This window comes from Sycon ciliatum, chromosome 1 (genome assembly GCF_964019385.1).
Source record: "Sycon ciliatum chromosome 1, ocSycCili1.1, whole genome shotgun sequence".
In the NCBI taxonomy this organism is placed as follows: Eukaryota; Metazoa; Porifera; class Calcarea; order Leucosolenida; family Sycettidae; genus Sycon; species Sycon ciliatum.
The window spans coordinates 52,949,767-53,021,709 of record NC_088643.1 but is presented as its reverse complement, the minus strand read 5'-3'; the positions used below and the strand labels follow the sequence as shown (position 1 = coordinate 53,021,709).

The 71,943-nt window shown below is 47.6% G+C and overlaps 3 protein-coding genes across 3 annotated transcripts in view; 1 reads left to right on the top strand and 2 right to left on the bottom strand.

The window, feature by feature from the left end:
* Nucleotides 1-19,567: 19,567 nt before the first annotated feature.
* LOC135807032 (dolichol-phosphate mannosyltransferase subunit 3-like) lies at nucleotides 19,568-22,773 on the bottom strand. The gene is made up of 3 exons (XM_065321125.1): nucleotides 22,506-22,773; nucleotides 20,310-20,387; nucleotides 19,568-19,923 (listed from the first exon to the last, which is right to left on the bottom strand). Exons 1-3 carry the CDS (start codon nucleotides 22,650-22,652, stop codon nucleotides 19,870-19,872), a joined length of 279 nt encoding a protein of 92 aa, XP_065177197.1. The 5' UTR covers nucleotides 22,653-22,773; the 3' UTR covers nucleotides 19,568-19,869.
* Nucleotides 22,774-22,951: 178 nt separating this feature from the next.
* On the top strand, nucleotides 22,952-55,602 carry LOC135831020 (protein adenylyltransferase SelO, mitochondrial-like). The gene is made up of 18 exons (XM_065343261.1): nucleotides 22,952-23,559; nucleotides 24,571-24,635; nucleotides 26,155-26,211; nucleotides 31,124-31,222; nucleotides 31,573-31,640; nucleotides 32,285-32,372; nucleotides 33,246-33,312; nucleotides 33,667-33,739; nucleotides 38,025-38,108; nucleotides 38,836-38,959; nucleotides 39,425-39,469; nucleotides 39,863-39,944; nucleotides 40,460-40,552; nucleotides 45,278-45,357; nucleotides 49,543-49,595; nucleotides 49,858-49,937; nucleotides 54,171-54,215; nucleotides 54,672-55,602. The coding sequence occupies exons 1-18, from the start codon at nucleotides 23,119-23,121 to the stop codon at nucleotides 54,747-54,749; spliced, it is 1,722 nt and encodes a 573-aa protein (XP_065199333.1). The 5' UTR covers nucleotides 22,952-23,118; the 3' UTR covers nucleotides 54,750-55,602.
* A 14,912-nt stretch (nucleotides 55,603-70,514) lies between these two features.
* The window catches only part of LOC135831019 (uncharacterized), a 2,644-nt gene continuing 1,215 nt past the window's right edge, over nucleotides 70,515-71,943 (bottom strand). Inside the window, exon 2 of the mRNA XM_065343260.1 lies at nucleotides 70,515-71,621. Coding sequence (XP_065199332.1) covers nucleotides 71,388-71,621 — 234 coding nt within the window. The 3' untranslated portion in view covers nucleotides 70,515-71,387. The remainder of the gene's footprint in view (nucleotides 71,622-71,943) is intronic.

Sequence of the window (71,943 nt, the reverse complement as noted above, 5' to 3'; positions counted from 1 at the left end):
CAGTGAAACCAGTAGCTAAAGACCACCGTGACCAGCGACCAGTCTGGTACTACCGACCACTTCGCCGGGCCCGGACGGTCTCACATTCATAATGGTTGTGCAGTGCAAGCCTGCAGCCAAGGACCACCTGCCACTAAGGACCGCTTTCTCTGGCCCCAAGGGGTGGTCGTTAGCCACAGGCTCAACCGCACATGTATCTCTTGCGGGTCAACCCTGACCACCTTCCGGCGGCCTGGAGCTGCTGTCCGGGCACCTTCCTGGCCGCCAGATCTTGTGTCAGCTTGAGGGCGTCTACCAAGGGCATTGCCATGAAGGACTGCTAGGCTTTCCCCTGGTTGGTAGCTCCTGCTGGTGCTGGGCACTACTGAATACGCTGACGACTTGTCAGCTTCCGCGGGTAGTGTTCGCACGGGGGATACCTGGGCGCCCCAAGCCGGGCAGACAACAGCCGAAGGGCTGTCGTGTTGGATACAAGTGTGACTAGCTACCCGCCTGGTACTATGGACACCTTCGCCGGGCACGGACGGTCTCACATTCATAGTTTGCGGTGCAAGCCTCCAACTAAGGACCACCTGCCCCTCAAGACCGCTTTCTCTGGCCCCAAGGGGTGGCCGTTTAGTCACAGGCTCCACCGCACATGCATCTCTTGCGGGTCAACCCTGACCACCTTCCGGTGACCTGGAGCTGCCGTCCAGGCCCCTTCCTGGTGGCCAGATCCTGTGTCCACTTGAGGGGGTCTACCAAGGGAATTGCCATGAAGGACTGCTAGGCTTTCCCCTGATTGGTAGGTCCTGCTGGTGCTGGGCACTACTGAATACGCCGTCACAACTTTTCCGCTTCCACGGGTGGTGTTCGCACGAGGGGGATACCTGGGTGCCTCCCGCAGAGCCGACAACAGAGCCAAAGGGTTGGCGCGTTGTATACAATTATTAGTTTCTCAGTTATTCTTGTATTTTGCCTCTTAGGTCGATGACGGCTTCCCGCCCGCCGATCGTCCAAAAAAAAAATATGGGGTGAGGCCCCTATCCTGCAACAGGCAATAAATGTGGCCGGGAGTATGCGCTAGAGGCCAGTCAGGACCTGCTGGGTGCCCGAGCTACGGTGCTAACAAGCAAATGCGAACAAGCAAGCTCGAAAGGAGATCTTCGGTTGCACTCCCCATCTCAGCTGCAAACAAACCACGCTCCGAGGGAGAGCTGCCCCTGCATTTTGCAAGCCTAGCTGTAAATATACAAAGCTCCAAGGGGAGATGCCCCTGCATTTTGCAAACATAGCTGTACACATCCAATGCTCCCAGGGGAGCTGCCCCTGCATTTTGCAAACATAGCTGTAAACTTCCAAGGCTCCAAGGGGAGCTGCCCCTGCATTTTGCAAGCATAGCTATAAACATCCAAAGCTCAGGGGAGCTACCCCTGCGTTTTGCAAACCTAGCTGTAAACCAACAAAGCTCAAAGGGAAGCTGTCCCTGCATTTTGCACACATAGTTGTAAGCATCCAAGGCTCCAAGGGGGGCTGACCCTGCATTTGCAAACATAGCTGTAAACATCCAAAGCTCCCCGGGGAGCTGCCCCTGCATTTTGCGACCACACCTGTAAACATCCAACTTCAAAAGCTCCCAGGGGAGCTGCCCCTGCAGTTTGCAAGCATAGCTGTAAACGTCCAAAGCTCCAAAGGGGAGCTACCCTTGCGTTTTGCAAACCTAGCAGTAAACCTACGAAGCTCAAAGGGGAGCTGCCCCTGCATTTTGCAAACATAGTTGTAAACGTGGAAGGCTCCAAGGGGAGCTGCCCCTGTATTTGCAAATATAGCTGTAAACATCCAAAGTTCCAAGGGGAGCTGCCCCTGCATTTGGCAAACCTAGCTGTAAACCTACAACGCTCTGAGGGGAGCTACCCCTGCATTTTGCAAACCTGGCTGTAAACATCCAAGCCCCAAGGGGAACTGCCCCTGCATTTAGCCAACATAGTGGTAAACATCCAAAGTTTCAAGGAGTGCTGCCCCTGCATTTTGTCCGCACAGTTGTAAACTAGTTAAAGCTCCAAGGGGAGCTGCCCCTGCATTTTGCAAACATAGCTGTAAACATCCAAAGCTCCAAGGGGAGCTGTCCCTGCATTTTGTCGCGTAGCTGTCAACTACCTAAAGCTCCAAGGAGAGCTACCCCTGCATTTTGCAAACGTGGCCGTAAACATACCCAGCTCCAAGCCCTTTTTTTGTTTCTTCTTCGCAAACATAGCTGTAAACATACCCCGCACTAAGGGGAGCTACCCCTGCTTTCTGCAAGCATCGCTGTAAACGATTACATACAAGGCTCGGAGGGGAGTTGCCCCTGCTTTTTGCAAACATAACTGTACCAGGCCCCAAGGGGAGCTGCCCCTGAATCTTGCAAACATAGCTGTGAACATACAAAGCTCAAAGGGGAGCGGCCCCTGCGTTTTGCAAACATAGCCGCAGCGCCGGGCATAACGCCACCCAGGCGAGGCGCGCTGCCCCTGCCTTGACCAATGCCGCCGCAAACAACACGCGCAAAGGGGCGCTGCCCCTGCATTTGCTCGCATAGCCGCCGTATCAGACCGCTGGGTCAGCCGCCATATCAGACCGCTGGGTCAGCCGCCATATCAGACCGCTGGGTCAGCCGCCATATCAGACCGCAGGGTCAGCCGCCGCCATATCAGACCGCTGGGTCAGCCGCTATATCAGACCGCCGGGTCAGTTGCCATATCGGACCGCTGGGTCAACTGCCATGTCGGGCCGCCGGGTCAACCGCCGCATGGGCTAGGGGCGCTGCCCCTGCCTCCGCCACAAACAGAGCTCAAAAGGGAACCACCCCTGCATTTGCTCGCACCGCCGCCGTATCAGGCCGCCGGGTATTCCGCCGCACGGGCGATTACGAAGGGGAATCGCCCCTGCCTCCGCTAGTACAACTGAATAAGCAGCATGGGCCAATCGCCCTGCCCGCCGGGTGCGCATAATGTGTGAGTGTGTGTGTGTAACGCACATACGCGTGTCTGCAATATGCCCTGCGCGGTCGTGACGGATTAATCCGTCGCACCTCGGGTAAAGTGTTAATTACTGAAAGTAAGACAAGGTCGCCAGCCCGCCAACACCGGCACTTACTGCCGGCTCGCCGTGGTATCTAAACAACAATGGCAACAGCGACGACAGCCGCAAGGAAAAAGATAACAGCTCGCCATGTCCAAACAAAGCCCCAAAACAGCAAAGTAGACCCCACATGCTGAGACTTGGTGTAATGCCGCCTAGTACGAGTAGGAAGGGGAGGGGAGCGACAGCACTTAGAGGCGAAGCAGGGTGAGGGGTGGAGGAGAGGAGGATAAATAGAGAGAGAGAGAGAGAGAGAGAGAGAGAGAGAGAGAGAGAGAGTATGTGTGTGTGTATGTATGTATGTATGTGTGTATGTATGTATGTATGTACAGGGCCTGCTCTAGACATTCAACTCAGCCTGGTCAGAGTGTACCTGGCGTGTGCAGGCCAGCCGGGTCAAGCCGGGTCAGATCATCCTGCAGAAAAACAACCAAAAAGCCTGCTCAAAACGCAGGAAAACAGAAAGGGGAATTTATTACCGGAAATCGGAAATTTTAGAGAACAAGGCGAACTATCAAAGTCCGCAAACGTAGAAGGTAAACGACATTATGTGAAGAATGCAAAGCAGTAACATAATAGAGCACTGGGGGGGGGGGGGGGGGGGGAGGGGGGGGCTGCAGCACCTTGTGGAGTGGCTGCTTGCTGCGACTGAATCACCTGCATGGCCAAGCCGACTGGCATCTGCTGCACCATCTGCTGAAAGGCTTCAGCAGACTGGAGAACTGGTGGAGTTGCAACTGCTGCTGCTGCTGCTTGCGCTGGCGCTAAGTGACTGGCGCTGCTGGCGCTGCTTTTGCTGGTGGCGCTGTTGCTGCTGCTGGTGCTGCTGCTGCCGCTGCTGCTCTGGGTGTGCGGCCCAGGTCCCTCCGTTCAGACGAGGTTGACGTTGCAGTCGTAGTGCGCCGAGTCACCTCAGAATGCCATGCAGCCATAGTCTTGTCGTAGTTGAAGCAGGGAGTTCTTACCTTTCAACCACGCATCGCAACCAAATCCACCGCCGCTCGTCTTCCTTTGGAAATGCGTCTTGCACAAAGCGCATGACATGGATAGACTGCCTTCCTTGGTCGTAGTCCAGCCAGGGTTGACCTTTCTTCCAAGAGTCTTGGAAAGCATGAGTTTTTTTTCTCTTCGCTGCGGGCTCCATCGTCCATATCACCAGTCGGCTGTAAACTTGCAACTGTGTCAAAAGCTATAGCCAAAGTTACGCTTTTGATTACCTGCCCCATCGACTTCCTGCGTGATGTCCTGACTTCCTGCTCGCCGCTGGCCAGATCGCGCTCGAACCAGTTGACCCCAGTTGACCCTAGCCGAGTTTCTGTCGCTTGTAGACTGTAGTCTGTAGCCGGGAGTAGTAAAATACACTGGTCTGTAGTGTGTCCGGTTGCGCTAGATTTGCAACAGATGGGGTCCGCGAGTCGTAAAATACGGGTATTTTAGGAATCCATTGTCAGTTTGAGACATTTTTCAGCCGGGTCAGACTGGACCCGGTGTTATCTGTTCAGCCAGGTCGTGAAGTTCCCCAGCCGGGCGCGTGACCCGGCTGACCCGGCTCTCCAGCAGGCCCTGATGTATGCGTGGGTGTGTGTGTGTGCTTGCGTGCTTACCCACGTGTGCTGAGAGAGATAGACTACACAGCGAATGAAAAAGGAGGCACGCATTGGTTGAGAAGAAGTTCAGCCGGTTTGCTGCCATGATTAGTTGCTCCCGCATAGCATGAGTTCGGGACTAAGCCGAGTCCAGCAGCTGGATTAGGGAGCCGATGAGAGGAAATGGACTAATCGTCTGCGTGAAAGAGCGTCCGCAGCGGAGTTGTCCGCGGCCGTAATATGGGTAGTCAGCGAGATAAAGCCTTGTGTTCTGCTACCATGCGGGGGCTGAAGTGGGCTAGTTCCGTCACGGTTGGATTTCGGCAAGTCCCGGATTTCAGACTGCTCCAACTGCCTTTTTGTCGCCGTGCAGTATGAATTTCTTGTCGGACTACTTAGGGCCCCAGAGGGCGTAAGCTCGTGTTGCAAGGCGCGATGGTTCTGAAAGTCTGCCAGGCCTCGACCCAGTAGATTAGAGATTCAGTTTTTTCTCTTGCCAGAAGAGGAGCCGCCAATGACAATTCCACTCAGTGATTGCCATCGGATTGATCGATTCTAACACGTTTGGCTGCTGGCTGCGTGTGGGCAGGACCGGAAGGAAGCATTGTGGCCAGCTCGAAGTATTCCGCACGCCGTATTGTCCTAATCGTCTCCCGTGCGCCAACACATGCGCCGGCCGTCATCATAGCGCCTCCAAGGAACTCAACTAAACTGGTCATGCACGACAGTGTCCATGCCTGCATTTTCGGCCGGCATGCTCATCGCCCGAGGCTTGTTGGTCAGGGCCGACGCTGCCGTCGCCGCGGTCTCAAACGAGGAATACCAGCGATCTGCTGCTGAGTAGGATCCCTGCTCAGGTACGGGTATAAACCATGTAAACCAACTAGCTTTAGAGCAAACGAGAGCAAAAAAAATTCTGGCCTTCTGCAAGCAATAGCAAGTAATGAGTGACGGCTGTGTAAAGTCGCACAACCATGCGGTCGACCGGATGATGGTGAGTGTCAGGCACACATCTTGCTCTGCTGCTCCACCTGCGCATACCTGATACGGTGGTGCGCTTACGAAGTTACGGGCGGGCTGCCTGGGCCCCAGATGCCTCCTTGATCTTTGATGCGCCACGGAGTGCCGTCGAAGCACCTGTATCACTTCGGTGATCCAAATGCGAATGCAGCCTTGCCGGTCGCCCACCGGCCTGCCGCCTACGCGACCAGCCTGAGACTGGCCCTGCCGCATTTGGCGCTTCTAAACGCTGCGATCCGGTAGACAGCTCACTGGGCTGCCGAATACGTGACTGGCTTGAGGACAGTTCCATACTGGGCAGGGCGCCCAGCTCAGGTCGCACGCCGTAGCGGCGTGAGCTGGGCGCGGTGAGGGTTGGTGATAACTACAGTTTCCTCCTTCCTCCTCCGGAAACTAACTTCCATTAATGCTTGTTTTGTTCCTTTCTAATGCTCTGATGCTCGGATAGTCGTATAATGCCGAATATAAGGCCATGGTAAAAAATAAAGTTGATTCTCAGGTCATGAGCCTGTGAAAATCGGTGCGAGCGAGCGACTTTTTATTTTAATTCCCACAATTTTTTTATTTCCAAAGATAGGGTCACACATGTGTACGTCACAGGTTCATAATTAATTTATAATTATTTTATTATTCAGGCCAGGGAGTAGAAAAATACCGGTATTTTACTACTCCCGGATTCATGCCTTTCGCATTGACCGTTTTCATGCATGTGTGGACACAGCGCTGGATTTCGGCTAAGGCCACCCACTTCGTGTGGGATTGCCACGTCCTTGGCCTCGACATGTCGAAAGCATTCGCCACCATTAGCCGCACAAAGCTCCTTGCTGTTATGTCAGAGATTACCGGACCTGACGAGGCTTGCCTGATTCACCATTTGCTGTATTTTTTTTTTTTTTTTTTTTTTTTAATGTTTATTTGAATTCGGATAGCTCAACAGTACAGTGTATGGTACAACACTCTCTGTGAAAGTGGGTGCCACTTCAGCGGAGGCGTTTGTTAGCACGCTAGGTACACCACAGGGTGATGGGCTGAGCCCGGTTCTGTTTGTTTGCTACCTGGAAGCAGCACTGAGGGAGACTCGAAGCAAACTACCACCACGGCCAGACACTGATGCAGCAATACCACAGGAAACAGGATATGCCGATGGCATTTCCTTCTATTCGACTGAGCGACAATGGCTTGCCAACTCCCTACCCGTGATAGCTGACGGCCTGGGTGACTGGTCACTCAACGTTAACAGCAGCAAAACAGAGTGGCTTCACATCTCTGCCTCCACCACCGAATGGCGAAGATCGAAGCAACTTGGCTCTCTCTTGGGGGAAGAGGAGGACTTGAGCCGACGAATGGACCAAGCATCAACATCGTATGGCCGCATGTATTCGCTCTGGATACGACGTCAACTTGTATCCGAGGAAACCAGGCTTCGTCTCTACAATGCCATCGTCCTACCAACACTGTTATACAACTGCGAAACCTGGGGACTGACAGAGGCTGCACTGGAGAAGCTGAACGCCTTCCATAGACGTCAACTACGGAACTTGTTCGGAATTAGGTATCCCGCCATCATCTCCAACAAAGACCTATATTCCAGAGCACACACACAGCCACTTTCGCACACCGTTGCTGTCCGCCGTTTCCGGATGTTGGGTCATGTTCTGAGGATGCCCTCAGATGCCCCGCCACAGCAGGCAATGGACAACTACTTCCGTCGAGATGTCACCGGTGTGCGTGGACGCCCGAAATCGAACCTGGCCACGGCAGTCAAGGCAAGCACAGCTGCCAGAGACATGCCACTGAAGACCATGACTGATCTGAGTGGGCTCAGAATGCGCGCTTTGGACAAGCAATCATGGAGGGAACTCTCAGCCTGAGCTGGTTTTGCTCGCGGCTGCAACGCACGGGGTAGTGAACCCAGGACAGAAGCGGACCAGGCATCATGACTTTGCACATCTATCGTTATGCTGCTTCATTACGCGACCTGTTTTATTATTATTATTATATGCATATACATATCACTTCGAGTGTCGGCAATGTGAGAGCCGATATGTAGGTAGGACTCTTCAACATCTGGACGCACGCATCCGACAACACGCACCGCTACACCTTATTCCACAACACGCACGATCCACTCGACCACGGAGGGGACGTCCAGCAAAGAATCATCCTGGTACAAGATGGTCCAACGCAGCGGCATCAACACCAAGCAACGTCACCTCACAATTAACTAGACCACCAGAAAAACAACCGGACAAGACACCTACGTGCGTGGCAGTGACAGGAACCGCATCAACCAGAAGAATGACAAGATCGGCAACGGCGGCGATGGCAGCGACTAAAGCACAGACAGAGGCAACGGCTAGGGTCCACTCGACTAGCCATGTGAAATCGGATGTGTCCACCGCACATGCTGATTGTTCTGATGTTAGTTCTGATAAGTATGAGTCGTCCATTGCTAGTCATTTGTTTGAGCATCCTGATTGTCGTGCTGTGTATTCGGATGATTGTTTTTCGATTGTGTCACGTGTACGCAGTGCTAGATTGCTGAATGTTTTGGAAGCTGTATACATCCACACAAGGAAACCCAACCTTTGCAAGCAGAAACAAATCAAATTCACACTTAGGCTGTTAGGTAGGTCGTCAAAACCTCGTTAGTTACATGTATGTCCAGTGGTTGTCTCTTGTTGTCGCACTACATGTCGCGCTTATTGAGTTTTCTCGCATTTGCACCTTTGTGTCATTATTGCAATTTTCGCTGTTTACTTTAGCTATCTTCTTTCTTTCTTTCTTTCTTTTTGCGCTGTTTTACCACCTTCTTACTGTATTTAATCCACTGTTCCTGTTCCTTTTCCCTTGCCTGTATTTCACCTGATGAGAAGGCTTGAAAGTATACTTGTGAAGACAAAAACTTTCAAGATGTTTGTAATGAGCCTGAAGTGTGTCCTTTTTATGAGTATTATCGCATTTTTGTCTCAGAGGAAACTATTATATGCATGCATAGAAATAAAAAAATCGTCGGTGCGCCGCCAAAAATCGGTGCGCGCGTACTTGAGAATCAAAGATAATAATATTATTTTTACCATGGCCTAATGCCGGCATTATCCGCTGGACCCTAATCGCTGACAACTGAACTGAATTGGGCATTGAGGGCAGACGCCGTGAGCCGAGTAGGAGTTGAAGATTTCTTCCGACCGCAGAGGTCGTTGAGGACCTTCCAAGCTTTACGGGGTTGGATTGACACGTGACCAGTAGTTGTGTACATGTATACATGTAGTAAGTAATTAGTTGATTTCAGCAGCTGACGGGCAAGCCGCTATGCTGCTTTGCGGGCATCTACACAAATAGGAGATCCCCCCGATAGGCGTCAGCCTTTGGGTAATCCTGAAATAAAGATTATTATCTGAAAATGTGTTATAAAGTTCCGTGTCCGTTGGTTTTCGGAGCCATCGATGTTGGGCATGATTTCGTCTGCGAACTGCATCATGGTAAACGGCCGTTTTCCATGGGGATCTTGTAAGAGTCTGATGTCCAGACTGACTAGAGCTGGGTAAGTGGTGCTCGTGGATAGGAGCGTGCCTGTCAAGGAGTGAGGTGACCTTGTCATACCAGAGCTGCCTCATATCTTCCAAGGATTGCGCCGTGCTGAAGTCTTCTAAACGAAAGTTGACCAAGTCCTGGCAGAACTGGGGAAGATTTATTCCTCTGGTGTTTCGGCTAGATCTGAGTACTGGCACGTTTGGCATTTCAAAGGCAAGGGTAGCCAAGATGGGGGCGGGGGGGGGGGAGGAGGTGATCACTGAGGCTATGCGGGAGAACGCGGCAAGAGCCCACTGCACCGTCCTCAGCCAATAGGAGGTCGCTTCCATGTAATTGGGCGACATCGCCCGTTTGGTTCTGCGAATTCAAATAAAAATGTATCTATATCTATCTATGGTGGTTCTGGACCCACCACGTCCAACACGCGTCGATTCAGTGACGTGGTTCAAAATACAAAAATTACCGCAGAAGTGTTGCAGATGCGTCAGCTGGGCGGCTCTGGAAGACGATGTATCGATATTGAAATCTCCGACCAAAGCAATAGGCGTGCCGGCCCTGGGCGCTTGGGCTGAGTCCACAGCGTCAGTCAGCTTGTCCCAGGACGAGACCAGCAACCCAGGAGGTCGGTAGACTGTGCCGAGGATTGGCTTACCATTGAGGCCGTGAACTAGGAGAAAGAGAAGTTCAAGATCACCACGGGCGAAGTCCTGCAGCCGGGTAACGTGAAGTGAGCTCCGTACATAGGCCGCTACTCCACCACCGAAGCCAGGTCTGTCTTGACGGGTTAGTTTATAGTTTGGGATGTTGACAAGGCTGTCCGGGGTCTCTGCAGTCAGGAATGTCTCGGCAAGACACACTATGTCTATGGTGTGCTTGTGGAGTCAATTCCTCGACCTCATTCTTGTTGTTTAGCAAGTGACAAATATTGAGGAAACTAATCTGGAGGCCCGCTATCTCAGACTGAGAAGCATTCACTGCATCCATGTTTTCCTCGTGCCAGGCCACGAGTTCCCAATGAACTGCGCAATAATAGGTATACAAATGTACATTGCATATCTGGTGATTCGAAGGGGGGCAATGGATACACCTTTTACGCAACTTTTAGCATGGAAAGTTTTCATATCGGAGGGAGCTTCTTGGTAACACAAGTATCGACGTCGCATGCAAGAGATTCTCATCTGAACTCTCTGCTGCTCTGGCTAAGTATCAGTCCCCAGCTTCTCCTGTTAATCGCGGCCCCTCTTCACAGGGTCGTTCCGTCGACAGGCCAGCAGAAAACCTTGCTCGCTATAAGGCTCAACGCAATTTGGTCAAGCACCTCCGAGTCTCTCGCCGTGCTCACAAAGGATACATTCAGTCACTCCAGAGCAAACACACTAACTCAGCCCGACCGTCGCTTTACTCGTTTGTCCGCTCACTCATTGTCCGCTCACTGGCTGGTGTGTCTTCGCATCACCCTGCACCTTCAGCAATGACCACCTCCGCTGACACCCTCACACATAATCCTGCGGAGATCGGGCAGCTGCTCTCAACGAGCACTTTGTAGTTTGTACGGGTTGGCACACAGGATGTTCCTGACTGGCCCGTCCCAGGTCTGTCTCATCTCCCTTCTCCGGCCTCGAACCTCCCAAACATTGTCATCTCCTCCGAGGCCGTGATTATTGAGAAACTCCCCACAGGGAAGTCCCCAGGCTATGACGGTATAAGCAACGAGATTCTGAAGGCCTTGAAACTTTCGATCTCCTATCCTCTCTCTCTTATCTTCAATAATTCCCTGTCCAGCGGCGTTTTTCCTACTGCCTGGAAATATGCTGTGGTTGCGCCCATATACAAGATCAAGGGAAGCAGACATGATCCTGGTAACTATCGCCCTATCTCTCTGCTGAATACCTGCTCCAAGATAAGGATAACAAGATGACGTGTTACTTGAGAGAATCGTCCAGGATCGGGTGTACCATCATCTGGCACCTCTGCTCCATGATATGCAATCTGGGTTCCGCCATGGTGACTCTACCTCTCTACATCTAACGAACCTTGTCCAGAGACTGTGTACCCTCCGAAACCACCGCCATTACCTTGGCCTGTGTTTCTTCGACCTGGCGAAAGCGTTTGACTCAGTTTGGCATCGGGGGTTACTAGCCAAAGTGCATGCTTATGGGGTCACCGGACGCCTGCAGTCGCGCTAGTCGTGGCTCACCTCCTATCTCAACAATAGGACGCAATCAGTCAAGCTTGGTCAAGTCCTCTCCGATTCTATCCCTCTTTGCTCCGGTGTACCGCAAAGTCCACTCTAGAACCGCTACTTTTCCTGGCCTTCGTCAACGACCTGCCTGTCCTCAACCCTGGCGTGTCTCTGTTTGCAGACGACACTTGCATGCTGCGCAGTAGTCCCTCTGTTTCCCGTCGTATATCGGACCTCCAAGCGGGTATCACGGATATCATCTCGTGGATGGCATTGTGGAAGCTAAAACCTAACGTTGGGAAGACCAAGGTAATGATCATTCCCCCTCTGTCTACTACTCTCAGTCTCTACTACCCTCTCCCTCCCCTAGTATTCCATTTCTCCACCACTCCCATAGAATATGTAGATCATCACAGGCATCTTGGTGTCATTTTTGACACCAATCTCTCCTGGACTTACCATGTTGCCCACGTATGCAAGAAGACTAGTCAAGCCATTGGTATAATATACTCAAACCGCGCCCATCTTCCTGACAGCTGTCGTGCTCTTTTTTATTGCATATAATTATCTTGCCGCATTTTGACTACTGCTGTACTGCCTGGACAAATCTATCTATTGCCCAACAGCAGAATCTGGAAATTCACAATCGTTCCCTCCTTAAGATTCTTTTATCATGTGCCCAAGTCCCCTTTCTAGTGTCGCTCTCTATATGTTATCCTCGACCAGACCTCTCCTAGAAAGACGACGAATCATGATGTGCTGTCTTATCCATCGTATTTTGACTTTCCAAATACCCCCGCATCTTAAACCATTTGGCTGGTTCCGACGGGATAGCCCCACTTTTGTTTTTTGTTTGTTTGTTTATTTAGAGTCGAAGAACAAACAGGCAAATTTTCCTAATTTACATGATATCGACTAAAAAGGAGAAAAAAAGTATAAAAGGCCAATGAAGGTAATGATACTGAGTAGAGTGGGTAATAAAAAAAGCCAGTTAGGCCAGTAAAGGAAATGATAATACAGCGGGCAGTGGCATTACTGAAAAGCAGCATGTGCTGGGAGGGATCGCATGAATCGGTGGTACTGTGGGATTTTCCTGATGTCGGGCTGGAGCCTGTTCCACAGTGATACACATTGGAATGAGGCAGAATGTCTGCCAGCGGATGTCTTAGTGACTGGAAATTTAAGTGCTCGATTTCCCTGACTAGGTGTAGCACGGCCGGCATTAAGAGGACTGAACATATCGGTAAGCAATGTGCTGCATTTACCCTGAAGGCAGCGCCAAGTGCAGCCAAGGAGCCCAGGAACCAACTCTCCCTTCCTCTAGCCCGCTCTTCTGCATTGCTACGCCCCCCCCCCCCTTTCAACGGTCAAATGGTATTGCAAAGGCTATATATATACCTGGTTCGAGTCCTGGTGGTGACAGTCAATTTTTTCTTCAGACTTTTCCCGTTTGTCTCTTTCCCTCAAACCAGTTAATATAATATTATATATAATTATATATACTCAATCTGCGATATACATATAATTATTATGAAACATCATTACCGATCTCGCTGAGGTATACACACCCACCACATATCACTCAATACCCCACCTTTCTAGCCAGCTCCATAGTATTAAAAACGTCATAATCACCGTGCATGTCCATGTCCCATAGAATTCTTTTCGTGGCGATGCATCTTTGTATAGTGTCCTGTGTTGTCACTTGTTTGTTTTGTCAAGTAACACGTTAGTTGAGTGCACATTCTTTCTGTGGCGTACATTGACCGAAATATTCTGAATTATTATTTCTGGCTCGTTTCTGTTCTCTGCATCTAACTCAAGAACGGTGGGTTGTCGTGGTCATCGTTTTCCAGCAGGTGTTTTCTCTTTGGCTCAAAGACTAGTAAGAGTGCAGTAAAAGTTGTGTAAAACGCCATTTAACGGATTCGCTTATAGCCAGAGCCGTGAAGGCATCCATATCCGTCAAGGGCTCCAGGTTTCTGGGACCTGCCTAATTCCCACCATAATGTCTAGCGCAAACAGGGAATGATTTCAGACAGACAGTGGTGAGAAGGAGAGCTCTGTGCCAGAACTTTGCAGCCTAGAGAGCGTGTGTGGGCAGGCGTGTATTTACCGCGCATATTGCCAGGTGTGTCTTTACCACCATACTATGCAACCTTCGAGCTCTCCATCCTGTGTATCACATTGTTTGTCATCACATAATTATAGCCAACTTCTCAGCAGTACTAAGGGAGAGCCAGAGGCACATGTACATAACTGTATACATAAAGACATTTTATAGTGAGATGTCACGCAGAGTGAGCAGGAAATAATTTACAAGGACCGCACATGAACTGGGTGAAGCACAAACACCACTAGAACGTTACATACACACGTGTATGCCCAAACACATCTGTGCATCACTGCCCAGAAGTCGGAGGGTGGCGGCGACAGGGACCATTCAAGTAAGCTGCCGCAGGGTGGAATCCTCTCATCCGCTGTCCTGCGGCAAATACCTTCTTGTGTGACCAGTCTGCTCCGAGCATTTCAGCCATAGCTGCAAAACCAGATTGACCTGCTATCAGAAACCGACACTGGCTCATGAGATAAAGATCAAATAGAATTCGTTCCACTGCCTGCGCTCGCATCTTTGCATCATCATTACTTCCAACACTATTCGATTCCATCAAGAGGCGCACTGGCCCAACACCTGCATGTTCTGTATCAAGTAGAACTTGTTTTCGGCCAGGAGATAATGTTTGAGCAGACCGAAGCAGTGATTCAGAGACAGTAGGCTTGTCGCTCACTAGTATCCAAGGTATAGATCCTAGCGCATTACTTCCAGCTTGCAGAAGACGCTTCTCCACAGCCAAAGCGCAAGACACAAAGTCACTCATGTTAAGATTTGGTTGAAACTTTGCATCCCTGTCTGCAGCAAAGGCACCCGTGCGGACATGAAAGCAAACAGTTCTATCCAAGCTGACATGGTTCTCCGTAAAGTACTTGTTAACCGCATTGACTGTGCCTGGCTTGAAGCTGAAGAGACGCCGAAACACAGAGCGGAACAACGGTTCATGTTCCTTTTTTCCTACCTCTTCCATGCCATGCCTCTTGTTATACACATTGATGAATGGGACAGCACAATCAACACCCAAGTTGTTCCCTACTCGGAGGACTTCTGGTAGAGATGTGTTCACAGCTAGTTTCTTCATGATGTCACAGTTAAATCGAGCGTCCAAAATGGGACTAATGATAGCTGGTATGGGCGACGCTGCATCGGCCGCAGGCAAAATGTCCTTGCCCTTACTTTTTGCAAGCGCAAAGCGCTTCATAAGTGGCTCACAGTCATTCATATGCCAATTTATTGTTCCCGTTTCGCCAGGCAGCAGTGATTCTTTGTTGGCCAGGTTAAAGTATGTCTCCACTGGGAAGTGAGACGGTGAATTGATGAAGAAAGCTCTACCCGTTACAACGGCTAGAGAATAGGCAGTCATGAATGCATTCAGTCCTTCAGCCATGGCGTAACAGGGCTGTCGACAGGTTACTACCAGAGCTGATAGAGGTCTCTTTCCATTGCACATTTCCATTTGTATGATGGTGTGTTTGTTGAGCAGATTGGTCCAGTCAGATGGGATGAGTGGTTTAGGATAGTCGATAACCCAGTTGTACATATCCCAGTCCCTGGATTGATTTGGTGCGGCTGGCACTTCTGTTACAACTTGCGGTGCTACTGTTGCTGGTGGTGGTGGTGCCGCTGTTTTTACAATTGGTGATACTACTCCGGGTGTTATTGTTGCTACTGCTTCCGAGGATGGTGGTGATGCTGGGGATGGTGATGGGGCTAATGTGGCTAATGCTACCACTGGTACTCTTCCTGATAGCAGAGTTCCTGTTGTGGATCCTCCACGTGTTGTTCGTAGAAACGGCGTATCCAGTGTGATGTGTAATCCAGTGCGATCAGGTGACCGAATGGTCTGCGCGCCCGAGGACTGGCAGCAAGCATCTGGCAGCCATACTGATAAGAGTGATGCTATCACGCTGCCGCTGATGAGGTAGATGTTTAACGCAACCAATGCAGTAAGGGTGCATAGCGTTACTCCGACGGTTGCTTTAGGCCAACGCCGCCAAGTCGCAACGTACAGTCTGATGAGGCTCTGCAGCATTATGCAACCTCTTGCAAGCAGTAACGCCTGGGAGTAATCAACTATGCTCAACTGCTCGATGAATCAAGATCGGATACAACACCACGGGCACATCAATACGAATATCTGTTGACTTGCAATACATGTGTACTAGGCTTGCCTGCATGCAATAAGCATGAAGCTTGCCGACATTAATGATTAATATCCACCGGGTGTAACCAAGTAACAGCAACTTAGGCCGTAGGCGACCCGGGTCCGTAGGTCTACGAACTCCACTCTGATCTGCTCCACTCAAAAGCGCTAGGCAACTGGAAGAATAATAATAATTACATTCAATGTTTTTATCGAGTATGCGCTGAAAACTCAACGCCGACAACGGACGTGTTGCCAAGCGTCTTCGCAAAGACTCGAAAACGTAGAATGATACTGCTAGCTGGCTAGCTACGTTGTATTGTAATGTTTGTTTAGTTCCTAGTACTCCTAGTGACCGAAAACTAAATACTTCCCGTGCCGACGGGCGATGGCTTGAAAATCGCCTTTCTTCAGAAGGAAGAATGCATTCGTGCTGCACCGGATACCCGTGTATTCTGGTATTGTGCACCGCTTGCATGAAACAGGTACCGGTAGATCTACACTACACAGCGTGAGTCATGCAGAAACACTGGCCTGGGCGCGGCCATGGCCGCAGTGTCACCGTGTACTGTACGCAGTGTGTACATGTATAATAATTACATTTACTGAGTACAATCGTGTTCACTGAGCTGAGGGCCATCTACGTAACCATTACTGTTGTAATCATGTTGGGTGTCGACATCTCGCGGAGTGACTCCGAGTGTCAGCTACATACACTACAAAGAACAAACGGACAATGGCGGGTAGCATATTTGGAGGAGGTGGTAGCCTAAAACAGGCTCGACAAAGTTACCGGCTTATGCCAACAACTCAGTGTTCTGGTAGATCTACATGCCATGTATGTACTAGGCCATAGGACCACTCATCTGCGTGGTGTGAAGCTTTGTGGCACCAAGACTAGCACTTGTACTCTTGGTGGCACACGTCACGCAGGTCACCACTAATACTAGTAATACTAATACTAGTAGATCTCATGTTGTTGGTTTGACAGCATGAAACAAGGTGGAGGACGCCGTGTTCGGAAACAGTGACCTTTCTACAACTAAACCATCCACACACACGGTAAGTTAGGGGCCGTCCGTAAATATCGATGTTTTTTTAGAGACGATATTGGTGCTTCTCTCCCTTGACCCCCCTCCCTCCCCCCAGAAGACGCACATGTACATCTAGATCATGGAATCAATATTAATTTTTTGGATGCTCATGAAGTGCCCAGGATGTTGAGGGTCCGCGTGTAGGCGTGAAAATCCCGCCGCACTCACGCAATAGCTAGCTAGCTGCATCGCCTGGGGGGAGCGAACCGGGTTGGCGCTGCAGTGCTCACAGCCATCGTGTACTGGTGTAGCCAAAGCGGCTACGCTCGGGCTTGAATTTTTTCAAATCCTTGTTCAGACAGTGAAGACTGGAAACTCTTGACTCTTGTGGAGTTCGTCCGTGTTTGTTCGCACTGCCTCTACGTCTTGAAAAAGGTCTCCTGCAGGCATCGTTCGGCCGATTTCCACAATCAATAGCTCATTCTTTTGCTCTTGAAATTCGCCATGGGCGTACAGCTTCCAATTTTTGATTTTGTTCTTGTGTCGCGAGTTTTAGCTCCGCGAACGGAAGCTGGTTTCACATTTCTTGTATAGCCATTTAGACGTCCGCGTGCAGGGATCGGCGAAACTTCAGATATTTATATCGATATTTTTCTGATGCTCGAAAAGACGCACATGGCTCAAACCCCCTCCCCCCCAGACGCACCAATATCGTCTCTAAAAAAACATCGATATTTACGGACGGCCCCTTAGTAGTTGTGGATGGTTGTAGAAAGGTCACTGTTTCCGAACACGTGTCCTCTTTACTCCACCTTGTTCATGCCGTCAAACCAACAACATCATTATGACATGTGTGAACTAAAACAAGTGTTATCTAAAATACTGTTTGAAAGTACAGTGTATCGGTAATAGGTAGGCTCCCGCGGATTATGCTCGCGAAATCATGCTTTCATGGATTCTCGCATTATGCTCCCAAAATCCTCATACAATAGGGAGGTTTAGTTCCCACGTAACGGAAACGCGTACGTGGGTGATCCACGTAAAGTGGATGAAGGGCACCCACTTTGCAATGTTGTGTTTAGTCACACGGAACAAACAAAATCATGAAGCGAAAGGCCCAAACCTGGTCAAAGACGAAGCTACCCGGGCCTAAGAAGCTCATCCAGTATTTTGATTTCGTACTTCGGAAACTTCTTCAGCTGAGCACCCTCACAGCTTGCACAATGCACTCAATTCTGATTTTCACCCACGTTCTAGCGGAACGTGGGTGAGCCTCCATGCATACACGTACACGGTATGTCGCGTCGGGATTCAGAAAACGTCTAGTCTAGACGTCTGTACGTGGCGTGGGTCACTAGACTGAGTATCACGTGGTACACACACGTAAAGTACCCACGGATTACGTGGGACTAAACCTCCCTAGTATTATGCTTTGGCGCACGGGGATACATCGTATTCACTATGTTGTACTCATGGAGCCTCAAAATTCGGAAAAGTGTGCTTTTTTCGTGCTTGCAAGTGGCCATAAGTACATGTACAACAAAATGTTACATGAGTATCCCCATACCAAGGTGTCCATGCATGCTAGAGATCAACATGGAAAAGAGAAAACATTACTTCTTCTATTCATTAGTGGATTTCTTTTCAAAAGATTTTTTCATTGTCAAAATTATTAATTAGTTTGAGTTGCCTTTGAAAAAATTAATATCATGTTCAACTGTCTTCGTGATCGCCATACTCGTCCAACCGATGTCACCCTCACCCTGCGAATAATCAGCTCATCCCTCCCGTAGCTCCACCTCTCCTTCCATCATGACCGAACGTTAACTATACTGTCCCTGCGGGAATTTGCGGAAAAAACTCTAGAAAACTTGCGCAAGAAATTGCGGCAGAAAACAACAAAAAATGCGAAGAAAAGTGCGGAATGATGCAGAACTTGCCAGGAATCCGCGGAATTATTTACAGAAAATTGCGGATTTGGGCCAAATCACGAAATTTGTTGCATCGTATATCTACTCGGGAGTAGTACGAGTCGTACTGTGCAAATTTTTACGTCGTTTTCGAGCTGCGAGTGAAAAGTTCCGGGGTACGGAACGTAGGTGTTTGCCGTCATTGCCTAGATTACGATCGCAAACACGTCACATTCCCGCGCTATGCCTTTTTATTTTGAAAATTTGTACCGATATCAAAACTTCCCGCGGAAAATCGATGTTTCTCGTACCAAATTTGCAAGCGAAAAATCTTTCTGCACCCGATGACGCAAAATCTCCATACGAAACATGGTTCGTATGAAAGCCAGTCCACACGGATTCTCCGTGCCGAAAAATCGTATGGAGCACGCCTGGAAAAAATCCGTACCGCCCATACGGATTTTGGCACGGAAAATCGTACCCCGGAACCTCTCTATTACCGTAACCTATATCATGCATAATGTACATGACATTGTACAGTAAAGTAAATGGTGCAGTGGTGGTGTTAGTGGACAATAGAGAGTATACGCTTCGCGTTTTTTCAATTTCGAATGTGAGATCTTGCGGTCAAAATGGCGCATCTCACGTTGCAACGTGAGATTTCAACTCGACAGAGGGCCACCTCACAGTGAAAAAAGGCGATTAAACGCATGTTTTATTCTTACGTTTGAAATAGAAAAAAACCCACAAAGCGTAAACTCTCTATTATAGCGTAACTTGTAGTTCCTTGGTCCTCATTTCTTCTTTAAAGTTCATCCGGACCACTCGCGCTCGCACAGTGCATCGCAAGAGATAAGACAAGCTGCATCCACCTTGGCCCTGTGCACCAAGCTGTTGTGAAAGCGATGTCGGGGAACTGAAACAAAGTGCACACGCCGCAGGCAGATCACTTGGCACACATCGAGTCCCCAGGGCTGACCAGACATGCACGATGAGCCTTGTCTTCATTGTTACGAGATTGCAAATTCCAGCATGAAACCAAACGCCACATCTGAAAGAACAGAGAGCTCAACAATGAAGCAGTCTTTTAAAGTAGACTGCAGAATACCTAGGAAATAGAGCGAGCAACGTAGATCACAGGGAGTATCAATACAACAATAGAATCCTATGTCCAGCATAAAGATATGTTCAAGCGAATAGAAAACAGCATAAGTAGTCACCAGAGAGAATGCAGTGAGTCAATAAGGTCTAGGAAAGCTTGACACCCTTGCGTGTTAAGTCCGCTCTCGCCTCCTCAATCTCCTACAGGGAAAACGGTAATAAACATGCACGATCGTCACAAGCAGAGCACCACGTAATAGCACAAGATACAAACAGGTTCGTTTACTGTCAAGTCAGATTCTCGAGTCTACATTTCACAATGCGCGGGATCACTGCCAGCCACTTCTGCCTATTATAAGATGCAGGTGACACACACACACACACACACACGCACACCCACTCACATGCACACACCAAAACCCACTCACATGCACACACACGCGCACACACACATCCTGGTCCTGGTAACACACACACATGCACACACATGCACACACACACGCACACACACGCACGCACACCCACACATACATACACCATGTACCCCCCCATACACACACACACACATACCAAGTGGCAATGCTCACCTTTCTCAGCTCAGCGGCAGCCTCGTCGCAGTCATTGAACGTCATCACACGATAGCCGATAGTTGCAAGTGAGTAGCACTGATCAACAGCACATGAAAACGCACAGCAACGGACATGCAATGTCAGTACAAGATAAGTACAATCTGTAGCTTGTCCGACCCTAACAGTTACTTGTATATGCACGATACTGGTGAGTCAGAAAGTGCAACAGCTAGCACATTAATGACCGATACGCTACTGACAATCAACCACCTGATCTTTAGCTCTATCGTGTCTTCAATGCGCAAGCCAACAACCTGAGTTACCTCCCAACTTGGAAGGTTCTAAGTTTTGAAATAACATGAGAAAGGGGAAGGTGCGCTCACTCAAGATGAAAACAAGCTGAACATCACAGCTAGTTAAGATAATATTATGTTAGCTATGACGTGATGACGAAACACGAATGACCACGCACAGGACGGCCAAGGTCCACTTCAAGAACGAGAAACGACGACAACCCAACTTGGGAGGCTCATGTTTATCGGAGATAAGCAAAAAGAGAGGAAGCTACGCGAACATGAAGTGAGATAGACCGGACGACACCATCTCTTCGTTGAATGTCAGTACCAAATCAGTCAGAGGTTATGCGCTACGTATTTTAAAAGTTAGTAACAACTGTAGTCGATCTAGAAACATCACGTACATTGCATGCAGATCCGCGTTCCGCAATACAGAGTTTTCGAACCATGCGGCTGCCTATGGCAACTCCGGACTCGAAAGCAACCCAGAGAGAGAGAGAGAGAGAGAGAGAGAGAGAGAGAGAGAGAGAGAGAGAGAGAGAGAGAGAGGGAGAGAGAATCATAAATCTATCCCCCAATCCACTGACGGAGGTGCTCCGTTAGTGGCGCTCCTTATACGCACTCTCCGTACTAGTCCGTAGACAACTTTCCGTAAGTGGAGTGCAAACTCGCGAATTCACGGGTTTCCCCCGTTCACTTACACAAAGTTGCTTGACTATCCGTAGAGCAAAACCTCTCTATCGTGCTAACTGTTGCACGTTCGGACCCATCAGCATCTTGTCAGCGTTGGACAAACTAAGGATAACATGACTAAACTTTCCTGTAATTTCAATCCCTGGCTCTCTATCCGAGTCTAAGATACCGGTTAAGTGAGATTTGCTAGAAACGTACAATGCTAGCTCTCCACAATTCAATTTTACATATCGTTCAACTGCACACAATGAACGATGAACGCGACTCAAGCCAATACTAGATCTCAATCTGTACTGCAATCATCGTGTACCGGGTACTGTACTTTACTACCAAACACCAGGAGTTCTGCACTAGCTTGATGACCTAGTCTGTCCCCGGGGAAAATCGCGGAAAAAATCGCAAAAACGCGGGGAAAAACACGGCATAATTTGCGGTGTATATTATTGATATGCGGCAAGTTTGCAGTTGATATGAGGCAATTTTCAGTGAGTATGTAGTGAAATCAATCAGTTACAAGTCTCTGGTGTAAGCACTCGTCATATTTGAGTACAAAGCCACCACGATGAGACGTTGCTGACCGAACAGTGCACTGTGTGTACGTGTAGTGCAACAAAAAAGTTCAAAAAACGCAGGAAAATCGCGGAAAACGCGGTCTTTTAAAAAATCGCAAAAAACACGGCCGCGGAATCGCGATTTCCCCCGGGGACAGTACAGTAGAGCCGCGCGTCAAAGAACGTTGTTTCCAAGGGGTTAGTTAGCCTGGGGTGTTCTTATTTTTCAGCAATCTGGCTGCGTTCTTATAGCACGTTCTTAGGAACAACTCGTAGTGGATCACATGTATCCCAAAAGCTTCCAGAGGGCCAATACCGTCTAAGTCCTTTCTTAGCTTTAGGCTGTGGCGTTCTTAGCATTTCAGGTGGACGTTCTTGGGCTCCATGTTCTGCAGCGTGCGACTCTACTGTATGTACTTATGCTTATGTAGCTTTGCTACTAAAATGTACATGTTCTGTCGTACATGCACCCATTCATGGACACAAGATTCACGCATGATACTTGATAGGTTTACTGAAATGGTAACTTCAACGTGCATTGCATTATTATGTACAATCATGTATTCACACAAAGTTGCCTTTCACCTAAAATGCCAGGGGACATTCTAGCGATAATACCTGCTCCCAGCACAGGAAGAAACACAGGCAGAGAAATAGATTTTGGGAGCCCTTACCCCGAAAACAATGAGCAAATACACAGGCAGCGGTAGAAGGACCTCCTGGATCTTCGCACAGTTTACTGGTACCAATTCCAATACTAGTGAAATCCAAATGGCGAAAAAAATACTCGCAGCCGAGAGCCATTGTAATAATTTGGTCATGGTGGCTACAATCAAGGATAATTCACTGCAGCTAGAAAACACAGAGCTGAGGTTGTAAATACTCTGTACTCCTGATTGAGAAGTGAAAAATGCACAATGAAAATCTTGGCAGGTGTATTGTTTTCTGAAATCAGTAGAAGTCTCGAATCTGCTCAGCAAGCGAAGAAAATCTGCTGGAGCTCCGGAGGTCGTTGCCATGAATACGGGCATGGCGTGGAGACGCGCCAAAGATTTTGTAGTTCAAAAAGGTGAAAAATGAACGAAGGAAGAAATACACGCCACGAGTGTGTGTTTGTGTTGTTCCGGCTTTGAATGGCTTTGGAAAATGGCATGTAATGGCTAATGCCAAGTTAGTAACGGTAATCCTCGACATTACACTACAGCTCCTGTTTCATGGAGTATGTCATTAGCCTGTGGGTATATGATTCCTAGAATAGATCCATACTTCTGAGTCCTGACCTACGTGATGTTTCGCAGTGGGTTTGGGCTAGCCGTTTTGGCTGCTCAAATTGTTTTCTGCTTGCATGACGAAACTAGGCAAACAGTAACTGTGTGCAATCCTGCTCTGGAACTACGGCACATCATTACGGGATCCTGCAGGCCATTAGTGCCAGGGTGTTTTGATGGAGAATGGAAATTTGCAGATTCTGTGCTGCTGAGAAAATTCCCCGTGGACAGAGAGAGGCGAAACTATGTTCGCCAGGTGCAAGGTGCCCTGTTTTCACTGGTCGCCCCCACTCCTTTGAAGAGTGACGTGCGCTTTGTAGCCTTGTCTGCAGATGCGCTGCAGCTGCTGGACTTGAACATTCACCAAGTGTCCAGAAGTAAACTGTTCTTGCAGGCGGCAGCGGGCAACACAGTCGTTCCTGATAGCCAACCATCAGCTCATCGATACGGAGGCCACCAGGTACAGCACAGCAGTATTTCTCCTTGGCTTTGTAGTCAAGCACCTGTGTCTGCGTGCACTCTTTTTCCCTGTATTTTTATTTTAATACGTGTCTTGATTAATTAGGGGAGCTGCGGAATAAGATTATAAAAGTTTAGAACCTGGAGTTTTACGGGCGCTGAGTTGAATGATCTTGTTCCGAGGACGCTTCCATGGGCCACTCGCCCGATGTTCCCGATTGAAACCACTACCGTATCCAGGAATTCCATGATGACGCAGAAGTGGGCCAGGGGCCCAGTTTCAGTGCAAAACCACAGGCAGACTTTGGAGCGGGCTCTATTGGAGAGCACTGTATCGTAGCGGACCAGAACCTTGCAGGCGATGAGCCTTTCAATACACTCTTGGCATATGTGTCACCATCCTGAGTGACTAGGGCAGGTGTACTGGATTGCGTTGCATCAATTTTTGTATCAACAGTTTCCGTCAGCTTAGTAGAGTTAGACATGCACTTCCAAAGATTTATTTCAAACTGCACGCCATAGCTTCAACTTGCTGTACATTGCCAGGGCAATCAAGCACGTCTTCGCCACCATTATGACTCATTGTTGACATCCAGGTCACGCAACAGCTGTGTAAAAAATTCAGGATTACACTGATGATTAAGATGATGCTAAGCAGTTGCTGATAAGGAAAGAACTGGCTCAGATGCTGAAGACTACCAGTACCCTGATAACATGCTAATTTGTCCCATCACATTGGTCTTCCCCCCCCCCCCCCCCCCCTCTTAATATTCTGTACATGTCTGCTACACCATCTTATTGGCAAGTAAATTTTGGTGCCAAAAATGCAGTTGTACCTTTTTTGGAGATGTGCCTTTATTAGAGACCGTGCTTTTTAAATAGAATTCGTTAAAAAACACCCATGTAGTGTGCTATGAGGTTGCAAAACGGTACTGTTTTAATATTGTATTTTAACTGTCTGTTCTTTTTGCTGTTCATGTACATTTGTACACTTGTGCGTGTGTGTACCCAGTTTGGGTCTTGGTCAGGACAGCTGGGTGATGGCCGTGCTCATCTTCTTGGTGAATACGTCAATCGGTGAGTGCTGAAGTAGTGACCACTGTGCCTTGAAGCCCCTACTATCTCTTCCCCTCCCCCTCCCCCCCCCCCCCCATCTGTTTTTCTGTATGTCTGTTCAGATAGCATGTCATCATGTTCCCTACATTGCGTTTCAAACGTATGACCATCGTTCCGAAAGAAGAAGAAAAGAAATGAAAAAGCGCTGACTGAAATCCGACCCGAAGTACAAAGCTGGCGCCCTGGTCCCTGGACCAGTTCGGATTACATCATTGTATTTGTACATGTATATGTTCACACCAAATACGCACTGTGGGTCGGATTTCACCGACCGCATCGGTACATGTACAATGTAGAATGTTTTAATGCATAGCGAACTTTAACATGTCACAAGTTGTCTGATGACTGCGTTTAGCAAGACACTTGTAGGGGCGATACACTCTTCAACCTCCTTCGTGCCTCCTTTTGTGTGTAATCCATGGAGAAGTATTCAGTGCATCACTTACACCACACAAGAGAACTCTTAGCGCTAGGTTCAGCAAGAAACCAATCAGGTAGAGCTAAAGCAAAATTGAAGACGTGTGCTGAATGTTTCTACCATAATTATTTGAGCCTTGCCGTGAGAAAACGAGTCAAGTGCAATCTTTGGCAACATGAGACGTGTTCAGAAGATGCCCACGCAACTTAGGAATAATGTGCGAAAAGTAGAGCAATTAACCGTCAATCTTCGAGGATTTCCCCTCATTTTTGTGGCCTCCAGTAGGCATTATTTGTCACGGAACGCAAGCACATGCGCTGCACTTCCAGCTATGCCATGTCGCCGTGTATGCACCGATCTTCTCGCGACCAAGGCCTGGTGAAAGCCAAACAAGTCCACACTCTACACTTGATGTGAAAATAGACGGCAAACCCAACCAAACGGCCAGAAACGTCTAATGAAATTAAGTGCAGTCAAGCAAAACGCGCTGATTTCATTCTTGGTCAAACTTTGAACTTCGTTTTCTGCACCCTCACGTGCAGTTGCACTACATTTCGATGGATTGTATATTTGCATTGTAGCTTGTATGCCCCTCTTTGTGGTGATGGAGTTTTGATGATTGCCGCTAGAAGACGTTTGAGTCAGACTGGTTTTGCTGTATAGTTGTGGATGGGCGAAGTCGTTTTACTTCTTTCTTCATTATTACATTAATACTGTACGAGGAAATTTGCAAAACTCATCTGAGTACAGTCCCGAAGAAACCTTTCAAAAATGTAGAACCGAATTTGAATTTAAATCCCTGTGTACTGCAGACCGCCCAATGTTCGCGTCACTAAATTTTCGCGATTTCTTAGAACCAGCAAGTTTGCGATGGCAAAAGTTCGCGAAGCACCGGGGCCACATACATACACCCACTGTTGAAGCTTGATTTCACGCTGGTTAATATTCGCGTTACGCTCTTCTCGCGAAAATAGCGAACATTAATCCGTCGTGAATATAAGGCAGTTAACAGTATTCACTTTGTTTTCCTCTTCCCTGCCCTGTATGCCCTGTATGGTGTAGGTATGGAGACAGATGGGAAGTGCAGCTGAAGGGGTCTGGTCGAACTCCGTATTCCCGGTAAGTCATAGCACCATCTATACACACACACACACACACACACACACACACACACACACACACACACACACACACACACACACACACACACACACACACACACACACACTTGTACTTGTTGCTCACTGCCAAAATTGGTCACGTGAGTCCCCCCCCCCCCCCCCCCCCGGAAGAGGGGAGAGACTCAAAAGGAATCTTGGAAAGATGACTCAATTGGTTATTGAACCGCCCAACGGCCGACACCCCCTGAAATCCCCAAAACTCTGGGTGGACTTGAAAATGATCTCACTTATGGGCTCACCACACCTCAGTAAGTGGGTGAGGACAAGGTGCAGAAAAAGGATTGACGGCATCAGGGTAACCGTCCTGGGAATGGGATCCAACTGCAGTTACCCCTGCCCCCAGTGAAGGTAATACTCGCTACTAGTGTGAGTGGCTAAATCAGAATGGATCTGATAAAAGCTTCACTAGCACCATTGATTACACAAGAGTTAATCTAGCCAGAAGCAGTTCATGGTTAACAGGTATGTATACTTCAAATAGAAAGTATACGAACCCTGGAACCAACAAAGGTGGCAGGTACACCATTACACCTTCAAGCAGCCGAGCCTGTTGGCAACAGACCCAACACAATTAGGCATAAGTGAACCCGCCAACCGAACTAGCTGGCGAACACACACACACACACACACACACACACACACACACACACACACACACACACATGCACACACTGTGTTTGCAAGCGAAATACCTGTCAATGTCGTGTTCTTCACCAAAAGTGTACATGCTTGTGCTGGCATTGAGTGTGGACATTCCGTGCTAGAATCAGTGTTAGTAGGCAGAGGAAAATCACTTCCTCTTTATGGGGGATTCACACACATGGGAAAACCTGAGGTCACGGGACAAGGTAAAAGTTCAGACCGTCGGGAAGCCGAGTTGGGCCGTTCACACCCGTGGTCACTTTTCCCTTGGCCTCATGTTTGACCATGAATTTGTGGCGGGGGAGTATGAAATGTAGTCTGTACTGCATTTTTTGTAGTACATTCTGTACTATGTTTAGCATTCGCAATGCGCGATTGCAAGCAAGGTCAGCGCGCTAGTAGCGAGGTCAAGATGAGGGCATTTATTTCCAAAACAATTTCAGAAACACAATATCACATCGGTAGTTCAGATACTACATACCGGCACATAGATCATGATAATAACTACTGGTATGAGCACGAGGCAGTTATTTTCAATTTGCTTTGGTTTGATGTTTGGTTTGGTGTTTGTTGACCATGCTACCTTCACTGTTGCTGTTGTTGCTATTTCGGGGGCTCGGACAGCTTTCACCGAACAGAGCAATTGAAATAAACTTCAGTTCTGGTTCAAGTGATCATGAAAGAGAGCTTCTATTTGTTCCTCGCCGTCGGCGCGTTCAGAGGCGTCCGTCCTTTTTTCCATTTCCAAGATCGACTTCAGCTCGCCCAAGCGGTTTCAGCACGCTATTTGTGTCCAGTAAAGTTTCTGACGAAGTTTCCTATGAAACGGCGCTTCTGGTCAGCCAGTGTAATTATATTGACATTGGATTCCAGACAAGGCACATAGCAAGCCATCTGCATTCAAGATTGAACAACGGCCGTAATGGCTCAGCGAGACACAACGATAATGCTACAAAAACAAAAGCTGCAAAGTCTCAACACCTCGCACAACACGTAGGAAAAACAAACATACAACCCAAGTTTATAAAATGATTTCTGTCCAGGGAAGATCCGAGACACTTCGACATTGGCGAATCGCAGCAGTTCCAACACCTCGCACAACACAGAGGAAATAGAAACATACAAACAATAATAAGAAACCAAAAGCTAGAAAAATGAATTCTGTCCATGGAAGATCACACTTTGACATTGACAATATCGGCACATATACATGTACAGTCAACTTCGCTAATAACGACTAAGGGTTTAACGACAATTCGCTAATAACGACTAAGGGTTTAACGACAATTCGCGAATAACGACAGAATTTCCATGCCCAGAGCAAAGTCCCATCCAACTGGAATGCGTACAATGAGACTTCGGATACAACGACACTTCGTGAATAAGGACACTTTTCTGATGCCCCGCCGAGTGTCGTTATACGCGAAGTTGACTGTACCGTATTTGTCGGAGTATAGTGTGCACCTTTGTATAAAGCGCACCCCCAATCTTCATTGGGGGTGCGCACTTCAATCTTCATTTAAGTACATGCATTTCATATTCGGAGCATAGTGCGCACCTGCGATTTAGGGCCTAAAATAGCACATCTAAAGTGCGCACTATACTCCGGAAAATACGGTACAGTAAAACCTGTAACTAAAGACCGGCACCGTGACTAGCGACCAGCCTGGTACTACCGACCACTTGGCCTGCCACGGACGGTCTCACATTCAAAATGCACTGTGACTAGCGACTACCTGCTGAACGCGACCAGCGACCGCCTTTTATTGTCCCAAAGACGATTTTTGACCCGTAACTAGCGACCGAGATGCAGGAAATCAAATGTTGCTCGAAGCTCCTTCTTGAGATTTTGCTGATTTTCCATGGTCCTTAAAGGAATTTTTCGGTACTACAGCTGCTTTCGATACTACTTTCGGTACTACAGCCGAAGAAATGAACGCAGGCCATTATGACTGTGGAGTCGGTGTGGACTGCACTACACCTGTCAGAATTTCATGCGCTGTCAAGAATAAACATGATGATAAACGTCTTTTAGAGCGCATCGGAAGCGCTCTCTGCTCGATGTTACTACTCGGAGGAGAAACGAAGACTGAGTGGCTCTGTCACCTCAGTCATACAAATGAATCGACGATGGCGTCAAGGAATCCAGAAACAAAGCAGCACCGCAAGGTCCTGAAGCTAAAGGATCGCGTTCAAACAATCAAGAAGTCACAACAAGGATAGTCAGTACGATTGATCGGATGAACAAATTTGAAGCCCAGCGCAAAACGAAACTTCCACAGGGAACGTTTGACTCCTGGCTTCAGAAGTAGCAGCTGAATTTGATGTCTGCAAAATAATTTTCTTCTCTCTCTCTCTCTTTTTTGTCTCTCTCCATCTCTCCGTCTTTCTTTCCAAGTGTTGTTTGACCTGAAATAAGAATGGCATTGCGCAAGTCCTGGGGAATTTTGTTAGCTGCATTTTGATATGCATATCATATACTGGGATCCATATATGGTCACACGGTGAAAACCTCTAACTAAAGACCACCTGCTACTAAAGACCGCTTTTGCTGGCACCAAGGGGTGGTCGGTAGTCACAGGTTTTACTGTACCTGGAGAATACAGAAATACACAACATAGCAGAATATAAAGGAAAATGAACACTTGTTAATTTTGAAATATGACTGCAAGAGAAGCAACACAGAATCAATGTGGTGAAAGGCATTATTTGCCATATTTTGTAGCAAAGTTGCCATGAACTCCATACCCATGTGTTGCATACGTTGGCCATGTTCTTCAGAATTCTGAACCAATCGCTGTTTGAACTCCCTGTCTGTGACTTGCGACTCCTGCATGAATTTCAGACGTCGCTCTTCAATTCTTTCATCTGCCGTCTGCCTCCTTTCTTCCAACTCTTCTTCCCGCTCCTGCCTATTTTGCTCTTGTTTCGCCTCGTGATCCATCCATCGCTGTTACATCTTTTCATCATGCTCAAACTGGGCAGTTTGCATTTCTGCCTGCACCTTGGCAATGCCCTCCAATATCTCAGCAGCGGGTGGGCCGGATCGCCAGCCAACACGTGATTGCTTTCTTGACAGCTCCTGGGGCGATGATTCGGATTTTGAGACTGCACATCCTGCACGAGCCACTGGTATATCATCCTGATCTTGGGTGAGCGGGGTCTGAGGGTCAGAGACCTTGTCTGTCTCCCTGTTCATGTCACTACGACTTCGCTGTGCATCAGGGGTGAACAGTTCTACATCCAAATCGGGATCGTACAAATTTGAGTGTGCTCTTTTCCTGGGCGTCAGCTGAACATCGATGTCGCTAGTCATGTCATGAATCATCACAGGCGCAGGCACTGGGGGACGTTCCTCGGTGGCGGGCCCTACATCGAGGCTGCCGATGCGCTCCCCAGGACCCCACTGGGGATGTTTGAAGAACAAGCGATGGTACACCTCGAACGATTGCCACGAGGCGATCGCAGCCTGGACGTCTATATTTGAAGCGTCCAGAGATGTTCCAGTAGCGGTCGGAAGGCGATGGATCTTGTAACCATCATGGCCTTTCTTTCTCATGGTATCAATTTTGTTATGCACTTCCGTCAGGGTAAACACTTTCGCAGATCCATCCGCTTTTGTTCTCGCGTTTAGCCGCTCATGGGCCACCTTCTCTTTGGTCGCCCGTGTCTTCATCTCCTTGTCGGTGGAAATGAGGAGATTCGACCATATCTCAAGGAGATAGGCTTCTGCTTTGTCGTCGAACGTTTTGCTGGGTATTATTGCAAAAACACTAGGAGGAAAAACTTTGCACCTCAAGGCAACAACAACCAATCGAAAGGGAGGCTGCGATGTCTTCCTTCTGAATGCTTTGTCCGCGTGGGCACATTGTCTGCAATGCGAGCGAACTGTCTGAAAATGCAGGTTGCGATGCACTCGTACAACTAGGGTTCAGAGTTCTCGCCACAGACAAGATCTACGCACGTGCGTCGAATAGCCGTGGCCTTTTTTCCCTTGACAAACGCCCTGAGGCCCACGGCCACGGCTTTTGCCAAAAATTTCCCGACAGGTTCTTCCTTTCTCCCATTGCCATGGTTTCTATAACAACTTTCCCTAAACCGTGGTTTTCCCCGTGTGTGTGAATCCCCTATTACGTCTCCCTGTCATGTACATGGTCATGCCGAATACATTATTTCAGTCATTTCATTCTTCTTTGCTCTCGGTGCAGGCATGGGGATGGGCGTGCTGTCTTGCGATCATCTGTGCGTGAATTCTTGGTCAGTGAGGCTATGCATCACCTGGGAATACCAACCAGCCGAGCTGTAAGGTATGCTTTGCCATGTACATGCGCACACACTGGTCTCGACACTGGTTTTGTCTGCATGCTGGATTGCATTGGCATGAAGGTGATCACTCAGTCATTCCCGCAGTGAAATGGCCTTGGATTCTTTTTTTATATTGGCTATTACTGACTGCATCTTCTACGCACAAGCCATTGCCTAGCCCCTTTAAGCTGAATGGACCATGTATACATGCTGGTGTGTTCGATTGGTACGTGTGAATGTGTGTGTGCGTGTGTGTGTGTGTGTGTGGGTGGGTGTGTGCTTGTGTGTGCGTGCGATACGTGTGTGCGTGAAAAAGTGTCCCTCTGCCTGTTCATGTGTGCAATTATCTTAGCTTAGTTGCATCACATGACCCGGTTCTACGGGACCAGTTTTACAATGGCCATCCTGAGAGAGAGCCAGGTCAGTAGTGATCTTACAAGTACTTTCAAAAAATCTTTTATAAGTAAACCTTGCACTGGTGAACTGATCAACACATGGGACAACATTTGCTTGAATTTTATTAGTAATTTGACTATTTTCGGAAATCGAATCATAACTTTGGTTTGCCTTGGCTGATGTTTACAATCTTAAGCTTCCTGGAAGTACATGCTCCCACATCGGTATAAGGGCAGTGCCGTGGAATCCAACCCACACCATTATAGCAACCCTTGTGCGCGAACAGCTCCACTGGTTGTGCATAAGCGTTTCTCGCATGCACTCACACACATCACATGCACTAGCACCGTCATACTAGCTATCTCTCTCTCCCCCCCCCCCCCCCTCTCTCTCTCTCTCTCTCTCTCTCTCTCTCTCGTCTCAACTGGGTCATAATTCAAGCTCTCGCACAGATGGTACACACCGATTATTCTCCAGGTTGTGTACTTTGGTGGAGGCTCTCCTGGTTTCTTGAGGATCTTCTGTATCTTATGTGCATTCACCATGAAGCATGAAATGGAAATTGGGTGTGTTAGGATTGCTGTACATTGCATTGTTAAAGGAGTAGAATAATTAGAGTGCTGTTTCTTAGAAAGTTGTTTCTCTCTGTCTTTGCTTTGTTCTCATAGCGGCCGTTGTGATGCGTCTAGCGCCATCTTGGTTTCGAATTGGATCGCTTGAGCTTATGAATGCCAATGGCGAGTTTGATCTTCTTAAGTGAGTGGCTCTGTCATTTGCCATTAGCTCTGATCATCTTTGCGCAGCACAGCATAACTCATCAGCATTATTCATTCCTGGCTTCTTCCTCCAATTGAATGGAAGTTGGTAGGAATCGGTGAACATTTATTGTCGTGGACATTGAAATGCGATGGGATGACTGTGGCCTGCGCGCGCCCTTACTGCTTGTATCGCCTACGTGCACTATAGTTCATGTACACACTGTAAAAAATGGCCAAGGCCAACGGCACCCCATGGCCACTTGGCTTCTCAGCGTATTTCAATGTCCGCTGCAATACAACCGCATACAGTCAACTTCGCTTATAACGACACTCGGCGGGGCATCAAGAAGGTGTCCTTATTCGCGATGTGTCGTGATACCCGAAGTCTCATTATATGTATTACAGATGGGATGGGACTTTGCTCTGGGCATGGAAATTCTGTCGTTATTCGCGAATTGTCGTTATATCCGCAGCAGTCGTTATTAGCCAAGTTGACTGTACATATCTTTCTGACCCTGTACACAGAGATTGTACCGTGTAGTCTTACATGTAACTGTAGTGCAGAGCCAGCTTTGCGCAGCTGTGTTAGACTGGGTGCTGGCCTACGTATTGGGAAGCACTAGCATCTGAGACCCCAAGAGTCCCTTAGCTTCACAGAAACCACCCTGTATGGCATCTTAACACTTGTGTAAAGTGATGCGTATGTCTGAATCGGTATACTACGCAAGGAGCTGAAGTTCTTGCACACAAACGCGATAGCGTTGTTTGATCAATTTTTTTGTGTGTGTGTGTGTGTGTGTGTGTGTGTGTGTGTGTGTGTGTGTGTGTGTGTGTGTGTGCATGCATGTACATGTATGTGGTGTCCTTACAGATCTACCGTTGATTTTATCATTGAGCAGCATTTTCCCGATTTGCAGTCCTCGCCGGACAAGTATGTGGTGAGCACTTCCATACAGCTATGCGCAGTGGCACAGCAACGGGTTTTTGAGTCGTGTACATGTGTGTGTGTGTGTGTGTGTGTGTGTGTGTGTGTGTGTGTGGTGTGCGTGTGTGTGTGTATGTGCGTGCGTGCGTGCGCGTGTGTGTGTGTGTGTGTGTGTGTGTGTGTGTGTGTGTGTGTGACTGGGGTAGGTTCATGGTGGTGAAACTGCATGCATGATATTTGTCTGGATTGAATGTCATCTGGCTGCGGTCAATGGATCTGCGTGAATCCGCAGTCCTACTGCAATCGACACTGAAAGTCACTGGCAGCTGGCAAACTAAGTTCGGATCTGTTCACTGTGTGTCTGTAGAACTTCTTCAACTCTGTTCTTGAATCAACAGTGGATATGGTGGCTAAATGGCAAGCTGTTGGCTTTGCTCATGGTATGTGTTCATGGTATGTGTTCATGGTATGTGTTCATGGTATGTGTTCATGGTATGTGTTCATGGTATGTGTTCATGGTATGTGTTCATGGTACATTTACTTGTATTTTATAATTTAGGGGCCGTCCAAGGTTACCAATTGTTTTCTGTTTTAACCCTTTACCAGCCAATGTGTACATGAATGTGTCGCATTCGACGCACTCAAGTGGGAAACTTCAAACAATCGTAACTCTGTCAAAACTCGCCCTATTTCAACGATTCAAATATCCAGGTCGAAGAGAAAACTCTCAGCTTTCCATACAGACAATCCGCGACGAGCTACGACCAGTGGTGTCTGAGATATATCACTCGCCAAAATGAGCCGCCATAGCGGCAACTGGTGCGCATTGAGTACTACTCAAAATGATCACATTTTGAGACTTTTCGCTGACCGGGTCAACTCTAATTTGCACCGGTTTCACTTGTGAGATTCCTAGGAGTTCACCGCGAAAAAATCGGAAACCATGGAGCACCTCCGTTAGAAGTACCTTATATTCCGGAGTCAAAGCCGCAACTTTTAAAAAGCACTCACAATTCACTCCAAAAAGTCTTAACCCCTTTACGGTCTCACATTTAAAAATCGATCACCGGTGATCAATTTTTTCTGGACGGTGTTGTGAGGCCATTTTTTGGCCCTGGGGTACTAAAATTTGGCAATTTGGCACGCGCGTAGCTGAAGATCATATCTTTCCAGTGGTGTGTCACACGACCATGGTCCACGTACAAAAATGTTGTGCAACGGAGCGTTGAACGGAGTGTGAAAGCTCCGCTTGCGCCTGCAATGCTTGTTCACTCTGAATGGTGAGGTGCATGGCGGCAAGCGAGGCTCTTGGAGCACCTGGTGATGACAGTGGCGATGAGCCGCTGTCCTCCAGTGATGCCGGAATGTCGTCTGATGAAGAAAGCGAACTCTATAGAGCTTTGAGAGGGGTGGAGAGCGAGGGCGATGGACAATTTAGTAGCGAAAAGGAAGAACAACTCGGAGAGCAAGATCTTCCTGCCGATCAGCTGCGTGGCCTATCAACAGCAGGGCTGGGCAGTGAGAGCGAGTCCAGTGATGATCATAGTGAAGTGGGTGATCAGCTGATCAGAGAAGAGAGCTCAGAGAGTTTTGGTAGCGATCGCCAGTGTCGTCGCGAGTGTGAAGCCGTGCTGATGGCGGAGGACGCGGCGGTGGCGCGCAGTATACAAGCAGCAGTGATTCTCGGTCTGCTGAACAGGCGAGCGGCGATGCCTCTGACTCTGTTGTTCACAGCGACGATGCCTCCGCTGATCGCAGCAGCGACCAGGGTGATGGAGAAAGCAGCTCGTCGTAAGAACTTCCAGCAACTCGTGGCGGAGCTCAGGGTCGTGGCGGTGCAACTGGCAGAGTTCAGGGTCGTGGCGGCGCAGCTGGCGGAGTTCAGGGTCGTGGCGGCGCTGCTTGCGGGAGAGGCGATCGTGGCCGTGGTGGTTGTGGCGGAGGACACGGTAGAGGACTTGGATGACATCACCCTGCTGTCAATGCCTGGGTTGAAAATGTAGACCAAGCCCCAGTGATTGCTGACTTCGCTCCTGAACGACCTCCTGGCTTCCACCCTCCTCAAGACGTTTGCTCCTCAGTGCGAGCTATCTTTCTTCAAACTTTTCTTCACTGCTTAACTCCCTCAATTCTATTTCAGCATTAACAAACAACTATGCTGATCACCATATATCTCAAGGCCTTTTCTCCTCCTATGCTACAAAAGAAGGTGTGTGGAATCTGGCGACGTCACAAGAGATTCTAAGTTTGATTGGATGTATTGTGTACATGGGAATCAACTCTTACCCGACTCTAGGGCAGCATTGGAGTTCCAAGCGAATGGTCCAGGTATTTGGACTGAGAGGAACAATGCAGTCCTTCGACATGTTTCAACTGCACCACAAGGTCGGCTACGTCCACCATGGTAAGCCTAGCTATTCTCAGCACACCTCCACCGCTCCCACAAGAGTTTGTCGAGACACGGTGGAGTTATATCTACGAAGCACTTACGTGGTGGAGAAGGTACGGCCAATCCTGTGTCAAGCTGGGCCACAAGATCTTGGAGTTCCTCCCCAAGAGTGACAGCCACTACTCGATCTGGGAAGAGATTGTGCAGATGGCTGCAAACGAGGAAATCGGCAGACACCCCGCGCTGCTCCTTGAAGTACTGGACCGCCTTGTAATTCCAGGCCTACATGATTGCCAGGGCTGCGATGGTGAGCTGAAATTCAGCTGCGGCTTCCTCGCCAGGTCTTCGCCAATGAGAGTAGTGAGCGACATCAATTTGGCAAATTTAGTGGTTGGTTGAAGAACCAGAATTCGTTTTGCCTCTCACTACCGCGGCCATAGCCGACTGTTCGCCCGGTGTACAGCAGAAATTCTTGTCTGAGCAGGTGAAACCGTTTGCGTAGCAGTGCGTGGACTCCTTACAGAAGCATGCCACTAGATGGCATAAGTTCCCTCTGCTGTTTGCGCTTGGCGGAGACGGTGTCCACAAGCACTTCTTCTGGTGCTCGGTGTTCCGAGCGCTCAATCATCCCGTAACCCGCCTGCATGATCTCTCGCAGAGAACTACTTGGATGTGCACGCCATGCTGTTGAAGACTACATTGTCGCTGAAGGATCCTGACCAGCTACTGGCGGCAGCAGTTCAGCATGGCATCCTTTCTCCAAGGAACTACCTTCTAGGCGGCATGCAATGGTTCCTTGAGTTCGTGATTCTGGCAATCGTTCCTGCAGGTGAGTCGGGCATCAGACACTGGCTGCAAAACTGCCCTGTGTCTGACGTGATGATGGCTGAGGCGAAGAGCATTGCTGAAGGTTCGACTGGACAGTGCTTGTATCCGGACGAAACCCCAGAGACATGGAAGTGATTTGCCAAGCACATCTTTGCTATTCCTGTGAACAACGTGGTCGCAGAGCGACAATTCAACATTGCCCAGCTGTACGTTCACCCGAATGAGTCAGAACTCAGCAAACGAGCCACACACCTTTTTGTGGAGAACATCATTCACAAAACAGCCAACACCCAGCTCAGCAAGAAGACTCGACGGAAGTCCACAACGAGTATGACCTTCACCATGGCGAAGAACATCAGCAGGCACATGAAAGAATACTCTGCGACGGTCACACCAGAACGGCTCTCAGCAGCTCGAGAGCAGGTCAAGAATATCAGAAGCAAGACTGCAGCTCGAACGAAAGCAGCTGCAGAAGTCTACAGCGACTCCCTTCATGGTCATCGCCAGCGACCGGACCATGAAAAGAATATGACGGAGATGGAGAGTGAAGCACGAACCAGGCCTGTCGACTACGAGCGGTGTGCGCCACGGCAACCCAGGCAGTCCGCCACACAGCCGGCTGAAACTCCTGAAGCCTAGATGGATCTGTAAGTCGGTCTTCTCTCTAGCTCAAGATTTTGTGAACAATAAAAGCAAATGACACAGTGCAACAAATAATTTGAAAATGCACTTCTCCTTCCTTTCCTTGCTGTGCGCACTGCAGTTATGACAGGAAGGTGTTTTCTGTTTGTGAAAGAACCAGCGCAAATCGTGCGTGGCGCGGCGTCCTTCAAAACGACACAAGTGAGCTCCACATGAGCCGATTTTGACAATCGATGGCTCAGATATTTTAGTAGGAGATGCTGCATACTTTGACCAAAGCGAATTTCGCCAAAACGATCGGAGAGGTGGGACACGTTTACCGAGTTTGAGGGTGTTATTTGAGGTCTAAATTGCGAAAATCCAAATATCCTTCGGTGAATCCCTTTGCCCACATCTGAACTCGGTTCTTGCAAAATCCCAGCCTCCTGGAGAGAACTGTGAAGAGGCCAGAGTCGACGTGAAGTACGGCAAGATTCCCTGTACACAGCATGGTGTGACACATGTCAAGTGAACCAAGATGGCGCCCACGTGTTTCTGTACAAGTACTAGCCCTGAATATCCATGGTGACCACGGATTTTTTTTCAAATTTTCCCTCAGCATGACAGCATGGCCCCTAAGGACATCCTTGAGACTGAAACGGCATCTCTTTTACTACTCTTTTGGCAACACAGGAACAACAAGAAGACCACTACACTGCTTCACGAATCACACCATTATTCTTGTTTGACTACCGTACTTCCTTTATATCAGTGTTCATCATGCTGTGCATCATGCTGTACATCATGCTGTACATCATGCTGCTGCTGCTGCTGCTGCTGCTGCTGCTTAGTGAGTGTGTCCACTTTGTGCTGCCTATTCCTCACAGGTGTGTGTAATACGGACAACTTCAGTATTCTATCAGTGACAATTGACTATGGACCCTTTGGTTTCATGGACAAGTATGATCCAAGTAAGATGATGAGCATCTGCTTTGTGTTAAATGGTTATTACTAGTGCTCAGCAGGGATATTGGTGTTGCAATCAACTGATGTTATGTAGATTTCTCTCTGTGAAGCTGACTTTTTAATTGCCACTCTCCACTGGATATCCCACCGGCTATCATGCTTGGCTGGTGTCACTTGAAGGAACTGAGACATGCATCCTGTAGGTTCTTGGCACAAGCAGACTTCAAAACGGAGCCACAATACCTACGCACATCGCCCGCCCTTTTGTCGTAGTGACACTGAATATTTTATCACGGATTTCGTGAAAGTTGACCATGAATCTTTGCAACAATAGTGAGTTTCTGCTACATGGAACTACGTACCAAACTCCGTGTCAACTGCAGTGAAGTTTGACACGGATTTTTCGTACGTTGTGCCGGTTCTGCTGTGCGTAGCATGCTCGTAGCATGTTCAAACTTCCCGCCACTTGTACTCTGCTCACTCAGTCTTCACATGGAGACCAGTCCGTGTGAAGCGCGCTTCATACGGAAAACGGTTTGAAAAAATCCGTGTGAAACTTGATCCCGTACCGCGACGCGGTTTCCATACGTACTTTGGTACGTTTTACCGTGTGGCAGAAACTCTCTAATGGCTAAAGCTGTAGTGGCCCTCCTTAGACTGAAGCGTCACCACTCTGATACCAACTTTGGTTTGCTTCTCTCTTTTTTTGCTATCAATCACGCTGCATTCTAGGTTTAGTGCCGAACACATCAGATGACGAGGGGTTGTACCAATTTCAGAATCAACCCAACGCTGCCAAGTTCAACTTGCATCAGCTGTGGCAAGCGCTGGGAACTCTCTTCAATGATAGCCGCACGTTAGTTTTTGCAACATCAGCTTAAAATAGTTGTCATAGCGGTGTCTTGTTGTCTTTCCCTTTTAGCTGACTGGACACTCCATCCACGCACGTGATTTGTCTTGCTGCTAGCGCCTGACTTGCTGATAGGCTGGTTTAATTTGCAACATAGGTACGATGTATGCGAAGTCACATTTCCTTTCCTTTCATCTGTGTGACGCAAACACATTGCTCTTGTGCAGTATGTTATGCTTGTGCGGGCACCGGTTGCTAAATCATGACTGATACGTGCATGTTCGTACTGTCCACGCTTGAAAACACCTCACTCCTGAACACTTCGCCGCAGGGTAAAAAGTGCCCAGAATATACTGCGTTACCCATACTTTGCCATAAGTAGTTATCCGGATGGAGTGGTTATACATGTACCTGGCTTCCTGATGTGAATTAATCCGCCTGTACTTTTCCGGTTGTATACCATCTGTACAGAGCATATCGCCAGTTGGAAAGATTTGATGGGATCTTTGCAGATAGGTACGTAATCTTGGGACGCTGTGTACATTATTACGTTACGTAGTAGTTTTGGTCATCTCTTTGGACATCTTTGTAGTGATTGGTTGGTTAACAATAGGAATTTGAGTCTCTCAAAGGCATCCCGAAACAATCTGAAATGGCTGTTTCGGGTTACTCTGCCGTGAAATCCGAGTGATTTTTAGTAATTTTTTAAGCCATTTTTGCTACATTCCGCTTTTGAAACTCTTTGATTGCCAAAGCCTTTGTGCAGTAAGTCTCCTCTTTCCATAGTCTTCCCTTACTTCTTTTTGTGGATTGTGTTGGTTGCACTCGGAATGCCTGGCTTTCACCCACAACAGTTACTCTTGCTTCTATCTGCATGTCTTAACGTGCCTCACCCCTCACCCCTGATAGGTATGTAGAACTCATGAGGAGAAAGCTCGGTCTTCTTGGTGCTGAGGATGGTGATAGAAGGATGGTATCATCCCTGTTGGAGGTTAGTGCAAGCGAGCTTCTTATTCAATGCATGTCACCTCTCAGTGTATTCGTACAATCATCTTGCATTTCTAGCCGTATCTGGGCTACAATTTATTAATTAAAGAAGTAAAACCAATAATTGGTGTAGCCCAGAGAACGTGTAGAGTGTAGAGATGATGTGTGGATATACTGGATGGCTATTTAGGAAGATCTTTACGAGTGAAGATCTTGACCCTGTCCATTGTCCATTAGGCAGCAATCTGTACTAGTTAGTTCTATTTTTCTTATTTGAGCACATGCTTTTGAATTTGAAGAACCTGTAGCTATTGATTGCAGAGTATCTCCAATCAGATCGATCACTCTACGACTAGAACTTGTCAAATTGACCATTGGACAATGGCCACCTGGGTGTGTGCCTGTGTGTCTGTCTTGGTTTGTGTCTGTGTGTGTGTGTGTGTGTGTGTGTGTGTGTGTGTGTGCGTGTGTGTGTGTGTGTGTGCATGCGCGCGCATGCATGCATATGTGTTTTGTTAGATGATGCATACAATGTTTGCAGACTACACTATGACGTGGAGAGAACTTAGTGAGATATCACTAGCTGATCTAGTCAACAGCACCTTCACTGCAGTAAGTTATGTCATTATGTAGGCATGCGCTTTTCCTTAGCCGCAGCCGAATACTTTGCACTGAGCACATTTCTTGTGGTTCGGCCATGGCTGTACCTGCCATATCAGCGGAGCTAGCCCTGGTGGTATAACCATTATGGCGGCAGGTAGCAATGATTTTCCTACAAATTTGAGTGTGCTTTGATTCTCTCCGTGAGAGCTTCCCAAACAGCTCGGCTCGTAATAGTAGAAAAGTACAACGAAAGTTATCGTCAAAGTCAGTGATGCAAGGAATGCTATGTTTGACGAACAAAATTATTATTCCCTAGACTGCCTAACTTTCAACTGAACTACTGTAAGACATGATATTTTGACGAGCTGCAAATTTAACGATTTCCCGACATTCACATGTTAACGGGAAGATATTTTAACGATAATGGATTTTAGACCGATGTCCAATTGTCCAGCTCGGTGAAGCAAGGACCGACACTAGTACATCCAAACAATAACAGAAGAAAAAGATGAATACAGGTCTACCCTTGTTTAGACATTCCCAGCGGTTTCAAAATATTTGCCTTATGTATAGTCATACTGTACACGCCTTAGAAATGCTCCCCATCATACTGTATGTCAGCGCCTTTAAAGCCATGGCCTTATATTCGAAACACCGCTGCTTTCCTAGATATTTTAGATGCAAAATGACTCACCCACTACGCCATACCATAAAAGTCAAAGTTCATTTCAATCTAAGTCTACTTGTTCACCCTTCCTGCTGGGTTGTAAGTTTGTTAGCATAGTACTTATTCCTTCATTTTTACAAAAAAACATACTTCAAATGTCATTTCATTTATGGTTAATAACTGAGACTGGCTTTATAATCGAATATACCACCATGGCTTTAAAGGTGCGGACATACGGTAAGACAATTTTCCATCACACCCCCTTTACGGGACAACATACATGAGCGTGGAGTAGCACAGTTTACATTCTGTGGACCGTCTCAGTACACTGCACTGCAGCATAGAATACAGTAGACATGCTGTAGACATGCTGTAGTGGGGGGGGGGGGGGGGGGTAATCTTTGCTGAACACATAGATGTGCTAGCTGGGGCAACCTACATCATTAAGCAGAAATGTTGAAATCTGTATAGTGCACATTGCACTGGCAACTGCTCAAAGAAAGAAAGGAAAAACTTCAAATATAAATTAGAACTGATAGGACAAGCGGCAAAATTGTGACTTTTATCTGGGAACAGGAGAAAAAGCTGAAACAGAGTGAAGGAGAGACCCGGAGAGGAAACACAAATGGAGAGAAAACGTAAACAAAACCTTGCGCTTGAAGTCAACAAGAGAAACAGTCATTGCACAGCTTAGCATTTTTGTCGAGCGCCTGGCAGCAGTGATGGTAGCGCTTTCGGCAACGGGCACACACTCTGCAGATGCGAATATCCACCACATCACAAACTTCGCATCTTACCGGACTGGGCTCGGAGCTCTGCCCAGCACACTGCACGCCCGCACTGCTTTCCAAGTCCAGTCCACACTGCGCCGGGAGCTGCTTGCACGCCACATCATCATGAGTGGGCGCATCACGCTCCGAAGATGTAGTGCAGTAAAACCTGGTTTAAGCGACCACCCCACGGTGCAAGCAAGAGCGCTCTTTAAAGCCAGGTGGTCTTTAGAACCAGGTCCCACAGTGTCTGTGTAGAAGTGTCGGTGCATGGAAAAACGGTCGTTAAGAGCAGGTGGTCGCTAAACACAGAGGTCGCTTACACCAGGTTTTACTGTAGTAGAAGTAGTACATGTATTTACTATTTTACTAGGGCAATCCCCACAGACTATTAAGTCTTTTTACAGGGTACCCTTGATAAGTGCGTGAAATAGAGCTGAATGAAGAAAACCGTAAATGCGTGAAATAGAGTAAAGAAAAACGGTGGCTGCGTACTATGCCATAATGTATTGCAAAAGAGGCTGCGTAGAACACTGTTAAAATTTGCGAAGGAGGCTGCCTGGCGGCATGCTGCTGGAAGCGAATTCCACCTGTCAGCAGCGAGGTAGGGCAGAGCGTAGAAGAGGCATTAGGCAGGGCTAAAGCAAGGGTGGACTGTCCCCTGGTCAAGGCATCCGTATGGTTGCTATTTGATCTAAGTACAAAAAGCTTGGCAAGTAGAGGGCTGCGGTGGCCATGCACACATTTAGAGACAAGGCAAAATGTTTTAAGGTTATAACGGATGGCGACAGGAATGATTTGGTGGCGGTGACAAAATTTGTCTTAATGGTGGCTGTTGGGTGGCATGGTGGATAGCCAAATGTTATCCTGAGGCTACGCTTGAAGCACCGAATGAGTTTGTTGTATAGGGTTGCTGATATGGTGTGAACGTAGCAGTTGCTAGCGTACTCCATGATGGATTGGATAATGCTTAGGTAAAAGGAACGCTGTGCCTGGGTAGTGATGTGATGTCGTATTCTGCGGAATGCGGCCAGCTTACAGTTGACGTCAGCAACAACTTTCCCGACCTGCTCCTTGAAGGCGAGGTGCTGGTCGACTAGCACTCCAAGGTAACGGACACACTGGGAAGTTACCACAGAGGACAGTGAAGGTAGGTGGAACTGGGGTTGTCTTCCGGTGGACGATTAATATTTGCGTTTTGGCGGGGTTCAGTAGGAGGCCCAGTTCCGTGAGGTGTGATTTAACCGCATCAAAGCTCTCTGATAGTCGGTTCTGTATCGTGTTGATGCAGCTGCTCGATGTGTAGAGTCTTAAATCGTCGGCGTAGAGCATGTTAGATGTGTGAGTTGGTGTGACGTCTGTTACGCTTCTTGTGTAGATCGTGAAAAGACCGGGACCCAGGACAGAGCCTGGAGGTACTCCCGACTACAGGTCACGAAGTCGCCGGGAGTTTTAGTGGAGGGTTTCGTCACTGTCTGTCGACGAGCGCTTAGATAGGAGGCGAACCAAAATAGTGCTGTGCCACAAATACCGCAAGAGTAGAGCTCGTTGATGAGTGGCTGGTGCTTGACCCGGTCGAAAGCCTTGCTTATGTCCAAGAATAATACTCCGGTGTACTGACCGTCATCCAGGCGTTGCTGCATGTGCAACTGCTGTCGCCCAGATCTGACTCTTGGGTGGCCACAGCGGAGGCAACTGAGTTGTCTTCGGAAGATACTGGTTCGATCCGCCTGCGTCTTGGTAGACTTATTGTAGGCAGGTCATCCTGGGACGATTCTGGTACTTCCACTGGAATAATGGCTTTGCTTGAAGCGCTGGCAAAGAAAGATCGAAGCTACCGCAAGCGGCGCGTTTGAGGAGGAAGTCATCCACTGCTCCGATGGAAGAGAATATGGGATTGTCGTGCGTGACAGCCTCCAGCGAGGTCACATAGCTCTTCGCCGTCTTGACTTTGTCAAGGAACGCTGCCTTCACATTGGGAAAGTCTTCAGGGATCTTTCTCGCAGTCTTGGTTCCTTTGCGCTTCACATATCCCAGGCGATCCAGAAATGATTTGGCCCAGGACTTGGAGAGCTCCACTTGTCCACCATGCTCCTTTAGCAGCGAAGGGTTCTTCTTGTGATTTACAATGCCCCTAGCCACTGCGATGACGATAGAGGATCTGATTGGTGAACCACTTGATCTAAGGCCACGAAGAACAAGGTCCTTTGTTGGCATGTCCAGCTCCACAGGTAAGACAAGCGGATGCCCTCGCTTTCCGCTGGACAGAACTCGCTGTGAATCGGCTTCAACTCCTTGACTTGACGTAGCTGACTCTGCAGGTTGCGTTTGAAATTGCGAACCGTGGACTAGTCCACTGGATGCCCAAGCTGAGTGGAGAACTTTTTCACAGCACTCTTGTTGCCAAACTCTAGTGCGTGCTTGCCAATTTTAATGCGAGAGGGGGGGGGGACTTCCAACACTTCCATGAATAGACAAGCTTCAGTGGTCAGACCTGTCACCAAGATTGCCTGCATCGGTTTCACTACTAGAACTGCTGGTAGAAGCTGGCTCTGCACTGCTGCTACTGCTGCTGCTGCTACTCAACCAACTCTCTGGGAGAACGTTGTCGACCTCTTTCGCTTTCTACTGACAGAGACTCCTGCAGACTGAGCAGCTACTGCAGCGGCGTCCTTTCCGGCAGCCAGGGCTCATTGTCAGAACGCGTCGCCTCGTCCGCTGTGCGGGGAAGAAAATACCTTGTGATCGACATTGCTGAAACCAAAGCTCAACACTCTTTGAAAAGCAAGCTGTCGATGAAACAGCCCGTAATGATGGTCTTCATTCCGACAGACTACTGGACTCTTGCCTTGGTTCAATCCGTTGAACCAGCCCATGTGCACCGGCTGTGCAGCGCGCGGTTCGCGCACGTGCGCAGGATCAACAGCATGATGAGAGAATGCCTGAAAACATCACTCTGCAGCACACAGTACACACGTTCTTGCAATACAAGTGCAAGTGCATGCACCCTGAATCCCTGATGCCGTAGTACATTGCACACATTTACCGTGCTGACCAGACTCCAAAATAATGACTTGCGCGGCATCAACTCTAACGGAATTAATTTTAGCGAAGAAATTTCGCTCGTTAAAACTCTAGATTTGCAGCCTCGTTACAATTTCATGTCTCACAGTAGTAGAGTTTGGTGTATGCTGTATGTATGCTGTATGTATTATTTTGTATGTGTGCTGTATGTATTTGTATGTATTTGTATGTATTTGTATGTGCTGTATTGCTGTGTGGCATGTTCTTATGTAGGAGATGTGGTCTTTGCCGAAAGTAGCTGAGCACGATGATTGGAAAGCTTGGATAGCTGCGTACGCACAGCGCATCCGCAGGTCAGTCACTCCAAGATCCTACGAGCTGTGTTACTTGTACTTGTACCAAAAACACTCATATATGAGCCCCAGACTGTGAAATGGGTGATATTATCGTATTTTGACGAAAATGAGTTCTGTACTGATCCTAAAAACTAGAAGTCTAAGTGAACAAAATGCAAAAATAAACAGTGGAACAATCCCGGATGTTGAGCCAATAGGATTAAAGGGGAAGAACACCCTAAAATCATATTTTCACCAGTTGTAGTCTTCGGGGTGCTGAGTCGTATGGTCTTGGTCCGAGGAAGCTGAGACGCTCCCTTCCTCCTTTATTCCCAATCGAACTCGCCACTTCCACCGAAACTGGGTGACAGCACCCTACTAGATGGGGATTTGTATGCAACGTGTCACTAAAAGCGCCATTTCGTTCTTGTAAAACCACGGATGACCGCGATTGGCCCATATGTTGTAGTCTTTTGGACGCTGAGTCGACTGGTTTTGGTCCGAAAAGGCTGCAATGCAGCGTTCGGCCCTTATTCCCAATCGAACAGGGTTGAGTAAGTGGTCACGTGCTCATGTGTCCACCTGTCGCCTGGTCACCGTGCCTGCAGGCTTCAACTTTCACACCAAGGTTCAAGTCAAAAGTTCAACTCTAGTGACAGAACGAGCCCAAACAGGCTGTAAGTTGTAGTCTGCAGGCATGGTGACCGGTGTACTCATGAGCATGTGACTGCCGACCGTCGTCATTTTGCTTCCTTCGCTTTCCGATTCTTGTGCGTTTCCGAGCTCGAGTGTGCCATGCTCGACAACTTCCTCGTGTCGTCGACAGTCTGGTTGCACAGCTTGCAGAATAGATGATATGCCAAATAAGCGCTCGAAAAGTTGAGAGGGCATGCGATTGATGCGCCCAGGCTTAGCTTGTCAAGTGCATGGGATGTGCAAAGTACACGGATTTTAGGCTTGTTGCGCGCTTACGCGATCAGGTGCTGCACGTGCATGAATGGAATGCATGCAGTTCCACTGTTATTGCATTTTAGCATTCCGTCGGAGAAAATTTTCGGATGAAGAAAAGGAACTCTGACACCTTTGTGCATAGTTTGCTTTCAATTTTTCATTTTGATACCCGGATATGGCAGCAAGAAATAGTACACCAGCCATAGCTTCTCGTTTTGCGAACCCACCTGTCGGCGAAACGATTGCTAGATGGACTTTTGCTCAGCTGAAGACGTACATATACGTGAGGGAGAGATACCGGTAGATGGAAAGCGAGATGATTTGTTGCAGAGGTAAGACCGACAGATATTATTTTATTCCCAACGCCCCAGAGCTTAGGACGGGGGACAATGATGGCAGTCGGCTCCGAGCAGCGAAAGGGCGATGAAAATCCGTTCCTCCTTCACTGGTCGCTACAGCAGCGAATACCTTGACACCATCTGCATCGGGAACAGAAGAAGCTGCTTCTCCGCTGAATCCATCAAATCATAGATGCTGCTCAACAAACAGACGCAGAATTTCCCACCGAGGCCTGGAGCCATCGCTCGGAGGATTTGCTAAGTGGTGTTTCTGCTAGTGCTGTACTCCAGCATCTTCAGAATCGAGAAAGGTACCTAACGCCGGACACAGAAACCATTCGGGGATGAGTCCTTCTTCTCGCCATTCGTTTACAGTGTTGAGTGTTGCTTCCCAGAGCCAAAGAATTCTGGACCGCAGAGATACTTTGTCAAGGCTAAGTGTTGGGCATCTCAAAAGAAGAAGGAGAGCTAAGTGTGTGCAACAGTGCTAAAAGAAAAGCATGTACTCGAAGTGATGTCTGCATATTGCACTTGCACTGCAGCATTGCATGCTCCTTCCACCACATTGTTGCATTGCTGCTGACCATCAACTATTGTGAGATGAAAGGTCAATACCTGGCATATGCAACCTAGCAACAACAGCAATGGGGCACAAGGGCCAAGGAACGTAGTTGCGAAAACCCTTATCAACCACCTGGGCATACTGACACTGGCAACATTGATTTGCCTTTGTACTGGGAAATCCCGCCTTCCCTATCCCACATCACAGAGAAGGTGCTTCTAACAGAGGTAATAGCAATAGAGCGCCATACCCAACAGCAGATTGGCAGCGGCATATGGCATAGGCTGAGAAGCAAGACCCTGACTGCTTCGCGGTTTTACCTCATCCCTCACCCGAGTGAGATCACATCAGCGTTTCTTCCGTCATTGCTCCAGGCAACCAGTTTCTCATGTGCTTCCGCTATTCGTCAGGGCCAGCACAAATATAGTTGTTCTATTTTTGTTGTATTTATCATTTTACTAGGGCCATCCCTGCAGACAATGCGCCTTTTTACAGGGTGCTCGGGGTAAGTGGGAAATGGCGTATTGCAAAGAGGTTGCGTAGAAGGTTGTTATAACATAACAGCCTTCTACGCAGCCTCTGCGGCATGACGAAGGAGGCTGCCTAGCAGCATCCCGATGGAAGAAAACTCCAGCTATCACTGCTATCAGAGACCAGGTGCCTGTATGTTTTGCAAAGAGAAGCCATGTCGTGAAGAAGCATTAGGTAGGGCTAAAGCGAGGGTGTACTATCCCCTCAGCAGGCCTGGTCAAGGCTTCCGTAGCCAGCGTAGGGTGAATATTTTGACCTAAAAACAAAGTAAACTCTGCAAAGAGGGCCTAGGGGGCTGAGGCGCTACTATGGCATGGCAAACAATAATTACTATAAAGTTTTAACGGATGGCGACGGGAATATTTTGTGGCGGTGACAAATGGTGGCTGCTGGGTAGCCAAATGTTATCTTGAGACTCCGCTTGATACGTCGCATGACTGTGTTGTCCAACTCCAAGGTTACTGATATGATGCCTTGTCTTTGAATCGGGATACCCGCAGAACTCCAAACATGCGACTGTTAGTCATTTCGCTCAATTTTGCTACTTTATTCTTGCAGTCACCCAGATTGCATTGAATACTGTCGAATGCTTCCTCCAGCGTAGGGACAGTATGCCTAGGATAGCACTAGGTATAAGTCGTATGTCTTCAGGCTGCTCCCGTGCAGTAGCTCACGACACGAGGTAGAGCGACGCCGGTTAGCATCAGCCGCTGTTGTCTTGGCGGACCAGATTGAAAACTCCAGATACAAAATGTTTTACCAGTCTTGCTCTGGCGATTTTCTCCCCTTGTAGATCTACATAATCTTCTGGCAAGAAAAGGTCAGATCACACCACTGTAGTGTCACTTTCTTTTACTCTCCTTCCCTTTCCTCCCGTCGAATAGCAACAGTCCATTTCCTTCACAGTTCCGGATGATGGAAATTTATGGAAAAGACGAATACCATTTGCTGGGGCTGGGGAGTAACGCCGGTCACCAGTACATCCTGGAACACAGCAATGGTCGTGGTTGGTCGGTATCCGAAAACAAGACAGCGAAAAATCACTCCAGCCGCTATATTAAAAGCAAGCAAAACTGTTTCTTCTATCCAGATTTACAGCTTTAGTTTCAACGCCGAAGGAAGTGCTAAAACTAGTAACGGTGGAACTGCATGCATTCCATTCATGCACGTGCAGCACCTGATCGCGTAAGCGCGCAACAAGCCTAAAATCCGTGTACTTTGCACATCCCGTGCACTTGACAAGCTAAGCCTGGGTGCATCAATCGCATGCCCTCTCAACTTTTCGAGCGCTTATTTGGCATATCATCTATAGTTTACTGCCGTCCTCGTAAATATCTCCACCAAATTCACGAGCGCTATCTTCAGCAGTTTTATTTAGTATTTACGCCTTTCTTCGACAGGTCAACAGGTTACGTAGTCACAAACTTGTCCTCCATTTAACAAATATCAAGCGGGAAGAAGTGAAGGCCGAAGTCGGAAGAGTGAAATGAAAAGTGCTGTGGAGCGCGATCTGGGCACCTTGCACTGCGTGTAGCCGTCAAGCGTAGGAGTTTTGTGCTTTCAGAGCCATCACAGTGACTGGGAAGCCCTATATGTGCCATGTGTATTCTATAGGGGAGCGCCCTACACATTCGCGGGAGTACCAGTATGTGACGGCAATGGCTCGCAACCCAACAGTGGTGTGTAGCGCAACAAAAACTTTATGAATCGCCGAGAGAACAGAGTGGCATGTCGGAAGGCTATGTGTATGAAGCTGTGTTCTCTTTGTGAAAGATGTTGTCTAGCGTGTTTGAGCATCGTTTATGACTTTCCATACTGCAGACAAATGCAAGTACATGCGGACACGGATGGCCAGCGTCAGCAGAGAATGCAAGGTGCGTTCTGGTACTTGATAGCTATGGTGTGTGTTGTCTGTAGCGAGCGGGTATAATGTTGACAGTCAATGCAATGTAGCATGTCACAAAGAGGAAGGGGAGATCCACAGGCAGAACAAGGTATACGTGAGCTTTACGTGCAGACAGTTCTAGGTAAGTGAGCTGCACAGCCAATTGAAGAGATCAGTAGCTCACACTGAATGTGCCTATATTGGTACTCAACACTGTTCACACAACACACTTTCCTCTGTTTGTATCTCAGGTATCAATCCTCGCTACATTCTTCGAAACTACCTAGCTGAGAATGCTATTCGCCAAGCAACCAGTGGAAATGATGACGAGGTGAGGGAATCGTAAAGGTTGCCACTGTCAATATTCACCGTTCTCTTATCCGATGTCAATATTCACCGTTCTCTTATCCGATGTCAATATTCACCGTTCTCTTATCCGATGTCAATATTCACCGTTCTCTTATCCGATTTTTACTTACAGTAAAACCTGTAACTAAAGACCACCGTAACTAGCGACCAGCCTGGTACTACAGACCACTTCGCCAGGCACGGAAGGTCTTACCTTCATGGTTGTGCGGTGCAATCCTCTAACTGAGGACCACCTGCCACTAAAGACCGCTTTCTCTGGCCCCAAGGGGTGGTCTTTAGTTACAGGTTTTACTGTACTTAGTTGACTTCACTGCATGATGATATGGTAATATTATCCAGGCACTACAAGTACTTATAGTAGTAGCTGTAGTGCCTGGAAAATATCGTTTTACCTGAGTACAGTGTATACCCAACAGGCGTATGGCCTCCTTACAGGGTGCCCAAAGGGAGGGGGGGGGGGGGAGGGTGTAAGCAGCTGGCGTGAAAAGCAGGCAAGGTATGCTGGGATCCGTGCGTTAGTGACTAGTGCATTTAAGTTGTCAGCACCAAGAAATGAGAGGCTAAAGAAGCCTGGCCGGGACTGGGAAGAAAAGAGACCTTTGAAGGGACTTAAATGGGGGAAGAAATGAGAGGCGGCTGGATATTTGGTCTCTGGTTCGGGGGAGGGGGGGGGGGGGGGCAGTGCGGGTAGAATCATTGCGGGTAGGGAGGATTTGGTCAAATTTAATGAGGGGACTGCCAAGGGACGTGATGCCGCAGAAAGTAAAAATAATTCAAGTGTCAGGCGTAGTCTTAGTGGATGGAGATGGCGACAACGCACGTTGGGCTTTAATAATAACTTCTACACAGGAAGGGTCAAATACAATGCGAACAGTCCTAGAAGCTGGTCATATTCGGCTGTATGTAATGAATGCACATACCATGTACTGCACGTTTTCAATCGTTCAAGACAAAGGCCTACCGGCACCTGAGAGACAGCAACTGGTACTGGGCAACAGATTCCCTGTAATTGTCGAGCTCGTCGCTTGCCAGACCCGCGTACCCGGCCTTGCTCAGAGTGCTCAGCTGTGTTTGCATACATGTATATGGTACACCAATCCAAACACTGATAATTCACAATCTCTTTTTTATCTTGTTTTTTCTCTCGCTTTTACTCATTCTACTTCCCCATAGCTAGATCTAGCTTCGCTTTACCCTTCTGTTTCCTTTTTCCTGGTGCGTGCTTGTGACATTGAAGCGGAGACCTTTGGTCGGTGGAGCCCCTGGTACCTCACCATCACTGCTGCCCAGTGCAGCCCCTACTCAGTACCTGTTTGTTTTGTCCACATAATTATTTATTTTACGAATTGGGTTTGTGAACATTAGGGCATGTTCGATTGGTAGGATCGGGATCCCGATCCACCGGATCCACTGGATCCGCACCCTTTCGATTGGTCGAATCTGGATCCGGATCCTTCGGATTTGGATCCAAATGTGACCTTTGTGCGTATATGGCGAGTAAAAATCGTTTTTGTACACATTGTGGTACGCCCACGTGGATGGAGATAGAGCTTGTTGACTTTTTGTACAACTGGCGCGGTGAGTACGACTTTTTATTACTTCGTCAACATGGCAACAGTCAAGGCCCAAAAAAAGTGTCCAGTTGACTCTGAAGGATCCGACGGATCTGAGATCTGGATCCCGATCCCGATCCTTACCAATCGAACATGCCCCAAAATAGTAAAAAAAAAACTGGAATATTCTAGCTTTCTCTGAACTACTGTATTTTCCGGAGCAATAAGCCGCACTGGAGTACAGTAAAACCTGTGACTACCGACCACCCCTTGGTGCCAGCAAAAGCGGTCTTTAGTAGCAGGTGGTCTTTAGTTAGAGGTTTGCACCGCGCGACCATATATGGATCCCATTATATGATAATATGTATATCAAAATGCAGCTAATACAATTCCCCAAGACTTGCGCAGTTCCATTCTAATTTCAGGTCAAACAACACTTGGAGAGAAAGACGGAGAGAGAGAGAGAGAGAGAGAGAGACAGAGAGACAGAGAGACAGAGAGAGAAGATTTTTTTGCGGACATCAAATTCAGCTCCTACTTCTGAAGCCAGGAGTCAAACGTCACGGTGGTCTTTGTCGAAAGATTAGGATTCCCAATCTCTCGATTTATCAACACAGGTCACAAGTCCGATCTCACCTCTACAGGTGGCACACATCATAGGACAAAGGAGTCTGTAGTAATCGCTCTTTCCAGAATAATACTAGAGAACAACAAAACTGAAAACCACTCGTGTCCAAGAAACGCCGCAATAACCCACCACCGTGGGAGAAGAAAAAACACATTCGCAAAAGCGCGCCAAACTGTGCTGCATGCACGTGCCTTGACAAGTACATGTACAGTCATGCATACGTGGGCCAGAACAAGTCATACAAAGCACGGGAACGTGGGCATGGAACTAGCGTTTTGTACTGAAACAAGAACAGGCACAAACATGATACAAATCGCGCGACAAGGTCGCCGCGACACTCCAGCCGACCGGGAATGTACACCGGGAGGTAACTTATAGAGCATAAACAATGCAGATACACACGCACACACACACACACACACACAACAAGCAGTTAAACAGGCATACAGAGAGTTTTATGTGCTTGTGAGGTCACTGCCAATTGGACCAAGCACCACCTAATCCTCACACTCTGACACGGTCAAACTTATCAGGCGTGTGGGATGTGTACGTGCAGCAACGATACAGCTGTCCACTTTGCAATATTCTGCCGGACCTTGTCAGCTGCCGCACGAGTTGGTCGCTGGGGGTTTCGGAGACAATCGGAGACGGGACGACTGGAGTGGCTGGAGAGCCAGTAGCAGGGACAGGACAAACAGCAGTCACAGGCGGGCTCGCAGGAGCGGAAGGTGGACCCTTGGAGTGGACCACCCCGGCTGATGGGCTGAAGGATACGCTGGTCAAGATTCATTCGGAGACGGGACGACTGGAGTGGCTGGAATGGCTGGAGAGCCAGTAGCAGGGACAGGACTAACAGCAGTCACAGGAGGGCTCGCAGGAGCGGAAGGTGGACCCTTGGAGTGGACCACCACTGCTGATGGGCTGAAGGATACGCTGGTCAAGATTCATTCGCAGACGGGACGACTGGAGTGGCTGGAGTGGCTGGAGAGCCAGTAGCAGGGACAGGACTAACAGCAGTCACAGGAGGGCTCGCAGGAGCGGAAGGTGGACCCTTGGAGTGGACCACCACTGCTGATGGGCTGAAGGATACGCTGGTCAAGGCAGCGGCTGGGGACGTCGTGGGGGAGGGCTGTGGGCACTGGATCGACTCGAGTTGGCGATTGCCTCCAGTTCCGCATCTGCTGTGGCGAGTCCGGACGGGTTCTCCCTCTGTAGAACGGTACGTGCGTCTCTCAGGACTTCCAGGTCATCATCGAACTCGAACTCCCACTTGTCGAGTTGCTCCAGGCGGTCCTCAACATCCGAGGAAGTCGCCTGTTCGGTCAGATCGCGGATTCTAGCCTGTGTGGCATTGATTTCAGCTGCAAGGCGTTCAGCCTGCTGCCAATCTCGTAGCAGGTAGTGTGGTGATGGAGCGTCTTTGGCAAGCTCCCGGGTTAAATTGTGGCGAAGGCGTGTGAGTCGTCGCTTCGTGTTTGCCCTACACTTTACAAGCTGGGCGATAGTCTCCATCACTCTGGTCGGAATTTAGTAAATAAACTGAGGGAAATCCTGGTCACAGCACCATGTCGAAAGATTAGGATTCCCAATCTCTCGATTTATCAACACAGGTCACAAGTCCGATCTCACCTCTACAGGTGGCACACATCATAGGACAAAGGAGTCTGTAGTAATCGCTCTTTCCAGAATAATACTAGAGAACAACAAAACTGAAAACCACTCGTGTCCAAGAAACGCCGCAATAACCCACCACCGTGGGAGAAGAAAAAACACATTCGCAAAAGCGCGCCAAACTGTGCTGCATGCACGTGCCTTGACAAGTACATGTACAGTCATGCATACGTGGGCCAGAACAAGTTATACAAAGCACGGGAACGTGGGCATGGAACTAGCGTTTTGTACTGAAACAAGAACAGGCACAAACATGATACAAATCGCGCGACAAGGTCGCCGCGACAGTCTTTAGTTACAGGTTTTACTGTATGTGTGTGTGTGTGCGCGTGACCATGTGCAGGTGAAACAACTTCACAAGGTTTTACAGCGTCCGTTTGACAGACAGGTTAGATAACTGCTATGTCACTTTCTTTGCATTCTCTTGTTATGAAAAAAGCTGGTCCTCCTAGATCTAATGTGCATTCCGTTCTCTGGCTTTGGCAATTTCCACTGCCTGCTACTTGTAGTGACCATGTGGCTTTCATTGCATTCACACTACAGTATGAGCGGGCACCGTAGTGCACTTCGCCGAAGAGCACTTAGGCTGGAAAATGGCACACATTGAAGAACAATCCAGGCTAGATTTGCAGATCTAAGAACACATGTACTGCTGTATACGTGGTGTGATCGCATCGCATGATGTTCTCCATGATCGCAGAAAAAACAAAACGACTAAAATCTGAGCATTTTAGAGCAATGCCAGGCTGCGCCTTGAGCCCCTTTGTTTTTCGGCGCCCCATCTTCCTGTTGGCGTATACTAGTACTAGCCTTTTGTATACCCTCTTGTACTTGTTCATTTCAGGCAATTGCTGAAGAAGCTGGCTATGCATCTCCGCCTCCCGCCTGGTCAAGGAGCCTACGCGTCAGTTGCTCATCTTGATACCGGTGGCACGACTAGCCGGCACTCTCACTGGCTGCATGGCCAACTGTGACTGCTCGTTCCTCCTCACTTGCAAGTTGCAGACCGTCTCAATACTGCAACGTCCATGCCCATGGCACGCTGCTGGCTTGACTTGTAGGTCAAAGTATTCAGTTGCATCTTGCCTGGACATATACCTACACCTATTCTCCTTGTTAATTTCCTAAAAGACTTTGATTACAGGTTTCTTGTGTGGTGTGATAGGCGTGCCTTGAATAATAACAAAACATGCAGTAGAATGCGTCGTGTTGTTCATGTACATGGCATACACGTCACGTGGTGCACACATTTCACCGGAGTTACCCGCAGTACTGCAGTAGTGTTGTACCCACAATGGACAACATGCCACTGTTGTCTGCAGATTGAGTGTCCCGAATATGTATTTTGGAAAGTACTCTGGGGATAGGGCTTGAGTTGAAAGTGATGGCGTCAGAGTAAACAGATAACGAGAAAAAAATGCTTCTGTATCCACTCTGCCCTTAGTGAACTACTGTATGTAGTGGGTAGGCCCCTTGTGCCGAAAGCAGGTGCAATTGTGTTCTGTGCCAGGATTGGGTTCCTGACCAGGAGTGGGTTCCTGGCCGGGAGGGCCTATGACCCAGTCCAGTCGCTATCGGCGGATGTGTCTATACTATGCTGTGACGGAGAACCATCCAAACGTGTATGGATCCATACTAAAACTGGACCCAAGTGGATCCAAAAGTTAGCACTGTCATGACTCCGGGCTGAATTTGACATAGCACTTTCAAGCCCTGTAGATGGCGGCTGTATACTAGGTACTTGTTATTAGGATGTGATCCAGAGCGCTTGGCCATTCTAAACTGATATGGAGGGCAGGCCAGGTATTGAAGTGATGGTGTTCATAGAGAGAACCTAGTCTGTCAAACAGAGAGAAAACAATACTGAGCGGCCCTTTCTCTACATTTCAATGTCCACGACTCGATAGTAGTATTAGTTTTCCCCTTCGCCTACTACAGCACTGCTCAATGAAATGCGATCGTGTGAGTCAGCGTCGTGCCGGGCGCTACACAGCCCCAGACCTGCAAGCTCTGAGCTATACACTGGTGTAGGGTGCTAGCTAATTCATGAGATGAGACTTCAAGAAGCATGACTGTAGCATCACGGAAGTACATGATTGTACTACGTGTTGTATCTGCCGTGTGTGCAGGTTTGAGTTGCAACACTCTACACTGCGTTGTGCTGTAGTTTGTAATTATCCTTCCTGCTCGTAGGCTGGTGTTGATCTTTGAGGACCAACTTTGCCTAAGTTTTTCCGGATAGCCGGCGCATCCTGCTAATGCAGATTACAGATCCTAGATAGAGCACTGCATGCTGCTGTCAACACCATTGTTGGTGACAGGAAAGTCACTTCCTGTGTGTTCCATGATTGGCGGAAGACCCAGGAGCTGGAGTGTAGCACTCATGCACTCATGCAGTGTGTGCTTGTGTATGTGTGTGTGCGTTTGTGTGTGTGTGTGTGTTTGTGTGTGTTTGTGTGTGTGTGTGTGTGTGTGCGCGCGCGCGCGTGTGTGTGTGCTTGTGTGTTTGTGTGCGTGTTCCATTGATTGCTGACATGAGAGAATGCAAGTGTGTATATGTACGTACAAGTACATGTACTAGTATGTGTGTGTGTCAGGGTGTGCCTGTTCATAGATTATTCCGTGGATTGAGAACAATCACGGTTTCATGCAAAGCGCGCCCCAAAAGTAGATTGATTGGCAGTTGGCTCAGAGTTCCCAGTGTTCTGATTGCAGTGTCCCCTCTTCAGCGTACAAAGAGCCTTGCATTTAGTCACAAGTACACGCATTTATGGGGCAAGTGCTGGAACTATACTGGGCCATTTCATGACGTGAAATGTAACCCTTGTGGTGTCCTTGTTTCCTGATCAAGAAGTTTCCAATGTATCTACTAGTACACTGGACATCTACACATTGTACATCTGCATGTACAATGTACACAGTGGCAAAGTACCTGCAACTGTTACATCTCTTGCACCTGGCGGAGTTTTCAATTGCTAGTTTCTTGTACTGCACGGTGGCATTTATCTGATTGGATTCTTCTCGCCAGTGCAATTTGCATTGCAAATAGCCCCACTTTACTTGAGGCAACGTTCTACTGGTTTTCGCCTCAGTATGTACAGGGTTGTTAAATGCAAATCGACCCCTGGTTTCCCACCAACCACTGCAAATATGTAATAATTATACTTTTGAATTGCAAGTACGGAAGCTGTACTCGCTTTATTTGTGCGTTCGAGCCGATGCATGCAATGCGTGTGCTTTCTTTCTTTTTACAGCGAAGGAAGTGACCGAATATGCTAACACTACGGTAGTAACAGAGCGATGCAGATCCCTTCCTGACGTATGCATGCATTGTAGGTACGCATGTGAGAGACCGGGGGTCAATATTTCTCTCGCCGACGCTGTACTGGTCTTGCTGCGCAGAAAGTATCAGTGGTGTGAATATGTACCGGTACCGTTTACATGACCTGTTAGTTTGTGGTGTTTTTTCTTGGATCAGCTCATGTACATGTACATGTATACACAGTTTACACACCCACCTCTTGTGTCTGTCCCATGTCCCAGCGTATACCCTGTACACTGTTTACATCTTATCCGTTGTAATGTAGAAAACATGGTGATACTTTTGATTGGCCTTAGCCTTGTGTTCCATGCCGCACACAGCACACAGCTATAATAGCTGTGTGCGGCATGGAACACAAGGCTAAGGCCAATCACGGTGTACTTTGTGATATAGCTGTGTGCATAGAACACAAAGCTATTTTAAAAAGGCCAATAGCAGTCTCCATGTACCCTGGGTTCATGACGTGTAGCTGGATTGTGATTTGTTTTAAAAACATCACCGGGGGGCCCCACAGGTGGAATCTGCCTTTTACATGCGCCGGCAGTGTGAAATCTTGATAAGTGTATGGACCTGGAGCCCACCTGTAAACTGTCATGCAGTACTTGGCTTGTTGCAATGCAAGCTGAGAAAATTCCGTGTCCATTTCCAAGTAGAAATTTAATTTGTGTTTAGGAATAGCAATCAACGTGATTGTGCATGTCGTAATGTAAAAATATTGTGAAAATATCTGGTTTATTCATCCCATCCGCCTACAACATATAAATGACGCCACCTGTATTTCCACCCCATCAGACTAAGTTTCAAGATTGTTTTGTACTACAACAATATCATGTTAATACGATGAACTTGTACATGTACTTGTACTTGTGAATAAAGAGGTCGGCTGCAGAGCGCAGTTATGGTGTGGTGGCTGATGAAAAATCTGTACCTCTGAGTAGAGTATACTAAGTACAGTCAACTTCGCTTATAACGACACTCGGCGGGGCATCAAAAAAGTGTCCTTATTCGCGAAGTGTCGTTATACCCGAAGTCTCATTATAATACATGTAATATGTATTACAGTTGGAAGGGACTTTGCTCTGGGCATGGAAATGCTGTCCTCATTCGCGAATTGTCGTTATTAGCGAAGTTGACTGTAATTGGTGTTTGGGTCCTACAGTATTTTTTTTTAAGGATGAGTAGTTGTGGACTGGAGTGTTCAACGTACTTGTTTGTTGTGTTGTACATGCTGTATTTTTGTATTTAGGTTCCATACTGCGGCCACAGTGCAGTGTAGTGCTTGGCTGGTGAGCAGGCTAGCCGTGCATCCTTTCTCCTTTGAAGTTCAACTGGCATGTACACGTATGTGTACCACTGGCTTCTTTCCTGTACGTGTTGGTAATACAGCAGTATAAAGGCTTGTCCTGTACTGCATGTATTAGCCTTGATTGCATTAGCAAATCACCAAGCAACCCAACACCCTCATTTGTACATGTACTGCCTTGTTTTGTGTATGCATATATGAAACACACAGTTGCTAACACTTTGACAATCTATTGGATTGGAGCTGCTGGTTGCCACCCCGACTGTGATGTTTGCCGCAAAGCGCTTACCAAAATGGGACCTGTTGAATGTGCAGTACCGTCAGGCTTTCATTCAACCTGGACCATATTTCTCTGGAATATTGGAAATATGATCAATGTCTAAAGAATCCCCAGTGTGTACTTCTTGAAGTATCAATCAACTTGAATCAAGGCTTGCAACTGGTTATGGATTACTGAAGGACCTCTGGAATGCAGTGTTGCTCTATATTTCGTTTTATACTCTTTTTATGTTCATTTGTGTGTCCACCTCTGTGCCTTGCATGCTTGATGTGTACGTACTTGTTGGACATCTTCAACAAGGCTATTGATGCTCCAGGTTAGCACGTGTTCTATGTGCTCTCTGGCTATTCTGGATGAATGTTCGTGTTGAGTGTGACCAACACCTGTGGCCGGTATTGCTCTTGCAAGTGCCATGCACTGGTGCACTGTGTGCCATCTCAGCTATGCTGCTGACTCTATCTACTTGTCCCCTCTTCCTTGCCTTGTAAGCTCTCAGCTTGGAGAGGGGCCTAATCGCTTTTCAAGCAGTTCAATGTGTTCCCTGGCTGCCTGTGTCTGTCATGCATTGCCTTTTGTCAATGTCCTAATTTTCAGTACTGTACTGCTGTATGTGGCATGCATGGGGGGGGGGGGGGGGGGGTGCAATGGAGTCGAGTGTAGTGTACTGGCACTAGTACCAGGCAGAATGAACTTCTCCTACATGTACATATGTGCGTATACCTGGTACTGGGTACTGCCACTTGATGAAGTTGTAGCCGCCAGGAGCCCATTGTCACTTAACAATTACCTGCCTGATTTAAAGGTAGCTAATGTAATTGTGATCTAGCTGAGTAGTCACTTTGCCAGTTTGCCTCTTGAGTGGACTCTTTCTTGGTGCTAGTCCACTTGCACGACAAGCAAGCTGCAAGGGATGTTTGATTAGGAAATCTTTCTGTGGGCCATCACCTCCCATAAGCACAACTACAACAAACGTGTACCCACCACAGAGTATGATGGTTAGACTTAGAGGCTATACAATTTCTGTGTTGTGTGTGTGTGCTCCTGATGCCAGTGCCTATGGGATCCTTGCAGACTGTGCGTACAGTCCACTCTTTTGTTACCTCCTTTGTTAACACTTTGTATTGGGGTGAAGAGTGAGATGTCCTAAACAAAGTATCTGTCTCCCACTCCCAGTCTCTTCTTCTCTTTGGGTACGAAATGCAATAAAGGAGAACTTCTGCATGTGTCAGAATTCTTCACCACAGCGATGGTAACTGATATCAGGGACAACTGTCCCTGGAACGTGCTACATGTGCCTGCCCCAAAGCTGCAACATGCCACCTTAGCTTGGCACTTGGCTCCAGCATGCTTCGTCTCCACACTGTCCCAGTCGCAGTCTGTCGTTATTATGAATTATTGTGTTTCCATGTTTGCTGGCGCCTGACGATGAGGATGGAACTCCGCATGCGGTATGAGTACTTCATAGCTACTCGGTACTCGTTCAGGTGTCACGGGAATCAGTGGCAATGGTGTGTGCATGTGTCCACTACGCTAGCACATCTACTTCCATAACATTGATCCGGTCGACCCTTGATTAATTTCTTCTTCCTACAATCTTGTTGGCTGTACAGTGGTGAATACAGCAGTCCCATGCCACAGAGCAATGCGAGTGGAAAAATCCGCTTTGCAAGCATAGCCCCAGGGCATGGACTGGGGGTGAGATATACAATGTAACGTAAATGCATCGGTTTCCGTCGCTGGTGGAGTAGACGCACTCAACCTCCTGTCATATACACCTTGCCGGGTCTCATCAGAGGAGCTGAGAGTGACTTGCGGATAGCCAGATAACTAATTACTTTGACCAAAACCAGAAAGAGTGCTCAACGAAGACGAGGCGAGGGATAACGTTACATTGTATCAAGAGTACGCCAGGCAGAACAACAGAGACCAAAACGCGATCTCGTTACTCCGACAGAAACTTACTTTGTATCAAGAGTATAATACAAATGTCATGTAAGCTCCCAGGTTAAACATCTATACTCTTGAAAGGTGTTAGAAATACCACAACATCATGATACAAGTGCAATAAAACCACTAGAGGAAACTCTCTTAATTGTATGGATAGCTAGTGATTTCCACCAGTTTCGTATCAACAGAGCCTAGGGGAGCTCAGGTGCAGAGTGTACTACATTCTGCACCACTTTGTGTGTGTCCATGTATTTCTTTTGTAGACCACAGTCACGTGGTTTCTTTATCCTTCGTTCCGTGGCAAGTGAAACGAGTTACGTCTGCTCCTGCATGTTGTGGATGAGATGTTGAACTGCAATGTCTGTAGTAATGACACTACCGTTTGAAACATTGCAGTTCAATTGTAGTGTGTGACCTGTACATCATCGTAGTGTTATTTACAACATAAACATTGTGACAAAGCGCTGAGCACTTTCACATTCTCATCTCTCGGAAGGTACCGGTATCTTCTCATGCACCCAAGCACATGCACATGACTACTAGTACTAGCATGCAGGGACATTGTATAGTTTGCACCATGATTTCGTAATGGTGACATACTGGTGAGTTGCATACTTATGCCCGGCACACGAACAGTAACGTACCGTCGTTACTACACCGCCGCGGCTTGACGATCTACTACTTCAAGTAGTTCATTACCTACAAACAATAATAAGAGGGAAACAGTGTTTTTACTCCGAGTTTCACGCACCAATTCACTAAGGCAGTAAGGGATCATCAGAAAACAGAGTTCATTCATTACCTATTGTAGTATTGAGTATTGTGTGACATTCAATTTCCGTCTCAACACGTCGATATCCATGCACGAATGACTCATGAAATCTATTTTCCTCTGCAGCGGAGTGCTTGTACGTGTGCCGCTGCAATGTGTCGCTGACATGGTGGTTTGGAAGTTTCCAGGCTTTCCGCGATGGCAAGTGATCATCCCATTGACTTTGAGACCTCAGGGATTTATACATTGCATTGAAACTCACACGTGCACATTCTCATGCTTCTGGCGACGCGGAAAGGGAAAAGAGGACTATGCGACCATTGTCTCCGCGCTTCAGCAAACAGGATAACATACGATGACCAAGACACAGTTCTCTTTACAAATTAGCCCCATTTTCAACTGCATGTCTTGAATGCGTGCGACACATGGTGCCAAACAGAAAAGTAGTAATTTTTTGCTGTGGCGTATAGCAGGCACCCGAGATGACTTGAGCATACAAGGACTAACGCGACTGTGATCTCTCCAACTGTTGTGTACCCAGATAAACAATCAAGGTCACCGAGACACCCATGTCAACAATTAATCGCATCCCTAGTTGACAAAAAAGACTTCGAAACCTCAAACGTTTCTTTCAGGGCCAAAGTGGACAGCTATTGGTATTACTTATTGGCAAAAGTGACCATAGTCATTGATCGAATACTATACGTGCGGGACTACAGTATGCCGGTTAATTTAATATTCCATTGTCCGTGGTCAAAGATCAACGAAGGCCTGCACACAAGCACTATTCTGTTCTGTTAATAATAATTAAATTTCATTGCAGCGTTCAGGCCACAACGAAATAGAACTGGAAAGAATGCATGCGGCAATGTACAGCTGCAGCATGAAGCTCCCGGATTTCCTCCTGCGGCATATGCGTGTTCATCACTGTAGCCCTGGAGGAATGCCTGTGGTTTCTACTAGCCTCCTAAACGAAGTGAAGTGGCTCAATCCTGATTGGCACTTCATGCATTAGAGAGACAGCGCGCACAGCGCATGGAAACGGTGTAATCATAGGCAACTCTTCCTTGGCTGCTCAAAATTTAGATGGTCCATGCAAGTGGTCGCCGCCACCATGGCGTCCTTAATTTGAAGCTCGTGTTTCAATCTCTTCGCACAATGCAACACTTTTCCTTGCCAGCTAGCTAGAGTGTCTTTTGGTCAGTTTTCCTTTGCAGGTTCTTGTGCACGTGTCCAGCTGTGATCGTGACATGGTGACATCGTGACGCTCTCCAGTGCAGAGAGATCTGGACGCGTCGCAACGGATACGTCTGCTGTGGTTTGTTGAAAATGCGCCTCTGAGACCCGTGCCATCTTGACGTCTGGTAGCGGTATGGGAACACAAGACTCTTGTTCAGAGTGATACCACCTGCTAAGATCCCCGTGCATGCCCTAGTACTACTGTACTACTGTACTACTGTACCACTGTGCTACTCTTGAAGACAATTGCAAATACATTGTGTAGTAGTGTATACGACTAGCGGTATACGGACAGTCAGCATGTCAGATACCGGTAGCGACATAAGCACTTGCAACGATAACCGAACATTGTCCTCTTGGGTTGTATTAGTCTTCAAAGAGCGGCATTATCAAGTGGCTGCTTTAGACAAGACGTTCTCTATTACCCCTATCTCTGACTATTGTTCTGAACGCAGAAGTGGAGGTGATAGCCACATCTATACTATCATATTGCCATTTCCGCTTTGATCATGACGATGCGTATGGACTGCACAAGTGTTTGTCTTCATGAGGGTTTCTGTCTGGTTTCATAATCGCTAAAAGTTTTTAAAACCATCATGAAGAACTGTTTTTTAAAGTGGTATTGGTAGCCATTTTCTCATGAATCTGTACTTGATACATGGCGCGCATACACACCTATGCCTCTCTGATTGCAGCTAGGGCTACAGCGAGTACATGAACAGTTCACACATTGCTACACAAAGGTGCAGCGTTGGCTGTGGCAGAGCAGAAACCTGGGGTGCATAGTGCATACATACAGTCGTAGGAGAGAGAGAGTTTTCCCCGATAGTTTCATATTGTGAGACGGCTCCCTAACTCCCCTTCAAATCATCCATGGACCTGTCTGTCCTGGTCAGTTGGTCCTTCTTGCGGAATGCTGACGACATTGATTGAGGTGTCTTACCCTCTTGTCTACCGTTCTATTCCTGTCCTCTCTCATTCTGCATTCACTCTCTTCAGTTTTAGCCTTGTCAAGAGGATTATGGCATCCTCCAGTGAGAGCCTACAGCTACTATCTCCAACTTTCATCAATCCTGATGGGCCCTCTTTTCCCATCGTTCGCTCTCCCCAGAGGGCTCCATGCGCACCGCTTTCGGCCTGAAATTAGTGCAGAGTCAGTGCACCTTGCCAGGGATGCATCCCTCAGGCCAGAATAGCAACATGTCGACCTTCTCCAGGTGATAGCATTGGTCACCTAGCGATTCTGTGCAGTGGACGAGGCAGTTCATGCGCAATGTGGTATCCACACGGATTTCAATACCAGCTCCTCCACTCTTCCACTCTTCTACCTCACTGACGTTCAAGGGTGGTACAAACCCACACTGTACCCACTAGTCTACTCTGACAGCATCACATTACAACACAGAAGTACCCGTTACCTAGCCATAGCTTGCCTTTCAGCGCTTTAACCAGGGATGATATGGGGTGAAAAGGTTGAGGAACGGATACATGTTAAACTCTCCAGACTCCGCGCCAGGCGCCACGCCTAGCTCACTGTCTTGTACCAAAGTGATATTTTAAACATCAATTGAAACACCGGCGTAGTTAAATGCTTACTGAGAGTGCATGTGTATCGGTTGCCCGGACACAGAACGAGAAGTTCCTAGGTTGCCCGGACACAGAACGAGAAGTTCCAGTGACACATGTCAAACTATTACTTTAAAACCGTTTGCTGTGACGTAGGACATGGATTGTCGAACCTCCCGCTATTGCTTGCCCTCTCAAACACATGTGCTGTATGTTTGTGAGAGATGTGCAAGCTGGCTATCAGCTCACCCTTCTACAGACTCACTGTTCATTGCTGATAGTGAAGCGAGGAATTTCCATTCATGTCCCGTCTGGCCTCTGGTTCATATAAACCTTGCTGACATCACTAATTGCAACCTTTGCTGGCGGCTATTTTGCTCTCATACAGTTCCAAGAGCAGAAATCTGGTGATTTTTCCGGACCTGGTCAACCACAGGTGTGACACGCGGACGACTCTTCCGTCATTTCAACTTTGACTCTTCTACTTGGGCTGGCACTAGTGGAGAGAGCTGCCAATCAGTGCTGTCGGCACTGATGATCAAAGCCTTTCCGGCATGCCAACGTACATTCATCCTGGCCCGAGTTCATCGTCCCATTACTAGTACAGTTATTAGCAATAGATCATGTCGTTATGGCGCTACAGTATTCGTTGCGCCTGCGTATGTGAAGGGAGCTTGTGCACTGAGATTGTAAGGTCAAAACAAACACGGAAACTGGCGGAATGTCTTTAGAAATGCGCCATGGTGCGGGTCCAACTTTCTAACCACGTACATTGTCTGCAGTGCATACTAATAGGAAGAAAAACTAAGTATTGTGATTGAAATGCCAGCAGATTATCCCTTGCCAGCTGTTGGAGACATGTCGCAGTCATTACCGGATCGGTACTGAAGCCGCATCCTCTGGCAGAGTTTCACCTCTTGTCTGCACTCTTATGCACCTGCATGCGCTGCATATGGTGATAATTTCTCTCCGAGACGTGATGCTATCCCCTCCCCATTCACCGTTGCACACTAATCTTCATTGGTGCAATGGTGGGAGGGTGGGAGGGTGGGAGGGAAGAGCTCCTATCTCTTTCCTAGTAACCCCATTCGACTGAGCCAGTGGTCAGTGTGAGGTTATATTTAGCGAAGCGTGGCCCTAATGAACTCGAAATCTCTTCATGTTTTCCTTAGAGCATCATTAGGAAATCATGTTCCTCCAGTTGCTGGTCAGTGGAGTGTGGATTTAATGGGCCTGCCCGCAGGTCTAATAGGCTATACAACGGGCTACTTTTCTGGCTGAAGTAGCCGCAGGTGTCGTGACATTACTACGCAAAGGTCATGACAGCCCCCGAATGCACTCCGTCTGGCAGGTCAAAGTGCATTTCGAGTGTCTCCCCAAGGGGCCCAAGTCCCAGTGCTGGATGCATGGGCAGTGTGCTTGTACATGCACATGTAGTAGATCTACGCCTGGTACTAGCAATATCAGGCGTTTATCACAAAAAAATAATAATAATAATAATAATGCAGCGTGTGCATGTAACGTTACGTGTACAAGCATGTACAATCAGTCATGTAGATCTACAGCCTGCACAACGGGCTGTGTGGATACATGTACATGTACATCTATTACAATGTACACTGTCTGTAGATACTAGTACAATGGTCATGTCATGTGATCCTAGACAGAGGCTGCACACTGAGCTCTCCCTGACATGTTTGCACAGTATGTACTATGTCTACAAACCCTGGTACAGCTGTAGTAAGTCTGAGACAATGCTGCCCACTGTGGCGAATGCCAGGGCGCGGCTGTGTTGGTGGGCCTTGCCGGTACCACACGCACCTGTTTTCAAAGTATTTGGCGATGGTATTATTTTTACATTGTTGAAGATTGTACTGGTGAACTTAAAGATAACGTTACAATCATCCTATATTGTCATTGACTGCTGTGGAGTGTCTCTCCGCTTTCTGGAGTTGTCTGAGTCGGGTACAATGTACCGACTTGCTTTCAGTGTTTCTGAAATTAGATTCTATGTGGTCGACCGCTCCTTGCGATATTTATTGCACCCCAGTAGCGTTGCACTCGAGCAGCTTTCTGAGTCCATGCGTCATGAGCTCTAGCTGCACTAGACAGAGCTGGTAGAATCTCTCCATGTACAACATGGTGTGTCTGGGCAAACTACAAGTCCACATGACATTGTCATGTACATGTACATGTACATGACTTCTACTGTTTGAGTTGCAACGTCATTTACAATGACTGCATCTCTTCCGCGTTTCAGGGGCAAGGTCTGCAATGTCCTGTTTTCGTTGACATTGCGATGACCTTCGTCATTTCAACCCCCTAGACCTAGTTGTTGTAGTTGCATGAATTCGGAGAACTGCCTGGGTATTCCATTTACATGTTTGATGGGATTATGCACCCACCATAATATAATTCAGCCAGACGCAGAATACCCCACGGATGTGTAATGACACCAATAAACCTTGTATATCCTCTATTAAAGTATTATGCTCCCCTTGTTTGTTCTTCCTTTCCGCCCCCGGTGCGCATGCTACTAGCCTCGGGCCAGTGGGGCTTCATGATGTTCCACTAGATCATAATCATACATGTACAGGCTGAGACGTTGAATTCATTATGAATTGAATATTGATGATCGATGACACACTTCAATCATGTACAGAATGCACATGAGCATTGAACACTACGTCCAGTAGTCACGTGGTGCAAACGTACATGTACATGTAAATGGCACTTGCAGTGGTACTCGTGCCCTACTACACTGTTCCTATACAATCATGTACATGTACGTCCAAGACGCTAAATGGCAAAATAATGATATTAATAACAATCCAAATCCGAGGTCCCTAGCTGGCACTGAGTACATGTACTTGACAATAGCTGTCAGGACTTGCCTTTCAACTCAACTCCAGTGATCCTCAAGGCTCAACTGTATCATACAGTCATGCCCTAGTGTATACGGACGGACTGTTCAGTCTGAAAGTGAAAGGCTCGTGTCACCATCATTGATGCTCAATAATGCTTATTATTAGATAATTAGCCAGTGCCGTCAGTCATGAATCACCAGACAGACGCAATGCTCCCTATCTTCATACATGTAGCAACGTTGACAATGGTTACAGTACCATCTCAGTACTTGTGCTTCTTTGAGAGTGGCTCTTAAGTTATGAGTCAATTCTCCACCATACATGTACATGTACATGACTGTATTTAGCTGGATGATCTCAAAGAGTACTAGTACATGTATTGGCAAGACGGAAGTATTCTGACCGGATCTGCAGATCCTGTGCAGGGTGGATCGGTATCTAGTGTATACTGTACCGGGTCCTAGCGAAATCAAAGCACATGCAGGATCAAACACAAGTCATGTACCGGACATACGTGTACATGTACATGATTGTACACCTCTATGAATGCAGGGGGCATTGCAGGCTAGCTGTGGAAACTGAAAGTGTCATGAGTGCATGTCATTCATTATAGAAATAATCATACCCATGAATATGAAGCACATGTACACATTGTACACATTGTATAATGAGATAAGGATTTTGGAAGGATATTATCAGTTTTATCTGTTCAATCACAGCGCCACACCTACATTGTACATGTAGTCTGAATGACTGGACATGTACATTGTATGTTATTGGGTATTGACGAAATCCGGGTTATGTGAATCCACCACTCCAACACCCCACACTGTCACTGGTGCTTGACTTACAACTACATGTACATGTAATAATCCAGTTTACCTGTACAAGTATAAGATACCTGTACTGTGTACTGTATACACGTTGGTCTGTGTGACAAAGAAAAATAAACAGGAAATAATTGTTCATGCGAAGTCTACATGTGGGACTTGACTACTGTACTAGTTTAGGTTGCCAATGGTTGTGGATTGTAATGGTACTCGTGCCGTACTCGTGCCGTGGTTACAATAACACATTTTTAAATGAAAAGGCACCAGCTGAATAGGTCTCAATGCTATTTCCTACAACCGTATTAATTTTGATGTTGACATTCACAACGTCACGTGGTGTGGCACTTCAGAGAACGTCTCTTGTTACCTATGACGTACAATCATGAATTTAGCGTTAGCAGCACAGGTCCATAACCATGATAACCCACTGGTGTTATGCACTCTTGCAACTAGTGCACAGGACCGTCCTACGATAAAATTAAAAATAATAGTTCAGTACAGCAAGTCCCAAGTTTTGTCAACGCGTAAAAAAGGCTTGTTTTGTTTCCTCGGAGGACAAGCACCAGGAGTGCATGAGGCTTCGTTTAGTCGAAACCTGTACACACCGTATTTAATACATGCATGTACATGTACATTGTGCCTAGTCCTAGATTCTTTGAGCATGAAAATCCCAACGCGAAGGCTTTCTGACAAGTAGTTCCCCGCCGCGCCATGCACTGATGCAGTGATTTGCACGTGTCAGGCGCCGGATAATAATAGCCCGGAGTCGTATTATGCTTTCAGTTCATGAGTTCAGACGGTCTTGTCACCTTCAAGAGCCGTGTTGCTGCAACATTCTACTGTCGTCCGTCCGTCCCGTTTCATTTGGGTTCATTTTTTAGATAACCTGCCCCGCTGGCGAATTCCGAAGGAGGGGAGCAGCGGCGTCAAGAACTGTTACTCTTTGACGGCAGCATCCCTGTTCCACCTGCTGTGTGACATGTATTGCAGATACTAGTGTGTATGGATCTGTTTGGTTGCGCCTACATGTATAATCATGTACATTATGACACTGACAGCTGAATATCAACACGCATAACGCACGCCTTGCATTGAATAGCGGCCAGGTTGTCCCCACAACTTGCACAAGGGCGGACACATCGAGTTTCGGATTCATGTCGGATGTCATGCACATGATGTAGGTTGAACTGCTGTTCGGGCAGTTCTACTAGGTGTTTCAGTGATCCGACCCGACAAACCTGCTCACCATTTAGTGTACACTGATTATGTTCGACAGCTGAGACTGAGGGCATGACATGCTATCTCTACCGGTTAACGTGGGTGGAAATGCAACATGAACAAACTACAACCTGTCAGTGTCAAGGGGAAGAAGAATAAACATCTGATAGAGGGAACAACCATACACACAGCGGCTTACTGCGTACGTTTTGGTGTCCAGCGTGGACTGCCAATATACTTCCACTTTATTTGTCTACTTTGGGTACTACAAGTACAATGTGATAATAGAAGTGCATGTGTGTGTATCCGTAACGGTGGTTTTGCATAATACCTAGGCTGTAGTCTGATCCCACCACGGTGTCTAGGTGTTCGTTGGAGTGGCAAACAACCGGATTAAGTGATTGCATAATTATAGCTTGAAGTCCATTATTCTCCGATCATTGGCACACTTTGCAGCCTCTGGTGATGCTGGTGAGCGAATGAAACAAGGAAGATGACGGGTAAACACTGCATAGTCGAGACACACTCTAAGGGGATTGAGATATTAGCAGTCAAAGGTTGAGAGAATTGAGTCTGAGGTTGTGGTAGTACGGTGTGATGCTATTGTCGCACTGCCTAGGTGACATTGTCACGTGACATTGTCATGTCCCAGTAAAGCACACTGTAGCGAACAACTGGGGGGCAGTTAGAAACCTTAAAGGATGTACAATGACCACGGCCTGCCTCACAGCATAGACATGGACACATCTACAGATGTGATTATGCAATTGACTCAGTTGCGGTGGTTAAACTTGAAATGTGACATTGCATATCCTCACTATCATACTGGCTCATGCTCGTGTAGGTCCAGAGATACACTGCCGGCACATGATCGTGCAGTCTGCAGCTCTCTTTTAGTCCATCCACGATACAGGCCGCACACGAACACGTCATTACGCCTGAGCTTGTAAACAGTACGTCAAGGAACTATGCAGTTTTACGCAAGATCGTGATCTAAAAGGTAACAGTCATGAGCTCCCCCGGACTAGCATGTAAGATGAACAGGAACATGAGGCGGAGTTACGTACAGCTCGTCTTACTCAAGGCGCCATCCCTACCAGTACTGGTGATGCGACACAGACGCAGATGGGCAAACCAGCTTGGGCTAAGTCAAGAAATAGAAACTGTGTCGTGTGTCAGGATGCCAGAATACCGAAGACAACGTGCACTTGATGGTTACAAGCTATTAGTGACCACAGCAGAGTTTATATACATGCTTGATTCCTTCAAAAATACCCACTGGCAGGGCTACGAAAAGGCGACAGTCGCCCTTCGGTCTATGTTAGCACACATGACACCAGAGCTTGTCCAATAGTTCTGTAATGTATTTTCAACGGTCTTGCCGATATTGCTGGACAAAATTTAGATGAATCGAATGTGTTAGATCATGGGATAATTATCTGTCGGATTGCTTAGGCTTAGCAGGAGAGTACAGGCGCAAGCATTTTAAAATTACTATGAGAAATGATCAGCCGTATTCTGCTGGATTGAACGAATTACAGCACTTGTATATGTAGATACGAAAAATGTTACTTATCGATAATTGCATGTCTAAAGATGGCAGAACTCTGCCGCAATGGAATGCAGGAAAACACCTATGAGTTTAGTTTAGCGCTTACGGTAAAATGGCAGCAACACATGATATTCGTTATAAAAAAATCGCAATTACTTTATCACTTACAACTATTAGCACAATGTCTTGCGTAATCACATGCAACATTAAAGATTAACTTTCTACTTCGATACGTCCTTACAGTTTATAGTTATTACAAATTGTTCATTAGCTTACGGAAGATTACACAATCAGAACAGAGAAATTACGGAACAGTTTACAATGGAGACCTAGAATGCACGATCGCACACTTACCTACATGTATGTGCTTCAGTTTAGTGTATGGCGATTGTATAAATATAACATGGTTTGTAGGAGACATTGCTTGAAGAAATTTGACTTAGGGATGCTATAAATAGACTGTTTTCAATTAGGCTCACATCGGAATGGACACTTCCTGTGATTTTCCTGTGCTGATCCTCCAGTAGAGCCAGCTAAGGACCAAGGCATGGACGGTGAATAGTAGTGAAGAGAGAAACGATTTACAGAGTTAGTTTCTCGTGGCCTTGCAAGCTTGGTGCCATTGAGCTTCGTGGTGGTGGTGGCAGGTGATCTGCTCTCCGGCCTAGGCCAGACATGGGAGGAACTGGTTAAACTGCATATCATTGGCTCCGGGGAACGAGGTGTCGAAACCAGCCACTGATGAAGAGTTATAGGGTGTCATGTTAGTGAAGCCGTTGGCCATAGGAATGTATGATCCATGCACAGCAGAGTTGTTGCACGACTGCTCCCCCAGCCCGGTGTCGTTTGCAAGGAAGGAAGCCTCCAGCAGCAGCCTGTCCAGTGAAACGTTATGTGTCTGAAAAACGAGAATAAAATGGACACGAAGAGACGGTTAGGCAACCACCAAAGTGAGCTACTATCGACACACCAGCACTACACACTGTACAAATCCAAACCGGAACGTGTCACGATCACAGTGTAGACACGTAGTTTTTGCGTAGTCTGCAAGTGTTCCCGAGATTATAGTAACAATGCAACTAGACACACTGCACAAACGACTGCTAGATATTCTGCGGCTGCAATCGCTTACAGCTCTTCAGCCCCAGGACACTTCGCACAAAGAATGCCTTGCAACTCTGCTCACGCACACAAGGGTGTTTATTGTCAATGGTCGCAAG

Excerpts from the sequence above, each read along its gene's own strand:
- LOC135807032 (XM_065321125.1), bottom strand. The coding sequence starts at position 22,652 with ATGACCAAATTATTACAATGGCTCTCGGCTGCGAGTATTTTTTTCGCC. Across the intron at positions 20,388-22,505 it reads ATTTGCTCATTGTTTTCGGG|TGCTACTCACTTGCAACTAT; the intron begins GTAAGGGCTCCC and ends GCTGTTGATCAG. Across the intron at positions 19,924-20,309 it reads CTGCCGCTGAGCTGAGAAAG|GAGATTGAGGAGGCGAGAGC; the intron begins GTGAGCATTGCC and ends TTTTCCCTGTAG.
- LOC135831020 (XM_065343261.1), top strand. The coding sequence starts at position 23,119 with ATGTTTCGCAGTGGGTTTGGGCTAGCCGTTTTGGCTGCTCAAATTGTT. Across the intron at positions 23,560-24,570 it reads ATCGATACGGAGGCCACCAG|TTTGGGTCTTGGTCAGGACA; the intron begins GTACAGCACAGC and ends GTGTGTACCCAG. Across the intron at positions 45,358-49,542 it reads TACGCACAGCGCATCCGCAG|ACAAATGCAAGTACATGCGG; the intron begins GTCAGTCACTCC and ends TCCATACTGCAG.